This window comes from Hyperoodon ampullatus, assembly GCF_949752795.1.
Source record: "Hyperoodon ampullatus genome assembly, chromosome: 1".
Lineage (NCBI taxonomy): Eukaryota > Metazoa > Chordata > Mammalia > Artiodactyla > Ziphiidae > Hyperoodon > Hyperoodon ampullatus.
Genome location: NC_136914.1, coordinates 53,506,914 through 53,579,002, shown reverse-complemented (window position 1 = coordinate 53,579,002; position 72,089 = coordinate 53,506,914). Strand labels below are relative to the sequence as shown.

General features: G+C 37.3%; 2 protein-coding genes across 2 annotated transcripts in view; both read left to right on the top strand.

Annotated features, from left to right (window-relative positions):
- Nucleotides 1-16,620: 16,620 nt before the first annotated feature.
- On the top strand, nt 16,621-30,587 carry AMBN (ameloblastin; the record flags this gene model as incomplete). The annotated part of the gene is made up of 11 exons (XM_079710672.1): nt 16,621-16,680; nt 19,540-19,608; nt 22,321-22,371; nt 23,653-23,700; nt 24,186-24,296; nt 26,116-26,337; nt 27,246-27,284; nt 27,549-27,608; nt 27,701-27,745; nt 28,165-28,209; nt 30,042-30,587. 11 exons carry the CDS (start codon nt 16,621-16,623, stop codon nt 30,585-30,587), a joined length of 1,296 nt encoding a protein of 431 aa, XP_079566798.1.
- A 30,914-nt stretch (nt 30,588-61,501) lies between these two features.
- Nucleotides 61,502-72,089, top strand: part of ENAM (enamelin) — a gene marked incomplete at both ends in the record, with an annotated part of 13,559 nt that continues 2,971 nt past the window's right edge. Inside the window, 8 exon segments of the mRNA XM_079718714.1 lie at nt 61,502-61,555; nt 63,382-63,450; nt 63,572-63,616; nt 64,066-64,107; nt 65,822-66,097; nt 67,111-67,177; nt 68,634-68,635; nt 68,637-68,684. Coding sequence (XP_079574840.1) covers nt 61,502-61,555; nt 63,382-63,450; nt 63,572-63,616; nt 64,066-64,107; nt 65,822-66,097; nt 67,111-67,177; nt 68,634-68,635; nt 68,637-68,684 — 603 coding nt within the window.

Genomic DNA, 72,089 nt, shown 5'->3' with positions numbered 1-72,089 from the left:
ATTCCCCATTGACTATCAAAGTATATGGTCCCTGTGGTCCCTTTGTATATTCAAGACAGAATGTATACCTCAACATGTGGTTTTAAAATAGAATTTGTTTACTGAACTATTCTGTCTCATCTCTGTCCCATGAAACACAAGGAATTATTTTGACACACACTTGTAAATAAGGTACAGCTCATTTGCAAGATCATACTTCCTCATTTTCTCACTTCAACAGTCTGTAAGTTGTCTTGACATGTTATCCCTACTGCAGTTAAGGTTATTTCCCACTTTCTCTTATCATATATAGACAGGTCTAGTCTGTCATTACTTATCCTAACACTAGTTTTTATTCTAGTGTCTACTGTACCTCTGCTCTTTCATTTTCCTCTACTTCTTATTCAGCATGGCTTTTACATATACTTCTAAATTCTTAGTCATTACAAGTAGGTACAAACATCTGACTACCTCATTTTGGCTTCTTGTGTAGTCATGCTCACGTGTTATACATTGAAATGCACACTGCTTATTACACTTTTCCTTCTCCTTTAAATTGCAGTAAGGAAATTATATGTATATTTAATGTAATTTAGTTTTTAAATTATGTTTGCATGTAGGTTACAGAGTGAATTTAATTTCAGGAAAGGAAATATTTATGTAAAAAGAGGACTTCAGGTCTGAGGAGGAGAAAAATTGTACACTGTTTGCCACTTCTACCCTCAGACATGTTGTCCCTGCTCTCTGCCCTGTGGATCTATCTGCTCTTCAAGGCTCATTCAGAGAGCTTTGCAATTAGATTTTCGAAACTGCTCCTGCCTTTGGAAGGTCTCTTCTTTGAAATCCTATGACTCTATTTACTATAAGTCGTTGAAATTTAGTCTCCTACTGACTTGAACTACCACTGCTGATCTTAAGTGTGTGTGCATTATTGCCTCCCCAACAGAAATGCAAGCTTCTGGAAAGCAAAATTATTTGCCAGGCTATATCCTCTTTCACTATACTTTGCACAAAGATAGAACTCAGTAAATTCTGGCTGAGTAAATAAACCAACTTCTAAATTTTATATGATAGCATAGTTCTTGGCACATCCTTCTTGTCAGACCAAACTTTAATTAGTTCTATGTACATCTGATTCTCTCACAAACTGTTAGAGAGGAAAGGGACCATGATTATTCAGCCTTGTAATCTCAGCATCAGAGCCCACTGCCTAGTTCATAGAAATCACCCAGTGGTGTTTACAAATGACCAGATGGATGCATTTAATTAAATCCATGAGGAGGATGCTGATTAACTATAGATCAGGTGGAAGCAATTTAATAGGAATGAATGTAATTAAAAGTCACTGCAGCAGAGAAAATCCTGAAATGGAGGTTCCCAGAGTTTTACCTTCACATTCACATTACCATTTTATTGTGACTTTCTGTCTCATTTTCAATCCTGTCCCCTGCAAAAACTTTCTCACAAGGTAATTCTTTGAAAGAGATCTGAAAGAAAATAGAGGTTTAAAAAAAGATGAGGTCCAGTGGAGCCCTTGTATGGCAGGCGGCACAGGTTTGATCACTGGTCAGAGAACTAAGATCCCACAAGCTGCGTGGCACGGCCCAAAAAGAAAAAAAATGAAACCTGTCTCGAGGTTAGAAAGCACTTATCCTCCTTGAAAACTGGGAGGAATTCTACTTTGTAGACTTCTTGTAAGACTAAATTTTGTAGACTTAGAAATAATTCTAAATGTCTAACCAAGTTTATTCTAGTTCACTTTACCACCTGTGCATCACCACAGAATCAGCATGCCCTATATTTTAAATGTATCAAATGTATCATTTTATCTTAATAATAAAAGAATTCACATTTATTGTAAAACTTTTGAAAAGACAGATATTTAAATCATCCATTTTGCTAACAAAAATGATCACTGTTTCTGTGTATTTCTTTCCAGTCTTTTCCCTATGCATCTATGTGTCTACAATTTTACAGAATTAGGATCATATAATGGAAACACATGTTTTTTCCAATTTTTAAATTACAGTAATGGTAAAAAAAAAAAAAAAGAAGCCTATAACAGGGGTCTTTTCAATGTCAGGACTCCTCTTAAAAATTATTGAAGACCCCAAACGGCTTTGTGGGTTAAAATTAGAATTTTTTGACATTTATTTATTAACTATTTTGAAATAACAAACCAATTACATGCTAACATAAATAAAAAATGTTATATGAAAAATCACTACATTTCTCAAAACTAAAATTTTAGAAAGAAATAATGACATTGTTTTTACATATTTGTAAATCTCTTTAATGTCTGACTTCATAGAAGATAGGGAGATTCTCCTATCTATTTCTGCATTCCCTCTGTTATATCATCCATCATGGAGTCTCTGGAAGACTCCACCGTGCACTTGTGAGAGAAGAGAATGAGAGTGAAAAGGGAAGATAACATCTTAGAACTATTATCTTAAAAAGTTTTGAATTCAGGATGCCCAAAAGGATCTTGGGACCCCTGGGTATCCCCAGACCATACTCTGAGAATGTGTAGTCCTGTGGACTGGATGTGGATGAGGAAATGTTAATGGGCCTCTCCCTTCAGCACAGATTCTGCTCCATGTACTCCAGAAACTCCACATTGGCCATACTATTCCTGGAAGACCCTAGAATGCCAGCCTTGGCTCAGTCACATCACAGTCTTGGGGCATGATAATTTGCACATGGACCACCGCACCTCTGGCCTCTCCATCACGATGGCACAGTGAATGACCAGAGTAGAGTCTCACCTAGGCAAGGGCTTGTGACTGGAAGTACCAAAGAAAGTCATATATTATTTTTTACAATAAAAATTAAAATAAAATATTCTCCTTCTGAAAAATATTAACAATTATTCAGCTAGAAATTTTAAAAAATTAAATAAATTAGAAAAAGGCAAGTCACAGGGACTCCCCTGGTGGCACAGTGGTTAAGAATCCACCTGCCAATGCAGGGGACACGGGCTCAAGCCTTGGTCCGGGAAGATCCCACAATCCATGGAGCAACTAAGCCCGTGTGCTACAACTACTGAGCCCACATGCCACAACTATTGAAGCCCACATGCCTAGAGCCCATGTTCCATAACAAGAGAAGCCACTGTAATGAGAAGCACACACACCACAACGAAGAGTAACCCCTGCTCACTGCAACTAGAGAAAGCCTGTGCACAGCGACGAAGACCCAACAGAGCCAAAAATAAATAAATAAATTTATTTTTAAAAAAAGAAAGAAAGAGGGCTTCCCTGGTGGCGCAGTGGTTGAGAGTCCGCCTGCCGGTGCAGGGGACACGGGTTCGTGCCCCGGTCTGGGAGGATCCCACATGCCGCGGAGCAGCTGGGCCCATGCACCATGGCCGCAGAGCCTGCGCGTCCAGAGCCTGTGCTCCGCAACGGGAGAGGCCACGACAGTGAGAGACCCGCGTACCACAAAAAAAAAAAAAAAGAAAGAAAGAAAGAAAAAGGCAAGCCACAAACACCGGTAGTGTCTAGCCAACGTCACCTACTGAAGGAGCTCTTCCCAGTGAATCTTCAAAATTATAAACAATTTGTAAGACTATCACTAATGGGAAAGATGCAGGAGGTTGTAGCTAAGCAACTCCATGTATTCCAGGTCTAGTGACAAATCCACCCTTTCGTTAGCTATATGTGCCAGACTAACTTAGTCTTTTGCCAGCTAACCTTATGTTCACAAAGAATTATGTGATTATGATTTAGCTTTTGATATAGGTCTTTCTATGGGGCAATAGTAAAGTGATCATGAATAGTCTGACCAGAGAGAGCTCTGCTGCTTGTTATAAATTAATAAAATAGTCTGTTTTTAACTTTTTTTAATATTACCATTGTGTCAAGAAGCTTATACTGAACAGGCCAAGAAAGGTATCTGACAGTCATAAGCTCTTCTGGAAGCTTCAAAATGCCTGCCAGACCCACTTCCCCTTCTAAACTTTCCTTAGTCATGCTTCATAACTTTCACCATACCTCCATGGACACAACTTATTGGACTAGGGATGGGTACTTTTTCTGGCCAACTGTCTATGAGTTGCCCTGACTCAAAAGTCCTGCCCAGTTCAGAGCTCCTATATGGAATGGTGACTAGTTAAATCAGTCATGTCCTATCTCTTAGGAAATTTAAACTAGAGACGTAGGAAGAGGCAGTTAGTAAAACTAGTTAGCTGGATCATGAAAAGCAGCACAGAGAATAGCTATGTTTCTGTAAGATGTCACAGCTACCAGAAGAGAAAGCTGCAGTGCCTGCTGAGTTGTGAAGCTGCTGGATACCAGAGCAATTACAAGGTATTGGATGACATTCCATATCCATGAGGCCTGAAAATACATCTGTTACTATTTTGCTTTCATTAAGTAAGAAGCACATTTTGTTCTTACAACTTATAACAGTGTAAGTCCCATTACATCATAAGCTGAATGAGAAAGTGGAAAGTCAATTTAGCCAAAGTCATCCTGCATGCTTCAGTGAAAAGCACTTAAGGTTTAGAGCAGGCTTCAAAAGCCAAAATGCCTACCCAGGCAAGGCAGGTAACATACATGAGTGAAGACAGACAGATGTCAGGGAAGTAAGGAGGGATGCTTGCCCTGTTAAAGGGAACAATTGCACCTTAACATTGGTCATAGTTACCATTCAGAATGACAGTATGATAGAACTTAAGCTTTAAATGGCATAATGCATGTTCAATGCTTACTATATGTCCAGCACATTGCAAGACCTCATTAATATCCATTATTATTTTCTTATATCATTTACAATCATCATTAACAGTTACATATCTATAAGAATCACCTGGAGAAATGAAACTGCTTGGCAAATTTACATTTTCTAATTCCTTAATATATATTTATCTCACAAAAATTTTTTGATCATACTCTTTAAAATGCTTCTCCAGTTTTACTGGTCTCTTAAATGGAAACCCTAAAATTTAAGGTATGCTGACTCTACTGGTTTACTTTCTGTTGATTCATTTCTTTGGTTTTTGGAGGAAAGATAGTCCACTGTTTCTTGGTTTTTCTAGCCTATATTTTCCCTGGTAATTACCTCCATAGACACTTTTCAGACATTGCCTATCAGGCAGAAATGTGAATTGAAAATAATGTGATTTTTTTCCAAGTTGGTTTAGGCCTTTAATCAGAGACTGCCAGTTCTGCCCAGCTCTTCCAAAAAAAATCAGTGAGTTTTCTTGCCTTTGAAGGATTGGTACAAATGAGGAAATTTAGCTAAGAAATGAGTAAGGAGATACTATCTAAAAAAGCAGCATGGGGCTTCCCTGGTGGCGCAGTGGTTGAGAGTCCGCCTGCCGATGCAGGGGACACAGGTTCATGCCCCGGTCCAGGAAGATCCCACATGCCGTGGAGTGGCTGGGCCCGTGAGCCATGGCCGCTGAGCCTGTGCATCTGGAGCCTGTGCTCCGCAATGGGAGAGGCCACAGTGGTGAGAGGCCCGTGTACCGCAAAAAAAATAAAAATAAAAATAAATTAAAAAAATAAAAATAAAAAAGCAGCATGGTGACACAACATACACACTTGCAGAGCACTTACACCATAACTTACAATTCCAGGGTTTAGGTAGAAGATTGTCTGTTTGTTTTGTTTTGTTTTAATGTACGAGATCCCATAACCAAAATGAGAGTAATTGAGTAAAATATGTCTAGGCTTCCTTCTGTTTTAACAACTACTATGAATTAATATTGTGAAATAATATTATGAATTAATATATAACATATTCAAAGCACTTCAAAGTCTCAAAGTAAATAATGCTGATTAATACAATCCATTCAGATTCAGTTTCCTACTTAAGGACAGTGTGATATAGGGTAAACAGCATGTATGTAAACAGCTCATATAACTCAGTATCAAAAAAAACAAACAACTCAATTAAAAAATAGGCAGAAGACCTGAATAGATATTTTCCCAAAGAAGACATACAAATGGCTAACAGGCACATGAAAAGATGCTCAACATCTCTAATTATCAGAGAAATGCAAATCAAAACTACAATGAGATATCACCTCATACCTGTCAGAATGGTTATCATCAAAAAGCCTACAAATAACAAATGTTGGAGAGGATCTGGGAAAACAGTAACCCTTGTACACTTTTGGTGGGAATATAAATTAGTACAACCACTATGTAAAACAGTATGGCAGTTCCTCAAAAAACTAAAATAGAGCTATCATATGATTCAGCAATTCCACTACTGTGTATATATCTGGAAAAAATGAAAACACTAATTCGAAAAGATATATGTACCCCAATATTCATAGAGGTACTGTTTACAATAGCCAAGATATGGAAGCAACCAAAGTACCCAACAACAAATGAATGGATAAAGAAGATATAATATATATATATACAGTGGAATATTACTGAGCCATAAAAAAGAATAAAATTCTGCCATTTGCAGCAATGTGGCTGGACCTAGAGAATACTATGCTTAGCGAAATAAGTCAGAGAGAGAAAGACAAATACTGTAGGATATCACTTATATGTGGAATCTCAAAAATAATACAAATGAATGTATATGCAAAACAGAAACAGATTCTCAGACAGAGAAGACAAGCTAGTGGTTACCAAAGGGGAAAGGGAAGGGCAGGAGCAAATTAGGAGTATGGTATTAAGAGATACAAACTACTATGTATAAAATAGATAAGCAGCAAGGATATATTGTACAGAACAAAGAATTATAACCATTATCTTGTAATAACTTTTAATGGGGTATAATCTATAAAAATACTGAATAACAATACTGAACACTTGAAACTAATATAATATTGTAAATCAAATATACAAACAAACAAAAACAAAAACAAAACCCAGCAATGTACAGATCTTGGAGTGATACTGACCTGAATTCAAATTCTGATATGCTTACCAGATATATATTTTTGACAAGTTCCTTAACCTCTCAAAGCCTGTATTATCATCTCTAAAGATGGGGACAATAAGGCTTCTTTATAAAGCTTATAAGATAATTTCATGAAATAACATAGAAAAAGTATCCATTGTCTATTATTTAGCAGACATTTAATAAATGTTACTTTCTTATTTCTATCCCATCTTCCCCCAGCACAACATGAAGATCAATCCAATTTCACGTATATCTCAGAAAATATGAGAGATGAGTTGAATGTCCTTAGACACGATACAGAAGGTTAAGGATTGTGCCTCTTACACCTTGAGTAAGGACAGATCTGTGCTGCCCCTTCATTTCAGCTAGATCTGTCTGGAGTGGCCAGAGTGAAAGATATTAGTTTATTTATTCGCTAAGTCATTTATTCAACAAATATTGAACACTGTAAAGTTGAGCTACACATCTACAGTGGAAGAGCTGTGGACTTTGGACCAAGACTAAATTGGAAATTTGATTCTACTATTTGCCTGCATGGCCTTGAGCAAATAGTGAAAGCTCCTTGATGCTCATTTCCATATTTAAACATTAGGACTCATAAAAATACCTGCCTCCAGGGGTTCTTATGAGGAATAAATGTAATAATATAGGGAAAATACCAGGAATAGAGTAAAAGTAGACCCTAACAGATAGCATTCACTTCCCCCCTATTCTATGCTAAATGTTATTATATCCTGGAAAGCATAGAGCTACCAGTCAAGAGATAAACACATCTTGCTCGTTTAAAGAGCAAATACATGTGCTTCATCATGTGTACTTCCTCTATTATTTTTGCTTACAGTTTTGTACCTCTCTGCACTTCTGTGTTTCAGCCAGAAATGCTGAGACAACAGTAGGAAAGTGACAGGATCTTCCTCTTGCCTGAATGAGAAATCCTGGCTGCTTTCTGGGAGAAGTTGTTCTTACATTTGCATTCCAGTTGGTTTAGAGTCCTATATTTTTACATCAACCCAACATTACCTTCCTCTATCTAAAATTCAGTAAAATCCTCCAAACTCTTCATCCCTGGGACTCTCATGGTCAGGATTTTTTTTTAATAATGTGTCATTAAATGTGGCGCTATGAAATGCAGTGTCTCAGAGTCACAATAAGATTCCTCAGTCATTACTGTAATCCATGTCTCTCTAGAAATAGTTGAAATTTACTTCTCGATGATAAAATTAAATTTGAAAGAAATAATCATGTGAAACATGTCTTCATATACACTGTATAACCGATAATGCTCCATTTGTGAGGGTTATCAGAGAATGAGCTATTCCACGTATGTGAATTTCAGATAAATGAAGTTTGCAGTTGACCCACTCCTATTTCATTCGCCCCAGCTTACTTAAAATGAGTTCTAGAAAGTTCTAGAAAGCAGAGAAGTAAATAAGAACCCCAAGAGAAATATGGAGAAGAGAAATATGGAGAAGCAGCGAAAGTCCATATTATGAATTCAGAGCAGTGTAGATAGCCTGACTAAAGAAGAATAGGAAGAAGAAGCCACATCCCAGCCCAAGGCAGAAAATGCTGCCAGAGCCCCTCTCCTCCTCCCTACCCTGCTTAGGGCAGACAGTGCAACACTATGGCCTATGGTTATTGGCAGGAGAGGGAGAACTACAGATGGCAAGCTGCAGAGGCCTGGAAAGACAAGCTTTGAAATTAGAAGTATCTTGAGTTGAAATTTTGTGTGGCTTTTTACTCTAGTTATTGACCTAAAACTGAAAGATTTGAAAGAATTTGGTTTCAGGGGTCTTTGGGGCTTATTGAGTGCTTTGGGAGCACCTATAGGCCTTTGGAATGTGTCAAGAAGGGTCTCAGAAAAAAAAAGGGAATTCATTAATGGGGCTTGCTCTAGGTTCCAGTTTTAAAAGAAAGGGAAGAAAAAAGGGTCTTTACACTGTCTTCTGGTTTGTTAAGCCTGCTGTCCAGGGAAGGAAAGGAGATCATAATTCGAGACTAGCAGAGCTGTGTATATCTATCAGAATTCACTGTGCTCACCCTAGAAACTGATAAGGATAAGGAATTCCAACACATTTCATCATTTTAGAGGCAAACTCTATAATTTTACCTCTCTGCTTCCTAGACTAAAAGATAAAAACATAATGTAACCTGATTTTAATGACATGATGATCATTTAAAGCTCCCTTTTCTATTTTAAGAGGGGCCTCTAAGGCCGTGAGAAACATGAGATTCTGTATCAAGCATCCTCAGCCTGTCTGATTTTTGTTTTTGTTTTGTTTGTTTTTACCTTTGTTCTTAGTCTCAGCTATTATTTCTGATGACTATGTGTTTCTAAATTTAGAAGTATTTCTCTTTCCTTGCTTATTTTCTTATGATCTGAAAATAATAAAATGATGATATTTATTTGAACTATAACTCAAATAAGAACAAAAAAGGTACTAAGAAAAATCTCTTATAACCACATAGGCTTTAGGGCTATGTGCTCTCTGTTTTGGTGGCTTTGAAGATAATTTTTTGTTTACTTCTGAGTTCTTGAACATGTTCCAGATAGCTACATTTAAAGATAAATAACCCTTGAATTAAATGCACTAGATAAATATTATGCCACCCTTGCTGATTCCTTTCATTCTCTCACCCCTACATATACTCTAGCAGTAAATCCTACCAGATTTACCTTGAAAAATATCCAGAGTCCAGCCACTTCAACTGTTACTATTGTAGCCCAGCTGCCATCATCTCTCACCTGGATTATTGCAATCTCTCCTAACCTATACTATGCTTCTGCCTTTGGCTCCCTTCAGGCTACGGAACCCAGCCAGAATAGTCCTATAAAGAAGTTATCAGAACATGTTCTTCCTCTGTTCTAATCTCAATGATTTCCTTCTTCACTCAGAGTAAAAGCCAAAGTCTTTACCATGAACTATGAGATCCTCCATGGTTTCAACTTCTATGATTTTTTCTCATTCAATCCTTTACAACCAAACCTAGCCTCCATTACTGGTTTTTACACACCAATGGAACCATCTCTCTGTGCATTGGCTATTTCTTCTGCCTGGAATATGCTTTTCCCAAATATTCATATGGCCTTCTCCCTCACGTCTTTCCCAGATGACATCTTTACACTGAAACCTTCCATGGCCACCGAACCTAAAATTTCAACACATACCCTCAACAATTCCTATGCTTCTTTCCTACTTAATGTTTTGCCTTTGACACTTATCATACTACATATTTAACCTACTTACCGTGTTTATTGACAGTTTCCCCCACTAATAGGTGAGCTCTCTGAGGGTTCTTTGTCTGTTTTGTTCTCTTTCAAATCTCAATGCCTAGAAAAATGCCTGGTACACATTAGATGCTCAGCTGTTAAATGGGTAAGGGAGCAATTTTAACCTCTCATTTAAGTTGCAATAAAATTCAATCATCCAATTAATAATTATTCCTTTTTAATATTCAGCTCCTTTCCATTGAGGAATTTTTAATCTTTTGGTGCAATTTGACTCCAGTGTCAGAAAGATCTGGGTTGAATTCAGAGTGCTACTTACTAGTTGTGTGACTTGGGGCAAATTACTTAAACTGACTCAACTCATTTTCTAATCTATAAAACATTAACAGTAATAATAGTACCTGCCTGATGGAGCTGTTGTACAGAGGAAATGAAATAAATGGCCAGGATCCAGAACATAGAAAAGACTTAGCAAATATAATCTATTATTTTCATAAACTTTGAATTTTTCTTAATGCATGTATCCAAATATCAGATTTTTACATTATGGGGACCAAAAAAATTCAAAAGCTGAGATAAAATTTTCTTTTTCATGATACCATACTTTGGTTATAAGTAACTTACAAAAGAAGAGAAACTAATTTCTTCACTGTCCTAGGCATTTATTACCATATTCATCTTCCAAAAAGAAAAACTAAGGTTCAGTATGTTTGGCATCATGATCACATCACATACTACTAATTGGATACATTTTTCACTAGATTCCCTAGTATCATTTGACTTCAACCTTTTCTTTCACCATCATGCAACCAGTTGCTTTCTTTTCATAAGTCATTCCTTCAATATGGAAGCGTCTTTCACCTTATCTTCTATATTCTTTATCTGCAAGCCTGGTTTTAAAACTCACTTTCTGCAAAAATGTTTCTATGATTAAGCCTCTCCCATTCTAATAACCTCTTTATTTGCCATCCCTTTAGCATTTGTGCTAAATCTATAATAATTTGCATTAACTTCATGTTTTCAGTGTACCAGACACTGTTCTAAGTACCTTAGACACTATTTTATTTACTCTATGTAGATTTCTTTATTTATACTCTTTTACAGATGAAGTAACTGAGGCATAGAATGCTGAAGTAACTTGCCCAAGACACACAGCTAGAAAGTCATGAATCTCTATCCCAACCCAACCACACTAACCCAAAGCCCACATTCTTATCAGCTAAGCACTTTGTGTCCTATCTTCTTCAACATGATAAGATTTTTCATAATACCGCTCATGTCAGCTCATGTATCAATGTCATGTAGGGCTTCTTCAACTAGACTGTAACACTTTTGAAGAAAAGGAGCTTGAGTGTCTTTCTTTACCATCATTAAATTTAATATGTAGTCTGTTCATAGCGAGCCTTTAATAAATGCTCTTTAACAAACTCAGCAGTTAAATAAGTAGCACAAGACATGCTTCCTGCCTTGCTTTCCAATTTTCTATGCAAGAAGCTTCTCCTGGGCAGGGTAAAAACAAAACACCATTTCTACTGTAAAACTAACTTTATGTCATCATGTAGGGTCAATGTGTGTAGACATGAAGTCATTCTGTATTGGCTTGTGGTCAACTCTCTCATTCTTCCAAAAGTTCTTCTGAAGTGGGCTTATAATGGGTATCAACTGGCAGATAATAATCCAGAAGAGATACAAATGAATCACCATTTTTAACATACAAAGCAAGTGGGTGTGTTACTTGGCAATCTACCAAGAACTACTGTACCCATTACACATATTTCTGTCACAAATTCCTTTGCTTGTAACGGACTAATGACAAATTTGTTCATCATCAGAGTTTCCAAGTATGTGACTTTGGAATCCACCATGCAAAGAAAGGAAAGTGGGGCAGAAAATGAGCTCAACCTGACTCCAATAAGTATATATGAAGCATACTATGTGAGAAATTACTATGAAATATAAAGTCTTTACATGGAAGGCATTTTAACATATATTTCTTAAATGTTTATCAAAAAGTTTACATCAAGCATGGCAAGAGATTAATTTGTATGTTATATAAAAGTTTCATAATATATGCTCAGCGATATATATATTAAACACACACAAATTGATAAGAATATCAATTTACTTGTGGCTAATAAGCAAATACATGAACAATTTACAGAAAGTAGAAGTATAGTTAGAAAATAAATACAGGAGGAAAATATTTCACCTTGATAGTGATCAAAGAAATATAAATCAAAGCCCCAAGTTATCATCACAAGAAAAAAAATACATTGTAACCATGTATGGTGACAGATGTTAACTAGACTTATTGCAGGGATTATTTCACAATACAAACAAATATTGAATCACTATATTGTACACCTGAAACTAGTATAAAGTTATGTGCCAATTATACCTCAAAAAATGATGAAATAATGCTTTATGCCTATTAAGTTATGGGAAAAAATTAATTAGATTAACAAATTCTGGCAAGTGAACTGGTATACATAAATTATTGATAATATATAAACTTGGATAATTCAGCAATACTTAACAGGAGTCATAAAAGAATGCATACTTTTAACTAGGAAGCCTATTCTGGTAAATTATACTAAGAAAATAATTAAAATATAAATTTTTAAAATATTTACTAATTAAAATATTTATGGTGAAAAATTAGAAACAATCAAAAGTCAAAAAGTAGGGACTTCCCTGGTGGCGGAGTGGTTAAGAATCCGCCTGCCAATTCAGGGGACATGGGTTCGAGCCCTGGTCCGGGAAGATCCCACATGCCACAGAGCAACTAAGCCCGATGCCACAACTACTGAAGTCCATGCACCTAGAGCCCATGCTCTGCAACAAGAGAAGCCACCACAATGAGAAGCCCGCGGACCGCAAAGAAGAGTAGCCCCCACTCACTGCAACTAGAGAAAGCCCACGTGTAGCAACGAAGACCCAATGCAGCCAAAAATAAATAAATAAATAAATACATTTTTAAAAAAAAGGAGTCTTAAGCACCAATTTGAGAAGCTATTACCCAAGCAACTTAAAATACAGTATTTATCCCTATACCTACATATTAATATAGAGCATAAAGCCCAATACAAAATTATACTTACACTACAATCATAACTATGATAAATATGAATTTAACATGAATAAGTACTGTAAGAGAAAAAAATAAAAACAATTGGTAAGGTAGTAAAATCCTGTCTAATTTGTTTCTCTTTTTTATTTATACAATCATTATCATAATCACCTTATTTTTATGGTTATTGTTCTTAATTATGAAACAAACAGAATCTAACAAAAATACTATTTTCTAATATTTTCTGCAGTTTTCTAAACAACTTTGACTATTAACAAGCAAAAATAATTCAAATTTGACTCCTATGCTGTAGAACTCTATGGTCATAATGTATCAATAGATTTCACAAAAATTTATTATCCAAATTTTGTAAGGATTAAAAATCAGTTATAAACATTAGCCTAAACCAGCATGACAATGAGCCTTATAAAACACTAAGCACTAGCAATCAATATAGGTGGCCTAGCAGTCAAGAGCATGGTCTTTGGAGATTGACTCCAGTTATGCTACTTATTAACTCTGAAGGACATAGTACCTTTTCTAAAGCCCAGTTTTCACAGTACTTATCTCATGAGGTGATTCATGAAGATGATTTAAGGTAAGGAATATAAAGCACATCGCCTAGAGCATAGTAAGTGGTGGTCAATAAAAATAAGCTATTAATATAATAATTTTTTATTTTTTTAACTATTTATTTTACATTGGAGCATAGTTGATTAACAATGTTGTGTTAGTTTGGGGTGTACAGCAAAGTGATTCAGTTATACATATACATGTACCTATTCTTTTTCAAATTCTTTTCCCATTTATGTTGTTACATAATATTGAGCAGAACTCCCTGTGCTATACAGTAGGTCCTGGTCAGCCATCCATTTCACATATAGCAGTGTGTACATGTAAAATAAGCTATTAATATTTTATACTGTAGACTTTAGTGTAAGATCCATGAACCCTTTATTATTGCTTTTATTATTCAACATACAAAATCAGCTTTAAAAATTGGCCTTCCCTGATGTGATAATACCCTCTGCCCTTGTTTCCTTCCACTAAAGCCTAATGCCTGACACTCCATCAGATTCTTTCCTTGGAACACTTAATACTTGTCAGTTCACTCAGTCACCAGCTATTGACTGAGCATCTTGTCAAAGCTTATCCTTCTTTCAAGGCTCAGCATGAATCTATTCTCCTCATACCTGACCACAAAGTCCCAAAATATTTCTCCAACCTCAAAAATTTTATAGCAATTTTCTACAGCAGAGTTTCCCAACCTCACCACTGTTGACATTTGGGGCTTGATAATTTTTTTTGGTCAGGCGGAGGGGCCTATGCTGTGCATTGTAGGATATTTAGCAGCATCTCTGGCTTCTACTCACTATATGCCAATAGCGAATCCCTCCTTCCCTATTCCCTGCTACAAATTGTGACAACCAAAAATATCCCCTGACCCCCTAGACATTTCCCTGAGGGGTAAAATCATCCCTGATTGAGAATCACTGTTCTGTAGCATTCTTATTTTAGCAGTTAATCCATGTGGGTCTATGCTTTTTGATATTTTGTGTGCTTTTTAACTAAATTATTGTTGGTTTGTTATATGTTTTATTAACTATTTTTGTGTATCTCTCTTCTTTGATTAAATAGCTGATAAATTCCTTACAGACAGGTGTATTGTGTTGTACTTCTCTGTATTTGAAATGATTGGTCCATGTCACCTGCCATGGATGATTGATTCATTATGGCATAGTGCATAAGAAACAAGTGTCCAAATTCTGGTTCCACCACTTATTTGATTGTCACTTCAGGCAATTCATCTCTCTATAGATAGGTTTCATCATGTATAGAAAGGGGAGAATAGTATCTTCTTCATAAAGTTCTTATGAGAATTAAATAAATTAATACATGTAAAACTCTAAAATAATGCCTTCTCATGGTAAATACTATCCAAATATTACCTATTATAATGTACATAGAACCAAAAGATGCAACATAGTAGAATGGATGATTTCTGTTCTCACAGGAATATTTTATATGGTTGAAAAGACATGAAAACCATACCCAAAATTTAGAGGACCACATGCAAAGTAAAATGTGAAGTGTCTACAACAAACAAACTGTCACCATGTAGTCTACGAACAACTGACAAATGACTGACAATTATTTGGAATTCAGAGAAGAGAAAATCACAGAGGAATGGAATGGTGGGGGAAGGAGGCACAGAAGAGGTAAAATTTGAGTAGAACTTTAAAAAAAAGTTGTGAGGAGACGAGAAAAGAGTCTTGGCAGAGAGGAAGTTTCATCCAAAACCCAGGAAGAGAAAAACCAGGGTATAACTGGAGAGAATGACTAAATAATTCTGGCTAGAGTAGAAGGTTGAAAGGACAATGTGTAAAAACAAAGCAAAAATCAAAGTTCATATTTTGTCACATGGAATCAACATACAAAATCATTTCTAGTTAATTTTAGTTTAGTTCTAGTTCTAGTTAATTTACATTTTAGTTAATTGTTACAGTTCCCACCGGTGGCTGGAACAGCCACACCAAGGCCCACAGTTCAGTATGAAGCATATTTTCAGCATATATGTTTCTTTACTTAAAGAAGAAGAATAACTCATGGTCGTTGAACATTTTCTTCGTATCAGAGAGCATGCTGAGCACTATATTCTATTTTAGTATTCTGTTCAGTATTCTATTTAAATTAAATGAAATTAATGCTGTCCTATGGTAGATCACACTTCACAGATGAAATTACTATATGAAAATATTATATATATTCGAGTTGAGTAGCTCACCCAATGTCACATGATCAGTGTGACAGAGGGGATTTAAACAGCTGTGTTCTCAGCTACTATAATTACTAACATTGTCCACAGGGTCTTCTTTCTCTAGATTTTTCTTTATAACTTTTTCTGTGGCATGTGTCCCCTCAGGTGTTCAGATTTTCTGTTATTCTGAGGGTTTTTTTTTTTTTTTTGCTGGACACAGAGTTTTTAAAATTTGGACTCTGGTTGTTCTTTATATAGGTACAGTCTTGACCAACATTACATACTTTCCATCAGCTTCAGTACTTCCTTAACACCTATAATCACTATCAGAAATGCATTCATATACTCATAATAATTTCCAGATTTTTTGTAATTAAAACATTTTGCATAGCATATATTAGGAATATTTACTAACTTCCTCAGTAACATAAGCCAAAAATAAAAAACTGTACTGGATACAAAATGAGACTAACTTCAACTGATTACAACAATCATTATTATTATACCCATGTGTCTCACATCAAGTGAGAGATATGACTGGAAGGTGAATTAAAATGTTAATTGGCTGTCTAGTTACAGAGGGTGGATTTTACATTATAGACTTAGGGATCCTTAAAAAGGTTTTGAGTGGGGCAGTGAAATGCTGAAACCAATATTTTAGGAAGATAAATCTGGTGTTGGTATGCAGGAAACTGAAGAAAAAAGAAACTAATGGGCAAACATCTAGAAGACAACAACCCCAGGACTGAGTATGAAGGACGTTTAAAAAAGGTAAAAGCAACATTACTTATGATGTATTGGATATTTGGCTTAAGAGTAAGGCAGAACATGTGAGTGCTACCAAAATTATGATCACGCTCATAAACCATAAAAGACACACACACATACACACATTTCCCTGTTTAGCTGTCAACTAAGAAGCTTAATCCCATAGATTCAGCATCAACTTCCATGCAGAGGAAATGCCTTCCATCAGGTCCCTCCTTTACATCCTTGGAGCTCATGGACCTAACCACCAAAAGTTCTCCTATAACACACGAACACACACAATGTCTTCATGGTCACATGTTTCATGTAGTTTCTCCTAAACAAAGGACAATCAACCTATTTATTAAGCACCCACTGTATGGCAGCTGTTGTATCTTGATCATTTCACCAAATCTTCAAAACAAGCCTATGGTAGGTAGTAAATGATTATTCTTATATTACAGAGGAAGAAAGTGGAGCTCAGAGAGATTAAGGGACTTGATCAAGCACCACAGCTGGAGTAAAGAGATCAAGAGAGAGAAGAGAGACCAAAAATAATACTTTTCATTTCAATAACATTTTTTATTTACAAAACATATTCACAATCTTTATTTCTTTGCCCCCTAAAATAATTCTCTTATCAATAGGAAATGGAGTTTTCAGGGACAGCTTCTTAGATAACATTATTTGAAGCTGTTAGGCCTAACTTAGGTATGAAGAAATCTTTCTCCTAAAATACCAGCTTCCTCAATGTTCCCTGTAATTTGCAAGATCTCTACTTCCCTAAGGAGTATACTTACTCATCCCTTCTCAAGAAACTAATCTTAAATTCTTATCCCTACCACATCTGAAATCATACCTTTGGAAAGACAAAGAGGGGCAGAGAAATAACAAAAGCAGCTAAAGTTCAATCCATATCTAAGACATTCTTATTTGTTCACAGAGAAAACTCCATTCATGTTGATGTTGGCCTTTTAAGTGACATGAATATGACTTACTAACCTGGCTTGATACTAAATGCCTGAAAATGGTTCTATCTAAAGAGTGAACTGAGAGTAGTGCCCGTGGACTTGATTGGTTCATGGAGAATGTCCTGATTTATGTCCCCCTCCCCCCAAAGAATATGCACTAAAAGTTTACTTGAGGTGATTATTTCAGAGGGTCCAACTGAAATTTCTTGCAAAAGTTTGGCTATCTCTAGTCTATAATCTTCAGATACGAAAATATCTAGGAAATTCTGAGGAAAAAATCATAACATATTCATTATCCATCTAATATTTTCATCCTCTCGTCTAAGCCCAGAAAGTTATTTTAGTGTTTCCTTCTAGATTGTGTGTATGTTGGGAGAAGGGAGGAGAGTTACTTTTACCACAACAAACATGAAAGTGAAAATCCTGAGAATACTAGCACTGGGTCACTAACTTTACCTGAAGATAAAAACCTGCACAAAACAGATAAGGGTTTATTTTGCCCCTATTTTACATATATTTCCCCCAGCTCACCAAAACCATTGTCTTCAGAGTTTATGTTCATTATTCCTTCAGTGTCTTCTCTGCAATCGAGTTCTCTGAATAAATACAGGGGTTGAGTTACAATTAAAAATAATGAGACTCTACTGGGCCAATGTCCTTGCATGAAATAAAAGGGTGTGGGCTAATTGCAGGAGCAGAGTTGTGGTTTTTTTCCCCCATTTAGCTTCACTTTGATTGGTGGATTGGCACTTTAAATAAAGGTTTCAGGTCTTCCCTGAATGAGGGATACAGAGTGAGTCCCAGGCACAGTCCAGAAAAAATTTTTAATCTTCTTCTCTTTGAACTATCTTGATTGGCATCACCAGGCCCTGAGAGCACAGTGCATGCCAGCACTGAAGGTAAAATGTGATTTTATGATTTCCATGTGATTCCTGTAAGTTCTTTTTTTCCTATCTACAGGCAACTTTTATAAAGAGGATTTATCTTCATTTGACACCAGAAGCTGTATAATAGCTTATTGTGAACCATTATTAGCATATTCCAGAGGAGACCTGCCTAATACCCTTTCAGCTAAGGAAAAAAAGAGTTACCTATAGACTTTTTTTTTACTATTTGTGATTGTTAGTGACAGTACCTAATTTGGAAAAGTATTAGAAGTTGAGCAAATCTCTTGACTAGTCAAATTTCTGTTCATGTGAGAGTTTATAAAGTGCATTCTGGACTTATAGAATAAACTAAAGAGATAATTCATTTTAGAAAGAAGAAAACTCAATTTTGAGACATATTTTCCACCAATATCAAAGGAAATTGAAATATTTAGTTAATTTTTATTTTTAAAAGATAATTATTGGCATGGTTTCCTGGCTAACCTAAACATAGAATGGTATACCCTTTATATCTGCACATAAAGGTTTGTTATGAAATGACTGTTGGTTGTATTACATTTAAAATGCATTTCAAAATTTATTCTGGAGGGAAACAAAGTAAAAAATCCTGTGAATCATACTTCATAGACCAACATTTCACATAGTGGAAGGGATTTTTTAATTCATTTTAAAAATTTAATTTAATGAATTTAATTTAATGAATTTAATTCATTTAATTCATTTTAATTCATTTTCATTTATGAAATGAAATTAAATATTCATGGAATTGTTCCCACATGTTCATTTAGGTGGTAGCTCTGTAAAAAAAAAAAAAAAAAGTACTCAGAAATTTTTTAATTGCTCGTCAATTCATTCCAAAAGCTAATAAATAAAAATCAGTTGTTTGGCAACATTTATTTGTTTTGGTTTTGTTTTGTTTTGTTTTGAATCTAGTCGTTTTGGAAGAGCTCATGGAAATATTGTCTTTTAGCCATTCTGAAATAAAAATTCATCCGATTTGATTCTCCAATCTAACTCTGTTTCAGATCCCACTTTTCAAAATGAAGGACATGATACTGATCTTGTGCCTCCTGAAAATGAGTTCTGCAGTGCCGGTAAGTCAGTTTTCTAGAGGGTACCCTAGTAGAGACATTGCCAGACACCAAACAACACTGAAGGAAGTGGCTGAGTGTCCATAATTGGACTCATTGGGATTAATCCAGTGGTATCTTCCTACTGAATCAAAAGTCAGGTGCCCAGATGTCAGCCCTTATAATCCAAAAGCAGTAAGCCAAATATAAAATTTTCTTACACAAAAAGATATTTTAAATTTTCCAAAGACAACTTCTACATCTTATTCCATTCACTCAAAGTTAAAAGATGTATGTGGTCTCCAACAATATCACAGCACAAATTTATTATCAATTACCTGCTACCATTATGAAATCGAAATGGAAAGAGGAAATTTCTCCATAAAAGTAAAGTACGTTTTCTTCTTCATTTTTAAAAGAACAGCATTAGCCAAATTACTATGGTTACAAAACTGAGCTAAGTAATTCCATTTGAAGCTAGTAATTAACCAACAAATTTGCCTTATAGGGAGATACTGTGTGACTAAGTGCTGAAGTTTCTTAAATTAAAACACGCCATGCAATGGGCTACTTGTATGTTACAGTCCTGCACCTGGTACATTCTATCATATATTGAGATGATTTCATATGAATACAATCCTTTGAGCACTGAACTACTCCAGCCAATATCATGGGATTCTGTTTAAACGAAGACATTATTCAGTTGCTTCATGATTTTGACAAATATTGGCTGAGCATCTGCAGTGTATCCAGCAATGTGCTGGCATTGGAGATGTGAAATTAAATGTGACATGGTCTCTTGTCTTGAGGAGCTCATAGGTGGTCTTAAATGAATTTTAAATATTTAAGTTCCTTGAGACAAAGGAGTAGCCATTTGAGCTTCTTAAAGTTAAAACATTTTGAAAAAGGGGGATGAAAACTGACTACTAGGATGAAAACCTCCATCCTACAGATAAAAAGAGTTTCTTTTACATTACTCAACATGAATTTTAAATGAAAGAAAAATTAAAGCTGCCACCTTAGCTTACCTTTTTATGATACTAACATTGGGGTCACCTAAGCCATCTACCATCAGTCTAACACCTTAACACCCTTGGAACTTACAATGGTCCACACCTGTGTCAGTCAGGTCCACTCTGAGCAAGAGGACAATGGCTTAAGATTGCCAACTGCCAAATCAGATGTTCTTCTCCTTTTACTTCCTCGTGGGAAAGATATCCTCTGTCTATCTGCATTCATGTAAATATTGCTCATTAATTCATGACTTTGATCAAATAGAAGCAAAGTATACTTTGTCCTGTAGTTGAATCTATCCCAGTTACCTTATTTTTGTACTGGCTAATAGGAGGAAAGAAGGCTCTACTCTCCTATCCCCTCAAATTCCAAACAATTTTCTCACCACACACATACACATATCACTCTTTTTGTCTACAAAGGTAACCTCTTTCTTTACTTGGAGTATTTGCTACACATTTACAAGTCCTTCCCTTCTATCCACTTGCAAAACTGAATTATTTGAAGAAATTTGCACCATGACCCAGAAGGTGGGATTTTACCTGTATAAAAATGTAGGACGTGGAGACAAATAACATATGCTCAGAAAAATATTCCTGAACTTCCTCACAAAGGAAAAATAATCCCAATACATTTCGTGGAGACTCCAAAAATACCTGTGGTTTAAATGAAGGAAGTAAGGCATTAAAACCCCTTGGCCCTAGATGTAAGAATATCCAAAGAACCAAAACCCCTCAAAAGCCAATTTACTCTAATTGTTACTCTTCTCTTCCATTCTCTGGTTTTTTTCCCCACTTGTATTCATGAATATTAATAAGGATTGGCTTAGAAAGGAAAATATCTTACAGTTTAAAAACCTAGGTAGAAATAGAGCTATATATTTTTTTAACAACTTTTAAATGAACACAGTAAGTATAATAGTACTTGGTACTAGAATACCTTTTATTTCAGAAAAAAAATGGCTTTTATATGATCCCAAAAATATAAACACAGATCAACAGGTTTATACATAAAATACTCTTTCACAATAAAAATAAAAACAAAAAAAGAAGAAAAAAAATTTTAAATAATAATCTTTCACTAAAGATGATGGAGGATTTGTTGAAGCCCTTTGAATGGGAGGCAAGTTAGGTTTTACACATGGTTTTGCCAAATACCGTGATCCCACATCATGTTCCACAAACCAGGTATGTAGATTTGTCAAACATACAAGAAAACTGAGTTCGAGTTTGTTCCCTTTGCTTTTCTATGTGATAATATTTAAGTTGAGTTATTAGTTTTCTATTTTGTTTCTTTTACTTCTCATCTGTTTTCAACGTAACTTTCAAAGTAAATCAAATTTTGCTTTTAAAGCAATATAGCATTAAGATGTAGACAAAGGGTAGATGATTCATGTGGGAGCAAAATTATTAAATATTAGGAATTCCCTGGCGGTCCAGTGGTTGGGATTCCATGCTTTCACTGCCAAGGACCTGGCTTCAGTCCCTGGTCAGGGAACTAGGATCCCACAAGCCGTGTGGTGCGGCCAAAAAAAATTTTTTTTAATATTATGTTAATACTCCAAACAATTTAAGTCCTTCTTCATTCTACCCAAAAGCTCAAGTCATTTGGGTAAAAAACCAATATTAGCTGGCCCTTATGTATAGGTGTGGCTTTCTATTTTCAGTGTGTAAGGAAGTTTCTCATCAAAGAAAATTCAAAATTATTTTTATTTCCATTTAGGTGTTTCCTCAGACACCTAGGACACCAGGTATGGCTAGTTTGAGCCTTGAGGTATGTATTGTCAGAGTACTTACATATCATCTTTACATTGGTATGTTCTTCATAAGAGAAATACATAGGCTGTTTCTCAGTTTTCCTGGCCAGAAGTGAGTGGCTGTCCTCCTGTGCAGTTCTAAAGAAGTTTATGACATTTATTAGAGCCTCATCTTATAATTTTATTGCAATTTAAAATTTTCAGTTGTTTTGGTCTTTAGAACATCATCTGTGTGTGATCAAAGCAGTACTAATATTTAATACCTAATACATATATATACATTAATTGAAACACATTATTCTGAAGTCACAAATGGCTTATACTTAGTTCCTTCTCCATATAGCATATGATAAAGTTCCCATGAGGAAAGTTTATCTTACAAAATGTAATTGTTTATGAGGACTGTAAATAGCATTAACACTGTACTATAGTGCCTCCTGCATAGCCTCTGTCTGTCTTATTGCAGTTTTTATACCTAACACATACTCTGTCTAGAAAACCCCAGCAAAATAGAAATGTTTCAGATATCAGTAAAAAATATAAACAGTTATGAATAGAAAAATATTTATGAGATTACAAATTTTTCACAAGGGCTTGCAAAACTTATTTATATCATGACAGTCTGAGGACAATCAATACTTTGTGCTAGAAGCTTATTTCACAATGAAGCTAATTTCACTAAGTTTTTTTTTCTTACTTTCTAGCTTAAACTCAACTCAAAGCACTCTAAACCTCTTCCCAGGAAAAAATGAAATTGACTTTCTGTTGAATTGGCAGCATTCTTGACCATCTATCTAGATACTTACCATTTTCCCCAGTCTTTTTTATATTTATTATTTTGAGAACTTTTACTTGGGAAGGAGGTAGGGTTGTTTTGTTTTAATTTGTTTGGTTTGTTTGCCTGTTTTTTCAAATTCCTCTTTGGGCTGGATTTATAAAAGGCAAAGTAAGTTAAATGGGGGAAAAAAGAGTCAATGAGACAATGTCCTCATGATTATATTGATATTTCAATTCAATGAGCTATTTTCCCATGTTTCAATATGACCTCCACTTAAATGATATTTTCTCTCTTTTAATTAATGATGAAAAGCAAGCTCACTATTTTAATAGCAATGATAACAACAATGGCAGAACCACATTTAACATTTCTACTTTTTAGTGATGATTTGTCTCTTATTTTATTCAAATTGACCCACCCCAAACTTTGTGCTAATACTACCATATGTTGAAAATCAACTGTGTCATACACAAAAGGAACATATGCGACAAACACTAACCCACTTTTTTTTTCTTTATAGACAATGAGACAGTTGGGAAGTTTGCAGGGATTAAACATGCTTTCTCAGGTAACCTTATTTTCAAATAATTGTTATTGCAAATATTCATGGTGTTGGTGGTAGTGATATTAGCAGCAGCACTGTAATTCATAAAATTTGTTTGTGAATAAACAATATCCTAAATACTGAAAAAGCAAATGAGTAATTGAGATAACCTAAAACAAAATAAGGACCTAGGACGGGATGGCAGGAGAGAATAAAAATAATGTTGAATTTGTAAGAAAAAAATTCTTTTTTGTATTATTAATTTTATTATACAGCCCAAAATATGAATGCTTAAAAAAGCAAAATCTCAAAGAAATTTATGGGAATATGTCAGATTGGCTCAGAATAAAAAGCAAGTCTATTGGAAGACATAACCTAGTCACATTAAATTAACCAATAACACTCTTATTTTTGCTATTTCTACACTTTTTGTGGATTTTTTAGAAAATGGAAACCAAGTTTAAGAAAACACTGAAATATAAGCATACTTTTTTTCTCCATGTCTTTAGTATTCAAGATTTGGCTTTGGGAAATCATTTAATTCTTTATGGATGCATGGTCTCCTCCCACCACATTCCTCTTTCCCATGGATGAGACCAAGGGAACATGAAACTCAACAGGTAAGTTAATTGCATCAATGTGTCTGAAACTGCAAGCTTTAAAATATTCCCCTACTTGCCTTCTCTAAGTTTTCATACAGTAACCACAGACAGGTAACAGTAATGAATAAAAATTTTCCAGATAACAATAAATCAAAACCTATAACTGTTTTTAGTACTTAGGAAAATTTAAAATAAAATGGTTCAAATTTTCAACCCATTTGTATATTTACTTCAAATAGGAAGATATGGCTTCCAAAATATAGAGACCTATGTTAAAGATATGAACAATAACAATAAATAAACTAGCCTGAAAAAGAAAGCAGGCTATATCCTGGAAAATTCTGATTTTAGTCAAGATTCCTTAAATAATTACTAAAAGACACATTTAAAATGATGCCAAATATTCCTAGTTAAAACATCATAAACCCTAAGCAATTAATAAATACATCAATCAGTTAATCATTATTTATTAGATACCTAACAAATACATAAACCAAACGGTAGATTGGAAATGAAAGTGAAGGCATTTAAGAATGACTTCAAAGCTTACAAAATTTCACATCTGATTAGGGGATAAGACAAGACAACATATTATAAGGTGCTAAGTTGTGAGGTATAAGTAATGAATGAGGTACAAGTAATGAAAGCCCAGGAGTTTAGAGATGGGCAATGGTTGAAGACATGAAGCACAGCCAGGTTGTTGTGAGACTCTTTTTTGTTTGTTTGTTTGTTTTGTGGTACGCGGGCCTCTCACTGTTGTGGCCTCTCCCGTTGCGGAGCACAGGCTCCAGATGCGCAGGCTCAGTGGCCATGGCTCACGGGCCCAGCCGCTCTGTGGCATGTAGGATCTTCCCGGACCGGGGCATGAACCAGTGTCCCCTGCATTGGCAGGCGGACTCTCAACCACTGCGCCACCAGGGAAGCCCTGTTTTTTGTTTTGTTTTGTTTTGTTTTAACATCTTTATTGGAGTGTAACTGCTTTACAATGTGTGTTAGTTTCCACTGTATAACAAAGTGAATCAACTATACATATACATATATCCCCATACCTCCTTCCTCCCATCCTCCCTATCCCAACCCTCTAGATGGAGACTTCTAAGCCACTTTGAGGATCTTGCAAACAATTTAAAAATAATAGGGAGCTGTTCACACAGGTAATTTCAAAGAGGAGCAACAAAACATGGTTGTTTTAACAGGAACTTTTGATTCCAGATGGTTTTCCATAACAAGCAGCATTACTCACCAAGCCACATTTAGTGGGACAGTAAATTATGTTAATGGTGATTCTTTCTCCACTTGATTGTTTCCAAAATGAATTCATGATGTAAGAATTTGATTGGTATTTTATTTAACTACCCTTTCTCCTTTCATTAACTCAAAAAATATATTATCTAACCTGTGCCAGTCACTTATTAGGACCTATGTTAAGTCCTGGGGCTATAAAGATATATAAGACATTATTCTCTGTCAGTTGACCAAGGGACAAAGTTTATCACGAGTAATTGTAATCCAGTGAGAAAGTGTTAAAATAGAGATACATAGGGGCAGCTGTGGGAACCCAGAGGACGAAACGGCTCAGTCTACCCAGAAGTTCATATAGCTTTCCATCTTCATGCACAGTGGTAGTCCCAAAGGAAGTAGGGGAGGTAAACACCTACCAGACTGCTCCCAAAAACACTGACTTTAAGTGAATCAGTGCTTCCTATGGAACACATCTTCAAGACAAGTCTCCTAGACTCTCTTCCAAGTAGAAAGTTCCCCAAGCCCTTTTGCTTTGTCAGACACCACAGTTCAGTGAGCCATCACTTCCTGACGCTCCTTTCAAATTTCTCTGCAGTATGAATATTCTTTGCCTGTGCATCCCCCACCTCTCCCATCGCAGCCTCCACAGCCAGGACAGAAACCTTTCCTCCAGCCCACCGTTGTAACCTCCGTCCAGAACACAGTCCAGAAGGGAATACTTCAGCCTCCAATTTACCCGGGACAGCCGCCCTTGCAGCAATCAGAGGGGCCAATGATTCAACAGGTGGCACCATCAGAAAAGCCACCAAAGACCGAGGTAATTCCTTTCTCTGAAGTCAGATCTGGATCGTCCATTAACTTAGTGAAAGAAAACCGATTTGCAGAGCACATTTAAATAATCAGAGCTTTGGGCATAATGCACGAAAATACAAATATGTTTTCGAGAAATTGACATATCTGGGAGTAGAATATAAATATCCATTCCTGCCCTTTGCCATCTGAGATGGGGCATGTATTCTAAAAGATCCTGTTCCTGTAAAATTGGTTTCTTACTTACAAAAGATGAAAGCTTTCAGAGGAAATAGGACAGCCCAGAGAAGTCCAGGCTTCTTATCATCAAGCTCTTTTTTCAATGTTGGAAGGACTGAGAAGAGTGATTGATCCCTCAGCATTGCAAATAGTATTTTTGCATTATTATTTCTCTATCTGGTAACAGAGAAGACAATCAAGCAAAAGTATCATGTAATAATATTGAGACAAGCACAATGGACAGAAAAGGAAGGTATCATGTAACTAGTATGCTGCAGGCATTTAACATCCCCACATATCATCCTGACTCCAATCCAATAGATATTATCATCCTTTTTTAAAAAGACAGATTTTAAGAGGTTATAAAATTTTCCCAGTATTACACAAAAATTAAGTGGCACAGCCAACATTCAAACCAATCTGGCATGCTCTGATTCCAAAACTCATTACTTTCTATTCTGCAAAACAAAGCAAACTCATGACAGACATGCCCCATCTCCCCCCTGTGCACTTGAGTCATGTCAGTAAAGGGCAACTGTAATCTCTTTGGCTGTACCCTCGGAGACGAAATGAAAGTAAAAACAAGGAAATTCATTTTAGATTGTTTTTTCATAATCGTAAATAAGATAAGAACATTTTAAGTTCACTTCATCTATTTTAATTGTTCAGTAATTTTAATATTTATCTGTAATGCAGTTGCCAGGAATGAATTTTGCTGATCCACAAGATCCATCGGTAAGTACAAATCTCAGTAAGACACCTTCTTGGGAAATACATCTCTATACTTCAAGAAAGGAGAGTAAAAAATTTTAATTGCCCCATTTATCTATAAATATGAAATATAACAGGTTCCTTTGTTTGCTTAAGTATTAAATACTTGTTTATCATAGTAATCCATCTGAAAATATGTTTCATATAACTCCTAGAAATGGCTGTAATGGGAGGTTTGTCTGTGTTATAGCAAATATGAATTGCTTATTCTCTTTCTACCACTTAAAGATGTTTCCAATCGCCCATTTGATATCTCGGGGACCAGTGCCACAAAATAAACCACCTCCAGTAAGTTTTTTTAATACCACTTCTCTGTGATTTACTTAAAAGTTCTTCTCTTGGGAAATGCATTTTGTGATGATTATTGTATTTATATTTAGCTTTATCCAGGAATACTTTACATGTCCTATGGAGCAAATCAATTGGTAAGTCTTTATCCTATAAAAAGTATCATTTTAATTAAATGTTATCTTAAGAGATAATATTATAAAATCTAGGCCTCAAACAATAGATTCCATATTCTCTGAATGCCTAAGTTAGCAACTGAAATGGCAAGGAGGCACACTTCCTATTTGGATAATTCTGGCCAGGCATACAAACACACACACACACACACACACACACAGTGGCATTAAAGAAAAGGTAAACTTTCTATCTTAATTATCCAAATTGGCTACATTTATTTAATAATGACTCATCTATCCACTTTACCCTGCCTCTGGACACAGCATTAATATTAAGGTTTAAAGAAAGACTAAATGACTTTTAACTTTGTCTTGAGTAGTTACAAAGATAGTAAGAGTCAGCTGGCTCATAATATGATGCTGTGTTTCTTTTTGAACAGAACGCTCCTGCCAGACTTGGCATCATGAGCTCAGAAGAAATGGCTGTGAGTAATGTCTTCAAAGTCTTCTTAAAATAGTGGCCAAGGGAGAACAGTCACAGATGACTGGATGCAAGAGGTGTTGGCCCTGAATGTAGCTGAATATACAGCATGGGACTCAAGTTGTTCCACTCCAAAACCAAAAGTTTGATTCTGAAGCAGCATGCAAAGATTTCATCACATTTCCCATATAGTCATTTCTGAGTGATGACCATTCTTGCACATAGGATTTTGCCCATTTCTTGAATATGAGAACAGGAGAAACCTCTCTTGAAAAGCCACCATTATTGAACAGCAAACGTTTCAAACCAAAAAAGATACACATGATTCATGAAGTTCTCATTACTTCTCAGACCACTTAACCCCTCAAAACAACAAATTCAACAAAATTGCAAATCATTTAGACCTCAAAATTGAGAGATCAAAAAGAAAAAAAATTAACCAAGTTTAAAATTTGATTATTGTAAAATTCAAAGTACATTAACAATGTAAGTCAAGTGTACTCTTATTCTCTTATCATTATCTATGCATATTACAACTTTAAAATTTGAGATCAATAGACTCACACAATTGGACTTTTTTCCCTCAGAAATTTCTACATTACATCTGTTAGAGCACAAAGCAAAACAAAACAAAACCGTACTGAATTAACAAATCATTATCAACTACGGATCCTATTGAGTTAATAAATACATGTAAACATGCTATCACTGAAAGAAAACTTGAATCTCAACATTATTGAGTGCCTTCTGCGAGTGAGACACATAAAAAGATCCTATGGAGGCAAGATAAATAAGATAAGGTTCCTGATCTCAGGGGGTTCACAGTCTAGTCAGTGGAAAAAATAGATACAGGGGCAGAAAATGTGAAAATCATGTGATTTTCATCTCCCTTTCAAAGAAGTGATAAGGGTAGCAGCCCAGGGGTTCACAGTGCCATCCCTGGAGGAGATGATGGGAAAATCTGCGAGTGGAGAGCCAGGAGAAGATAAGAGGAAAAGGTACTGACTCTACATAACACCAACGAGACGGGTTGAAAATTCAAGTGTGTTAATTATTATTTTAGAATTTTAATTAATTTATATTTTGCCTCATTCTTAAAAGATTTTCCTGTAGCTTATGAAAAACACAATAAATATAACCAAAACATTGAAGATAGAATTTAAAATGAGGAAATGAGAATACAGATATGCAAGTTACAAAGCCCTGCACACTTGCTGTAAGAAGCCCAAGATTTGGTCCTGAAATTTTTTGCAACAAAGGAAAAAAGGACACATGGTCAGTTCTAGAATTTTAACTGTCCACAGGAAGAAAATATTTGTTTCTCCAGAGGGAGGAAGGGAGGGAAGAAGGAAGGAAGGAGAGAAGGAAGGAAGGAAAAAATTTTAAAGCAAAAGAAAAAAATATTACATGGGGCTTCATTCATTTTGAGGGATACTGGGAAATGATACTGACAATGTCCTCCAAAACTCTGCTCAACAAACTCAGGAATGCATCAGATTTTGTTTGTCTTATGATGGTATTGCCCTTTTCAACTGCTTATTGTTTTCTTAAAATGAAATTCAAACTACCTTTTGCCTGTAGACTTGGTTCTACCCTACTTCCCTGCTTCTTTCCCTCTTACCCTTTGGCAGGCATTCAAGGGGTCTTCATCTCCCTTTCAAAGAAGTGAGCGTCCCCACCCAGAAAAGTACAGAAGCCAATTTAGTGAGAAATGTGCTTACACAAAGCTGTCAGCCAATTCTCTGTTCCCTATCAGTTTTTTATGGTTTCTCAGTGAATCTGACTGGTATAATGGCATCGTATAGTTAATAATATGTGATAAATGGTTTTTTCCAGGGAGGAATAGGAGGCCCCATGGCCTATGGAGCCATGTTCCCAGGATTTGGAGGCATGAGGCCCGGCCTTAGAGGGATGCCCCCCAATCCAGCCATGGGCGGGGACTTTACTCTGGAATTTGACTCCCCAGTCGCTGGAACCAAAGGCCCGGAGAAGGGAGAAGGAGGTGCACAAGACCCCCCTGTGCCGGAGGCCAACCCAGCCGATCCGGAAAACCCAGCACTCCTTTCAGAGCTAACACCTGGTGCCCTCGGAGGGCTTCTTGCTAATCCTAAAGGCAATATCCCCAACCTAGCAAGAGGTCCTGCAGGGCAGAGCAGGGGACCCCTCAGGGTCACCCTAGCAGCCGCAGACCCACTGATGACCCCTGGATTAGCTGATGTTTATGAGACCTACAGTGCTGATGAGACCACAACTCTGGGTCTCCAGGAAGAAACCACCGTGGATTCCACAGTGACCCCTGACAGTCAGCACACATCAATGCCAGGAAACAAGGCCCAGCAGCCCCAGATTAAGCATGATGCATGGCATTTCCAAGAGCCCTGAGAGCCTTGAGATATCGGCTACTTTCTGTATGCACAAGCTCCCCAGCTTTGTCCCAATAGTCTATCTTTTTGCAAAAAAAACTTATTACCCTCTGCAGCAAAGGCATTAAAAGTGTTAAGCACATATTAATAAATATAAGTGGCTAGAAATAGTATAGGTCCCCTTCTTGCTTTCATTCTCTTATTGAAGTAAAATGTGTCGCCTGTTTCTGTGATTTAGAAATACTATTAAAAATATCAGAGCAAGTCTAAGGGTCTCTGCATTTGAAAATCACCATTTCTTAGCTGTCTTGACATTATAGAATTTCTCTTACTAGCATGACACTGTTATATCCAGGAAATGTGACACTGCTTTGGAAATTTTTATCTAAGCAAAGGCACATATTCTTAGAATTATAAGTTATTTCATTTAAATGTTATTAAATGGGGATTGGTGGACAATCCCTGACTGGTATTACTGGGTTTGGTATACTGGATTTAAAATTCTTATTTGTAGAGTATTTTATTTAATCTAGTAAAAGCATCTAGCCTATTTTAAATAAAAAAATTTTCTCACTGAAACTATCAGAAATTATATGCTTATTATTTACATATATTTAAACGATTAAGAAAAGCATACTCATCACCTGTATTTGCTACTCTTTAACCCATTTTATTCAACTCATTTTTCTTTCCTGGAAAGTTTATTGAGTATCTACCAATGTCCCAGGCACTGTGCTAGGGAACAGTGACACAGCTCCTTCCCTCAGAGCTTTCAATAGGGATGATTGACAAGCAGACAAGCAACCACAGTAATAACAAAAACAGCCACTCTAGGCCAAGCCCGAGTACTTTACATGTATTATCTCACAACAACACTGCAAAATAGTTACTCCCAAACCTGCAAACATGTGAAAGTGCTATAACAAGGCCAAGTACAGGGTATTCTGGAACCACAGGGGAGATTAGGGGCATCTCCAGCCTAAGGTTAGGAGCATGGGAGGGGATGGGAGGGATCACACAAGTTTTCTCAGAACACTATCAAAAGCATCTGTAGAATGAGGCCTCCAAGAGGAAGAAACACAAGAAGAGTTATGTGGGCACCATGTAAGAATTATCTCATTTCTGTGAAATATAATGTGGGAAAAGAATAACCAGAAAATGATCATTACTTGTCACCGAAGCTAGGTGTGTATCAGTCAGGGCTATTTGCCTATATTAAGAGGTTCCAAGGCCAGATCTGAAAATTAGCCTCATCCCTAAAAAGAAGTCTCCTCCCCTATTCTCTCCACTTCCTCCCAAGTTGCCCAGCCCAGGTCTTAGGCTCTGTGGAGCTCAGATTCCGCTCCATGCCCTGTGGAGATTTTGGAGATGCAGCCAAGGAAAAGAGCCCTGAGATGCCTCCTGACCTGGGATACTTCAGGAGCCTTAACAGGAACATGCAGCCACCTCCTATTTTCTCTCTCTCTCCAGGCAGAGCTCTGCTCACCCCCACACCATGGGCTAGAGCAGAAGGAGGATGCAGGAGATTCAAATTCAGTTTTTGTCCCATAGTGGCTCTGGCAAAGGTGCGAGGGTAATAGAATGACTGCCATGGTAGCCAGCAGATGCCCACTGAGACCCCCCTTAGCACTCCAGACAGTCTCCTAAAAAGCGATACGGGGATTTCCCTGGCAGTCCAGTAATTAGGACTTCGCCTTCCAATGCAGGGAGTGCGGGTTTGATCCCTGGTCGAGGAGCTAAGATCCCACATGCCTCGGGGCCAAAAATACAAAACCTAAAACAGAAGCAGTATTGTAACAAATTCAATAAAGACTTTTAAAATGGTCCACATCAAAAAAAAAAAGCAGTATGGTAAAAGACATATAGAGAGATATGGGTTCGAACCTTGACATCACATCTAATCATCTATGAGTCTTTGGAAGTAAGACTTAATCTCTCTTCTCCTGTGTTTTCATTTCCAAATTGGACCTACAACCCAACTCACTCACAAGGTTGTTGTGAGAACTAAATGAGATAAAGTACACAGATAAAATTGCTAAATCATAGTAGTTTCCTTCTTTTCCTACTGATCATTTTTATAAGGAGAACCAAGCAAAATAGCAGCAGTAACAGTAGAGAAATGGAATTTTCCCATTATCTGATGAAATTGTGCTTTTCCATTCACACTCCCACACACTACCCTTTCTGTCCTTCTTTGTAATTCAGAGCATACATTTATGAGCTCACATACGCTGGTTTCTCTGATGAATGTTGTCCTATAAAGGGCTCAAAGTTGGTCTCTGCTACTGGCAGGCTGGGCACTTAATTGTGTTAATAGTTAGATCAACTTTGACAAGGTGGGATACCAAGTTGTTGATACCCTGCCACCATAGCCACCTCAAACACCAGTCCATGAGCAAACACCAAGGTGGCCAGGGAAAGAGGCTAAATGTCACCCACAGGAGGAGCCATCTTAATTATTGAGAATTTCTTCTACTATGGCTTCCCTCTACCAGAAATTTACATGAGAAATGAATATCTTCCTACTGTATCCCATCCTGAAGCCTCTATTTAAATAGCCTGCCTTCTAGACTGCCTTATTAGTAATCTTCCAATCTTGTTCTTTCGAAGTCCTTGACCTGCTGACCAATCTGGTGTTGTCCCTGAGTCTGTATAGATCTATATCTCAGGCCATTTGTCCTTCCACATAAAATAGACAAAAATTCTGCCCACTCAGTGGGGTTGTGATGCATTAACCATGCACTTCCAGCTGATACCTGAGTATAGAAATCCATGAACCACACACACACTCTCTCCTCTCCATTAATTGATCAGAAATAAGGTAGTCATATAATTGATTCTCCAAACTAGGATACTTTGATAATGAAAAGTGGTGTCATGAATGATGAATGAACATTAGACAACAGGTGTAAACCAGTACTACCTAGGGCAAACCTGGACATCTGGTTATTCTAGTCATATGGAACTCCCTGTGAAGCCAAATGTGTGGATTGAGGGAAAGCCATCAAAGTTATAAAGAGGCACCTGAACCTGTTGTTTAGGCAAATTACTTGATGCCTCCAGACCTGCTAAAGCCTGATCATTTTCACTTACAATGGAATGCTGCTGTTTATACTATTTTATTGTTCAGTGGATCATAAATCACCTAGTTCAAGATGGGTAACTCAAATAGCATAATCACTTGGCATCCCAAAATCAGCATATTTTGTCTATTAGGGTCCAGTAGCAAGATAAGAACTTCTTTTCACAAGGAGAACCCTAAGGTTCCGTGCTCTTATTCTCCTGTCAGGACTTGTCAGAAGTCCACATATACTTCCATAAAGCCCTGAGTCATAATGCTGAAGTGACAGGGAAGCTTATGCTACAACATGTACCCCTCTCTTGACCTAAGTCCCACTCAAAACTGGCAGCCTTTCAAGTTATACACTAGGTGGTATATGTTGTCTTCAGAACACAAAGAAATCCAAAAGCATTGTGCTTCTCTCTTCTTGTAGGGTGGTGCAAGCTGCCGCAACTTGCCTTTCACTTTAGTTATCTTGACATGCCCCAGACTACTAGACCTCTAGAAATGTCAGGAGCCCCATAAATTTCTACAGTATTTATCTTCCATCCTCTGGCTTGCTACTTCATGTTAATCAAAACCTGTTGCATTGTGTCTTCAATGTAATGGATTGGTATGATTTCCTGTGGGATTTGAAGATGATCAAGGACCCTCAGGACTATCTTATGACAAATTGCAAGAGAGGTGACACAGTCCTGGGGCAAAACAGTTTAAGTTTGTATTGTCCCTGTCCTTTAAAAGCAAACTGCTTCTGATTTTTCTTACTGATTGGAATAGAAAGAAAGCATCTGTCAGATCAATAACTACATATGAAGTGCCATGGGCTATACTGATTTGTTCCCATAAAGCTACCACATCTAGAACTATAGCTACCACTGGCATCACCACCTGATTGATTTTGCAATAATCCACTGTGTCCCCATGACCCATATAGCATTTGCATCAGCCAAACAAGTGAGTTAAGTGGGGATGTGGTAGGTCATCTCCCAAGCCTTCAGTGGTGACACTAATCTTTGTAGTTCCCCATATAGGTTTTACCATCTTGTTGAGGGATTAAAGAAAGGAATACAGTTCTAGGAGCTTCCTTCCACTTGGCCCTTCCTACCATTATAGCTTTCATTCCACTGTGGTAGGAATCAATGTGGAATGCTGCCAACTGTTAGGCATATCTATTCTGACTATATATTCTGGAACTGGGGAAATAACCACGAGATAGAGTCATTGGGCCACGGTTAGATGGATGTGGACCGAGATTCCATCTCTCATCTGACTTCTATAAGCTTTAATTGGTAAACTATGAAGATTTTCAGGTTCATAACCACTATCTAAAAACCTCCAGAAAGTTTGGGTATTTCTCTTCCCTCACTCCACCCTACACAGTCACCACAGTAAACTGCTTCAAGTCTTTCCGGAGAAAACCTAAGGAAACTTCCATAATGTACATATGTGGTCTTTCTCACAGGGACCTCATCTCCCCTCAGCTAAGGGGCTCTAGGTCTGAGAACTAGATAAAAGACTGTGAATTCCACTGTGGTGACTTGAGTTAGGTTCGAAGAACCTAGAATCTTTTCTCTTTTTTTAACGTCTTTATTGGAGTATAATTGCTTTACAATGGTGTGTTAGTTTCTGCTGTATAACAAAGTGAATTAGCTATACGTATGCATATATCCCTATATCCCCTCCCTCTTGCATCTACCTCCTACCCTCCCTTTCCCACCCTTCTAGGTGGTCACAAAGCACCAAGCTGATCTCCCTGTGCCATGTGGCTGCTTCCCAATAGCTATCTATTTTACATTTGGTAGTGTATATATGCCCATGCCACCCTCTCACTTCATCCCAGCTTACCCTTCCCTCTCCCTGTGTCTTCAAGTCCATTCTCTACGTCTGCATCTTTATTTCTGTCCTGCCCCTAGTGAACCTAGAATCTTTTTATCTTTTTATGTCAAGCAGCACCTTAACAGGATATCCATCTACTGTTTTCTAGAGACCATGATCTACTAGTCATCACCACAGATCCCTGTAGGTCAAAGCACTCTGACTACCATTCCATCTGGTGGCTTATTGTATCCTCCTTGTCTCTGACAGATACGCATCACCATCTGGCCTCTATTGTTTCAGAATTCTATATTTCCCATTGATATTCCAAAGCAGCAGCCCCCATCATCTTATCTGACCTACAGAGGATAAAACCACAGAGCTCTTCATAATGCCTTAGTCAAGGAAGTGTCTTCTAGGCCGTTCTGGGTGGAGAAGGGTTGGGAGTGAATCTGGAATGGTAAACATAATAGATCCATTATGCCAATGTGTCTCAATTGTCATGCCTGCCATCAGTGTAAAGGCAATAATTTTGTAGTACATAAATAACCATACTTTACTTACATCAAGTGATGATGGTTTTCCATTTACAGATGCAAAAATGAGGTTCCTTTTAAACTAAATTTTATTTTTTAAGTGTTAAAATTTTTCAAATTAAGTACAGTACAGATTAGGGTAGGATATGGCAACAATCACGAAGGCAGTAGTACTTAAATGACTATGTATATGAATAAAGTTTGGGAAAACACTAACTTAATTCAATCTTCTCATTTATGGGTGAGGAGTCTAATGTCCAGAAAAATAATGTCTTTTTTCAAATTCTACTTGCTGTTAATAGCTGAAAAATGCAGGCCTTCAGATTTCCCATTCAGCACTCTCACACAGACCCTACAAGAATCCACTTGAGACTCAAATGAAAGCTATGAATCATCTTTCCTAGTATTCATAAAATTCTGCCTACAATTTCAGTGATTACTCAGACAGCCTAAAGTCTAATCATTCAAATACCTACCAGTATATGTTATTGTGCGACTTGAGGCAAATATCCAAACTGACCCTGACTCACAGTCTGAATTTTTCAGAACTTGAAAATACTCTCTTCGGGAAAACAAGTCTCCAACTCATGACAGCTTTGAATTCCTAGGTGTGTTCCGCTTCCATCCAAATCTGCAGCTCGTACTGAAAGGTCGGCTCGTATGGGCTGCATGTGACTATCAGTCAAAGGACATCAACACATAGGCTGGGCTGCATTTTGCAAAGAGGGGCACCAAACCCAAAGTTTAGACAGTTCCTTTCTTCCATAAACACTAGAGACTAGGGGGAAAGTAGGAGTACCGGCAACCACACTCTGCAGAAGCCAGACGCTAGAAACAAAACTCCTAGCTTTGAGAAATGATCATTATGAAGCTGTTTGTCAGCATACCTTTTGGTAATGCCTTCAGCTCTCTGCCTGCACTTTCATCTTTCACAGGGCTCAGCACCTTTCTGCCCAGAAACCCTCACATAACCACCAGTTTGATAATGACTTAAAGATAAGCTATGTGAGCACAGTGAAGGAAATGACTGTGGGTTTTCCCGAGTGAATGGGGATTACATTCTAATTTATTCACAACCTAGAAATGTGGAGGTGTTATTTAAAGATGTGTTTAGAAAAACTGACATAAAATGGTCAACCCTGGAGTCATATGTCTAGCACAGGTTGGACATCATTTCAATATGACTGTCTAGGGTTATGCTACTCCATGAAGCAAGGAAGGCTAAGTCCCAGAAGATGGAAGCTACAGCATTACTACAGGGCACAACCTTGGGGAAAAAATGGAAGATAGAAAGTCAGAAATCCTGAGACTGTCCCTCTGTCTTGGATCTCTGAGACTTCCTTTTATACCCATCCCATGCCCAAATATGCCAAGTCAGCTACATTCAAGCCAAGTTTATGAAAGGTGTGGGTGTTGAAAACATAGATTTTGTCTCCTTTTTTTGCAGTTTTAGAAATCTTAGTGGAAGCACATACTTTTGTGAAAGAGCCCATGCTGGTGCTGAGGGTGGTTACCTATCCCAGTCTCCTGGAAAGCACATTTGTCCAACAAAGACCCAAGTGAACACCATGCACTAAGCACTATTTCAGGCATTGAAAAAATCAGCAGTAAACAGAAAACCAAATCTGTGATACAATGTTAAATAATGATAAGCCCCGTGTAGAAACTAAAACAGAGTGAGGGAAGAAAGAGGAAGAAGATACTACGGGGTGGTTAGGGAGAGGTCACTGAAGAGGTGACATTTGAATGTGATGATTTCCAAACTGAAAGGTCCTTAGAGAACCTTTAAGGTACATTAAATTTTTTTAAAATAAAACACTGAATGCCAAAAAAGTTAAATAACTTGCTCAGAATTACACAGAGAAGAACATGGCACCCACAACTGGAAGCCAGTCTGACCAAGGTATTCCCAGTCTGTTATTCTGTGTTACCTTCTACCACTTCTAAGGCACTTTCTGAGTCTTTGTGTTACACAGGCGGAAGGAAACCTGTGAATTAACCCTGAATCCATGCCTGGATTTCATTAGACAGCAGTACAGCACAGTAGTTTAAATACCAATTCTTCCCTTCCTGGTTTGTGACCCCATTCCTTCATCATTCTGTGCCATGGCTTCCTTATGCGAAAGCAAAATACGCAAGGTTAAGAAAGGTATTAAAACTCAACATGTTTGTTAATAACTTACAATAGTGACTTGCATATTAAGAGCTCCATAAATGCTAGCAATTACTGTGCTTTTTAGAACTATTGATGTATATAATATCGCCTATCATTACAATTGCAATGAATTATTTGTGTAATGTTTGTTTAAAATCTGCCTCCCCTGCTATAGCCCATAAGCTCTGTGACAGCAGAGGTATTTGTCTTGTTTACCTCAGTGTCTCCAGATGCTAGAATGGTATCTGACTCAGAATATGTGCCTGATAAATATTTACTGAATGACTTAATGAATTAAAAATGCATAATTGCCATAGATTTTGGAAAAGAAAGCAAAGCTGGTGAGAATTTTGCCAGTAAAAACTGCCATTGCACATTTAGACTTAATGAGTCTCTAATTTAGACTCACTATTTGTTGCCACAAGAGAGGGCTTTAAGTAGGCAATAGCCTAACTCATTTTGTATAAGCAGCTACATGTACATGGTCCCCTATTTTATACTGCCCATAATTACTTATCATAAGAGCCAAGTTCAGTTAAGCTTCTGCGATTGTACTTAATTCATTCAGCCAACACATTTTGAGTACCTACTAGACCCTGGTACTGTGCTGGCCACTAAAGACACAATGATACCAAGATGAGTAGGTAACAGATGCTGCGGTAAATGCTGCTGCTTAGATAAGGACTCAAAGAACAGAAAAGTTGACTCTGTTGGGAGAGAAGGGTGGAGTTTCGCAGAAGAGGGTATTTTGGGGTTGGCTCTGAAAAGATACAGAGTTTTTTAAGTGGAAGAAGTAAAGAGGGAATTCTAGGCTCAGAAAACCACAAGTGCAGATGGACAAATATTTAGAAAGCTCTGGAGAGTCTGGGGAGGGGAAATAATATGGCAAGAGTGTCATAATGTCAGGAAATATTCTTTAGTGTTAGGTTACAAAAAACAAGAAGAGGCAGATAGTGACTTGTATGCCCAGCTAAGGAGTGTACATTTTGTTCTGTAGCTCTCAGAGAAGAGTGATACAGGACCAGAACTGGTCTGGGTGAAATTAACCTTGATAGTAGTGAAATGGGTTGGAGGGTGTCTTTGAATGGGGGATGGTTGGAGGCATGAATCCAGTTAGGACTGTCTCTGTCCTCTGAGTCTTTTTTCCTGTCTGTCCTTTCTGTCTCCCCAACCTTTGTGTGTGTGTGTGTGTGTGTGTGTGTGTGTGTGTGTGTGTGTGTGTCTCCCTCTCTCGCACCCTCTGCTCTCTGTTCTCTCTCACTCTCTCTCTCTCTCTCTGGCTGACTGCCTCTCCCATTATCATAATTTGATGTACTGAGTCTCAAACCTGGAGTGTGGTATCAACTGCTAAGAGCTGCTCAAAATAAAACATCGTGTGGTGAAATGGACATTAAATTGAAAGTCAGTGTCACCAACATTGACCCTAACCAGGAGTGGAACCCTAAAAAAAAACAATTAATCTCTCTAGACCATCATCCTCCCCCCACCTTATATGCACAATGAAGTGGTCAAATTACCAGATTTTATTTAATTCCACAGATATTTACTGAGTGCTTACTATTGTTCAAGGTGTTAGGGATTCAGTAATGGACAAAACAGATAAAATCCCCTGCCTTTATTGCAGAAGAGGAAGACAGACAAAAACTTTGTTAGGAAAATATAGGTTAATTGATGATGAGTGAAATCGAGAAAAATAAAGCAGAGAGGGGATTAGTGAGGATGATAGGGCTACAGTTTTACCTCACTGAGAAGGTAAAATTTAAATGAAGACCTAAAGGAGGCAGGGGAGTAAGCTGCATAGACTCTGGGTAAAAGCATTCTAAGCAAAAGGCATAGCAAAGATCCTGAGGTACAAGCATACCTGGTATGATCAAGACAAAGTAACAGGAGACTTCCGGGTAAGATGGCGGAAGAGTAAGACGCGGAGATCACCTTCCTCCTCACGGATACACCAGAAATACAGCTACACGTGGAACAACTCCTACAGAACACCTACTGAACGCTGGCAGAAGACCCCAGACCTCCCAAAAGGCAAGAAACTCCCCACATACCTGGGTAGGGCAAAGCGGAGAGATTCCCGCACAGAGGATCGGTGCCGAGCGGCACTCACCAGCCCGAGAGGCTTGTCTGCTCGCCCGCCGGGGCGGGCGGCGCTGGAAGCTGAGGCTCGGGCTTCGGTCAGAGCGCAGGGAGAGGACTGGGGCTGGCGGCGAGAACTCAGCCTGAAGGGGGCTAATGTGCCACAGCTAGCCGGGAGGGAGTCCGGGAAAACTCTGGAGCTGCCGAAGAGGCAAGAGACTTGTTCTTCCCTCTTGGTTTCCTGCTGCGCGAGGAGAGGGGATTAAGAGCGCTGCTTAAAGGGGCTCCACAGACGGGCGCGAGTCGCGACTGAAAGCGCGGAGCCCAGTGACGGGCGTGGGACGCTGGGGCTGCTGCTGCCGCCGCCAAGAAGCCCGTGTGCGAGCGCAGGTCACTGTCCACACCGCCCTTCCGGGAGCCTGAGCAGCCCGCCACTGCCGGGGTCCCGGGATCCAGGGGCGGCTTCCCTGGGAGAACGCACGGCGCGCCTCGGGCTGGTGCAACGTCACGCCGACCTCTGCCGCTGCAGGCTCGCCCCGCACTCCGTGCCCCTCCCTCCCGCCCGGCCTGAGTGAGCCAGAGTTCCCGAAGAGGCTGCTCCTTTAACCCTTTCCTGTCTGAGTGAAGAACAGACGCCCTCCGGCGACCTACACGCAGAGGCGGGGCCAAATCCAAAGCTGAGACCCGGGAGCTGTGAGAACAAAGAAGAGAAAGGGAAACCTCTCCCAGCAGCCTCAGAAGCAGCGGATTAAAGCTCCACAATCAACTTGATGTACCCTGCATCTGTGGAATACATGAATAGACAACAAATCATCCCAAATTGAGGAGCCAGGAGTCAGTACTGTGCCTCTGAGGTGGGAGAGCCAACTTCAGGACACTGGTCCACAAGAGACCTCCCAGCTCCACATAATATCAAACGGCGAAAATCTTCCAGAGATCTCCATCTCAACACCAGCACCCAGCTTCACTCAACGACCAGCAAGCTACAGTGCTGGACACCCTATGCCAAACAACTAGCAAGACAGGAACACAACGCCACCCATTAGCAGAGAGGTGGCCTAAAATCATAAAAAGTCTGCAGACACCCCAAAACACACCACCAGACGTGGACCTGCCCACCAGAAAGACAAGATCCAGCCTCATCCACCAGAACACAGGCACTAGTCCCCTCGACCAGGAAACCTACACAACCCACTAAACCAACCTTAGCCACTGGGGACAGACACCAAAAACAACAGGAACTACGAACCTGCAGCCGGCAAAAAGGAGACCCCAAACACAGTAACATAAGCAAAATGAGAAGACAGAAAAACACACAGCAGGAGAAGGAGCAAGATAAAAACCCACCAGACCTAACAAATGAAGAGGTAATAGGCAGTCTATCTGAAAAAGAATTCAGAATAATGATAGTAAAGATGATCCAAAATCTTGGAAATAGAATAGACAAAATGCAAGAAACAGTTAACAAGGACCTAGTAGAACTAAAGATGAATCAAGCATCGATTAAAAACACAATAAATGAAATGAAAAATACTCTAGATGGGATCAATAGCAGAATAACTGAGGCAGAAGAACGGATAAGTGAGGTGGAAGATAAAATAGTGGAAATAACTAATGCAGAGCAAAATAAAGAGAAAAGAATGAAAAGAACAGAGGACAATATCAGAGACCTCTGGGACAACATTAAACGCACCAACATTCGAATTATAGGGGTTCCAGAAGAAGAAGAGAAAAAGAAAGGGACTGAGAAAATATTTGAAGAGATTATAGTTGAAAACTTCCCTAATATGGGAAAGGAAATAGTTAATCAAGTCCAGGAGGCACAGAGAGTCCCATACAGAATAAATCCAAGAAGAAATACGCCAAGACACATATTAATCAAACTGTCAAAAATTAAACACAAAGAAATCATATTAAAAGCAGCAAGGCAAAAACAACAAATAACACACAAGGGAATCCCCATCAGGATAACAGCTGATCTCTCAGCAGAAACTCTACAAGCCAGAAGGGAGTGGCAGGACATAATTAAAGTGATGAAGGAGAGAAACCTACAACCAAGATTACTCTACCCAGCAAGGATCTCATTCAGATTTGATGGAGAAATTAAAACGTTTACAGACAAGCAAAAGCTGAGAGAGTTCAGCACCACCAAACCAGCTTTACAACAAATGCTAAAGGAACTTCTCTAGGCAAGAAACACAACAGAAGGAAAAGACCTACAATAACGAACCCAAAACAATTAAGAAAATGGGAATAGGAACATACATATCGATAATTACCTTAAATGTAAATGGACTAAACGCTCCCACCAAAAGACACAGATTGGCTGAATGGATACAAAAACAAGACCCATATATATGCTGTCTACAAGAGACCCACTTCAGACCTAGAGACACATACAGACTGAAAGTAAGGGGATGGAAAAAGATATTCCATGCAAATGGAAACCAAAAGAAAGCTGGAGTAGCAATTCTCATATCAGACAAAATAGACTTTAAAATAAAGACTACTAGAAGAGACAAAGAAGGACACTACATAATGATCAAGGGATCGATCCAAGAAGAAGATATAACAATTGTAAATATTTATGCACCCAACATAGGAGCACCTCAATACATAAGGCAAACACTAACAGCCATAAAAGGAGAAATCGACAGTAACACAATCATAGTAGGGGACTTTAACACCCCACTTTCACCAATGGACAGATCATCCAAAATGAAAATAAATAAGGAAACACAAGCTTTAAATGATACATTAAACAAGATGGACTTAATTGATATTTATAGGACATTCCATCCAAAAACAACAGAATACACATTTTTCTCAAGTGCTCATGGAACATTCTCCAGGATAGATCATATCTTGGGTCACAAATCAAGCCTTGGTAAATTTAAGAAAATTGAAATTGTATCAAGTATCTTTTCCGACCACAATGCTATGAGACTAGATATCAATTACAGGAAAAGAGCTATAAAAAATACAAACACATGGAGGCTAAACAATACATTACTTAATAACGAAGTGATCACTGAAGAAATCAAAGAGGAAATAAAAAAATACCTAGAAACAAATGACAATGGAGACACGACGACCCAAAACCTATGGGATGCAGCAAAAGCAGTTCTAAGAGGGAAGTTTATAGCAATACAATCCCACCTTAAGAAACAGGAAATATCTCGACTAAACAACCTAACCTTGCACCTAAAGCAATTAGAGAAAGAAGAACAAAAACATCCCAAAGTTAGCAGAAGGAAAGAAATCATAAAAATCAGATCAGAAATAAATGAAAAAGAAATGAAGGAAACAATAGCAAAGATCAATAAAACTAAAAGCTGGTTCTTTGAGAAGATAAACAAAATTGATAAACCATTAGCCAGACTCATCAAGAAAAAAAGGGAGAAGACTCAAATTAATAGAATTAGAAATGAAAAAGGAGAAGTAACAACTGACACTGCAGAAATACAAAAGATCGTGAGAGATTACTATAAGCAACTCTATGCCAATAAAATGGACAACCTGGAAGAAATGGACAAATTCTTAGAAATGCACAACCTGCCAAGACTGAATCAGGAAGAAATAGAACATATGAACAGACCAATCACAAGCACTGAAATTGAAACTGTGATAAAAAATCTTCCAACAAACAAAAGCCCAGGACCAGATGGCTTCACAGGCGAATTCTATCAAGCATTTAGAGAAGAGCTAACGCCTATCCTTCTCAAACTCTTCCAAAATATAGCAGAGGGAGGAACACTCCCAAACTCATTCTACGAGGCCACCATCACCTTGATACCAAAACCAGACAAGGATGTCACAAAGAAAGAAAACTACAGGCCAATATCACTGATGAACATAGATGCAAAAATCCTCAACAAAATACTAGCAAACAGAATCCAACAGCACATTAAAAGGATCATACACCATGATCAAGTGGGGTTTATCCCAGGAATGCAAGGATTCTTCAATATACGCAAATCAATCAACGTGATACACCATATTAACAAATTGAAGGAGAAAAACCATATGATCATCTCAATAGATGCAGAGAAAGCTTTCGACAAAATTCAACACCCATTCATGATAAAAACCCTGCAGAAAGTAGGCATAGAGGGAACTTTCCTCAACATAATAAAGGCCATATATGACAAACCCACAGCCAGCATCGTCCTCAATGGTGAAAAACTGAAACCATTTCCACTAAGATCAGGAACAAGACAAGGTTGCCCACTCTCACCACTCTTATTCAACATAGTTTTGGAAGTTTTAGCCACAGCAATCAGAGAAGAAAAGCAAATAAAAGGAATCCAAATTGGAAAAGAAGAAGTAAAGCTGTCACTGTTTGCAGATGACATGATACTATACATAGAGAATCCTAAAGATGCTACCAGAAAACTACTAGAGCTAATCAATGAATTTGGTAAAGTTGCAGGATACAAAATTAATGCACAGAAATCTCTGGCATTCCTATATACTAATGATGAAAAATCTGAAAGTGAAATCAAGGAAACACTCCCATTTACCATTGCAACAAAAAGAATAAAATATCTAGGAATAAACCTACCTAAGGAGACAAAAGACCTGTATGCAGAAAATTATAAGACACTGATGAAAGAAATTAAAGATGATACAAATAGATGGAGAGATGTACCATGTTCTTGGATTGGAAGAATCAACATTGTGAAAATGACTCTACTACCCAAAGCAATCTACAGATTCAATGCAATCCCTATCAAAATACCACTGGCATTTTTCACAGAACTAGAACAAAAAATTTCACAATTTGTATGGAAACACAAAAGACCCCGAATAGCCAAAGCAATCTTGAGAACGAAAAATGGAGCTGGAGGAATCAGGCTCCCTGACTTCAGACTATACTACAAAGCTGCAGTAATCAAGACAGTATGGTACTGGCACAGAAACAGAAAGATAGATCAATGGAACAGGATAGAAAGCCCAGAGATAAACCCACGGACATATGGTCACCTTATCTTTGATAAAGGAGGCAGGAATGTACAGTGGAGAAAGGACAGTCTCTTCAATAAGTGGTGTTGGGAAAACTGGACAGGGACATGTAAAAGTATGAGATTCGATCACTCCCTAACACCATACACAAAAATAAGCTCAAAATGGATTAAAGACCTAAATGTAAGGCCAGACACTATCAAACTCTTAGAGGACAACATAGGCAGAACACTTTATGACATAAATCACAGCAAGATCCTTTTTGACCCACCTCCTAGAGAAATGGAAATAAAGACAAAAATAAACACATGGGACCTAATGAAACTTAAAAGCTTTTGCACAGCAAAGGAAACCATAAACAAGACCAAAAGACAACCCTCAGAATGGGAGAAAATATTTGCAAATGAAGCAACTGACAAAGGATTAATCTCCAAAATTTATAAGCAGCTCATGCAGCTCAATAACAAAAAAACAAACAACCCAATCCAAAAATGGGCAGAAGACCTAAATAGACATTTCTCCACAGAAGATATACAGACTGCCAACAAACACATGAAAGGATGCTCAACATCTTTACTAATTAGAGAAATGCAAATCAAAACTACAATGAGATATCATCTCACACCAGTCAGAATGGCCATCATCAAAAAATCTAGAAACAATAAATGCTGGAGAGGGTGTGGAAAAAAGGGAACACTCTTGCACTGCTGGTGGGAATGTGAATTGGTACAGCCACTATGGAGAACGGTATGGAGGTTCCTTAAAAAACTACAAATAGAACTACCATATGACCCTGCAATCCCACTACTGGGCATATACCCTGAGAAAACCATAATTCAAAAAGAGACATGTACCAAAATGTTCATAGCAGCCCTATTTACAATAGCCCGGAGATGGAAACAACCTAAGTGTCCATCATTGGATGAACGGGTAAAGAAGATGTGGCACATACATACAATGGAATATTACTCAGCCATAAAAAGAAATGAAATTGAACTATTTGTAATGAGGTGGATGGACCTAGAGTCTGTCATACAGAGTGAAGTAAGTCAGAAAGAGAAAGACAAATACTGTATGCTGACACATATATATGGAATTTAAGAAAAAAAAAGGTCATGAAGAACATAGGGGTAAGACAGGAATAAAGACACAGACCTACTAGAGAATGGACTTGAGGATATGGGGAGGGGGAAGGGTAAGCTGTGACAAAGTGAAAGAGCGGCATGGACATATATACACTACCAAACGTAAGGTAGATAGCTAGTGGGAAGCAGCCGCATAGCACAGGGAGATCAGCTCGGTGCTTTGTGACCGCCTGGAGGGGTGGGATAGGGAGGGTGGGAGGGAGACGCAAAAGGGAGGGGATATGGGAATATATGTATACATATAACTGATTAAATTTGTGAAAAAAAAAAAAAAAAAAAAAAAAAAAAAAAAAAAAAAAAAAGACAAAGTAACAAGGCCAGTGTGACCTGAGCAGAGGAAGGACACAAAGTAGGAGGAGAAGGACATCAGAGACTTGGGATCAGACACATAGGGCCTTGTGGCTATTTAAAGCTTGTCTTTAACACAGGCTGAGATGAGGACCCATTGGAGGAAGGTCATGATCTGACTTATATATTTAATGTATCACTCTGGCTGCTAATTTGAGAATAAACTGAAAAGAAGCAAGAAGCAGAGGGACCACTAAGGTGGTAAGACTGGACCACGGTGGGTGGAAGAGGTGCAAAATGGTCTGACTCTGGATCTATTCTGTAGGTAGGGCTGATGGGATTTTCCGAGGAATGGGAGAAGAGTCAAAGATTATCCCAAGGTTTTAGGTCTGTGAAACTAGAACAAGGACACCATCCCTTTAGATAATCCTAAAGTCTCTTCTACCTCTGAGATTTGAGGATTCGGAGGAACTTTTTCTCTTCCTTCATAGTGGAATCTTCCACTATTTCAGAAACCAGTTCTTAAAAAACTGAACACATATGATATCTCTTTTATATTATTTTCTCTCCTCAGGAAGCTTTTCCAATGCAGGAAAATCTATTTCATTGTTTTAAAAAAAAAATGAAAGAAAAATATCCTTTTGTTTAAAAACCCAGTCTTTTCCAGTTGCTTATCTTTTTTTTTAACATCTTTATTAGAGTATAATTGCTTTACAATGTTGTTTTAGTTTCTGCTGTATAACAAAGTGAATCAGCTATATGTGTACATATATCCCCATATCCCCTCCTTCATGCGTCTCCCTCCCACCCTCCCTATCCCACCCCTCTAGGTGGTCACAAAGCACCGAGCTGATCTCTCTACTTTATGCAGCTGCTTCCCACTAGCTATCTATTTTACGTTTGGTAGTGTATATATGTCCATGCCACTCTCTCACTTCATCCCAGCTTACCCTTCTCCCTCTCCGTGTCCTCAAGTCCATTCTCTATGTCTGCGTCTTTATTCCTGTCCTGTCCCTAGGTTCTTCAGAACCTCTATTTTTTTTTTAGATTCCATACATATGTGTTAGCATACGGTATTTGTTTTTCTCTGACTTACTTCACTCTGCATGACAGTCTCTAGGTCCATCCACCTCACTACAAATAACTCAATTTCATTTCTTTTTATGGCTGAGTAATATTCCAATGTACATATGTGCCACATCTTCTTTACCCATTAATCTGTCGACGGACAATTAGGTTGCTTCCATGTCCTGGCTATTGTAAATAGAGCTGCAATGAACATTGTGGTACATGACTCTTTTTGAATTATGGTTTGCTCAGGGTATATGCCCAGGAGTGGGATTGCTGGGTCATATGGTAGCTCTATTTTTAGTTTTTTAAGGAACCTCCATACTGTTCTCCAGAGTGGCTGTATCAATTTATATTCCCACCAACAGTGTAAGAGGGTTCAATTTTCTCCACACCCTCTCCAGCATTTATTCTTTGTAGATTTTTTTTAGGGTGGCCATTCTGACTGGTGTGAGGTGATACCTCCTTGTAGTTTTGATTTGCATTTCTCTAATGATTAGTGATGTTGACAATTCTTTCATGTGTTTGTTGGCAATCTGTATATCTTCTTTGCAGAAATGTCTATTTAGCTCTTCTGCCCATTTCTGGATTGGCTTGTTTCTTTTTTTGATATTGAGCTCTATGAGCTGATTGTAAATTTTGGATATTAATCCTTTGTCAGTTGCTTCATTTGCAAATATTTTCACCCATTCTGAGCGTCGTCTTTTCATCTTATTTATGGTTTGCTTTGCTGTGCAGAAGCTTTTAAGTTTCATTAGGTCCCATTTGTTTATTTTTGTTTTTATTTCCATTTCTCTAGGAGGTGGGTCAAAAAGGATCTTGCTGTGATTTATGTCACAGAGTGTTCTGCCTATGTTTTCCTCTAAGAGTTTTATAGTGTCTGGCCTTATATTTAGGTCTTAAATCCATTTTGAGTTTATTTTTGTGTATGGTGTTAGAGAGTGCTCTAATTTCATTCTTTTACATGTAGCTGTCCAGTTTTCCCAGCACCACTTATTGAACTGGCTGTATTTTCTCCATTGTATATTCTTGCCTCCTTTATCAAAAATAAGGTGACCATATGTGCGTGGTTTATCTCTGCGCTTTCTATCCTGTTCCATTGACCTATATTTCTGTTTTTGCACCAGTAACATATTGTCTTGATTACTGTAGCTTTGTAGTATAGTCTGAAGTCCAGGAGCCTGATTCCTCCAGCTCCGTTTTTCTTTCTCAACATTGTTTTGGCTATTCAGGGTATGTTATGTTTCCATACAAATTGTGAAATTTTTTGTTCTAGTTCTGTGAAAAATGCCATTGGTGGTTTGATAAGGATTGCATTGAATCTGTAGATTGCTTTGAGTAGTATAGTCATTTTCACAATGTTGATTCTTCTAATCCAAGAACATGGTATATCTCTCCAACTGTTGTGTTATCTTTAATTTCTTTCATCAGTGTCTTACAGGTTTCTGCATACAGGTCTTTTGATTCCTTAGGTAGGCTTATTCCTAGGTATTCTATTCGTTTTGTTGCAATGGTATATGGGAGTGTGTCCTTAATTTCTCTTTCAGATTTTTCATCATTAGTGTATAGGAATGCAAGAGATTTCTGTGCATTAATTTTGTATCCTGCTACTTTAGCAAATTCATTGATTAGCTCTAGCAGTTTTCTGGTAGCATCTTTCGGATTCTCTATGTATAGATTCATGTCATCTGCAAACAGTGACAGCTTTACTTCTTCTTTTCTGATTTAGATTCCTTTTCTTTTTGTTCTCTGATTGCTGTGGCTAAAACTTCCAAAACTTTGTTGAATGACAGTGGTGAGTGGGCAACCTTGTCTTGTTCCTGATCTTAGAGGAAATGGTTTCAGTTTTTCACCATTGAGAATGATGTTGGCTGTGGGTTTGTCACATACGGCCTTTATTATGTTGAGGTAAGTTCCCTCTATGCCTTCTTTCTGGAGGGTTTTTATAATAAATGGGTGCTGAATTTTGTCAAAAACTTTTTCTGCATCTGTTGAGATTATCATATGGTATTCCTCTTTCAGTTTGTTAATATGGTTTGTCACATTTATTGATTTGCATATTTTGAAGAATGCTTGCATTCCTGGGATAAACCCCACTTGATCATGGTGTATGATCCTTTTAATTGCTCTTGGATTCTGTTTGCTAGTATTCTGTTGAGGATTTCTGCATCTATGTTCATCAGTGATATTAGCCTGTAGTTTTCTATCTTTGTGACATCTTTGTCTGGTTTTGGTATCAGGGTGATGGTGGCCTTGTAGAATGAGTTTGGGAGTGTTCCTCCCTCTGCTATATTTTGGAAGAGTTTGAGAAGGATAGGCGTTAGCTCTTCTCTAAATATTGATAGAATTTGCCTGTGAAGCCATCTGGTCCTGGGCTTTTGTTTCTTGGAAGATTTTTAATCACAGTCTCAATTTCAGGGCTTGTGATTGGTCTGTTTATATTTTCTATTTCTTCCTGGTTAAGTCTCAGAAGGTTGTGCATTTCTAAGAATTTGCCCATTTCTTCCAGGTTGTCCATTTTATTGGCATAGAGTTGCTTGTAGTAATCTCTCATGATCCTTTGTATTTCTGCCGTGTCAGTTGTTACTTCTTTTTCATTTGTAATTCTATTGATTTGAGTCTTCTTCCTTTTTATCTTGAAGAGTCTGGCTAATGGTTTATCAATTTTGCTTATCTTCTCAAAGAACCAGGTTTTAGTTTTATTGATCTTTCCTATCGTTTCCTTCATTTCTTTTTCATTTATTCCTGCACTGATCTTTATGATTGCTTTCCTTCTGTTAACTTTGGGGGTTTTTTTGTTCTTCTTTCTCTAATTGTTTTAAGTGTAATGTTAGGTTGTTTATTTGAGATGTTTTTTGTTTCTTGAGGTAGGACTGTATTGCTATAAACTTCCCTCTTAGAACAGCTTTTGCTGCATCCCATAGGTTTTGGGTCATCGTGTTTTCATTGTCATTTGTTTCTAGGTATTTTTTGATTTACTCTTTGTTTTCTTCAGTGATCTCTTGGTCATTTTGTAGTGTATTTCTTAGCCTCCATGGGTTTGTATTTTTTACAGATATTTTCCTGTAATTGACATCTAGTCTCATAACGTTGTAGTGGGAAAATATACTTGATATGATTTCAATTTTCTCGAATTTACCAAGGCTTGATTTGTGACCCAAGATATGATCTATCCTGGAGAATGTTCCATGAGCACTTGAGAAGAAAGTGTATTCTGTTGTTTTGGGATGGAATGTCCTATAAATATTAATGAAGTCCATCTTGTGCAATGTATCATTTAAAGCTTGTGTTTCCTTATTTATTTTCATTTTGGATGCTCTGCCCATTGGTGAAAGTGGGGTGTTACAGTCCCCTACTATGATTGTGTTTCTGTCGATTTCTCCTTTTATGGCTCTTAGAATTTGCCTTATGTATTGAGGTGCTCCTATGTTGGGTGCATAAATATTTCCCATTGTTATATCTTCTTCTTCGGTGGATCACTTGATCATTATGTAGTATCCTTCTTTGCCTCTTGCAATAGTCTTATTTTAAAGTCTATTTTGTCTGATATGAGAATTGCTACTCCAGCTTTCTTTTGATTTCCATTTGCATGGAATATCTTTTTCCATCCCCTCACTTTCAGTCTGTACGTGTCCCTAGGTCTGAAGTGGGTCTCTTGTAGACACCACATATACGGGTCTTGTTTTTGTATCCATTCAGCCAGTCTATCTTTTGGTTGGAGCATTTAATCCATTTACATTTAAGGTAGTTATTGATGTGTATGTTCCTATTACCATTTTCTTAATTGTTTTCAGTTTGTTATTGTAGGCCTTTTCCTTCTCTTGTGTTTCCTGCCTAGAGAAGTTCCTTTAGCATTTGTTGTAAAGCTGTTTTGGTGGTGCTGAATTCTCTTAGCTTTTGCTTGTCTGTAAAGGTTTTAATTTCTCCGTTGAATCTGAATGAGATCCTTGCTGGGTAATCTTGGTTGTAGGTTTTTCCCTTTTATCACTTTAATTATGTCCTGCCACTCCCTTTTGACTTGTAAAGTTTCTGTTGAAAGATCACCTGTTAACCTTATGGGGATTCCCTTGTATGTTATTTGTTGTTTTTCCCTTGCTGCTTTTAATATTTTTTATTTGTATTTAATTTTTGATGGTTTGATTAATATGTGTCTTGGCATGTTTCTCCTTGGATTTCTCCTGTATGGGACTCTCTGCACTTCCTGGACTTGATTATTTCCTTTCCCATATTAGGGAAGTTTTCAACTATAATCTCTTTAAATATTTTCTTAATCCCTTTCTTTTTCTCTTCTTCTTAATGGACCCCTATAATTCAAATGTTGGTGCATTTAATGCTGTCCCAGAAGTCTCTGAGACTGTCTTCAATTCTTTTCATTCTGTTTTCTTTATCTTCTCTGTGGTAGTTATTTCCACTGTTTTATGTTCCAGGTCACTTATCTATTCTTCTGCCTCAGGTATTCTGCTATTGATTCCTTCTAGAGAATTTTTAATTTCATTTATTGTGTTGTTCATCATTGTTTGTTTGCCCTTTAGTTCTTCTAGGTCCTTGTTAAACTTTTCTCGTATTTTCTCCATTCTATTTCCAAGATTTTGGATCATCTTTACTATCATTACTCTGAATTCTTTTTCAGGTAGACTGCCTATTTCCTCTTCATTTGTTAGGTCTGGTGGGTTTTTACCTTGCTCCTTCATCTGCTGTGTGTTTCTCTGTCTTCTCATTTTGCTTCACTTACTGTGTCTGGGGTCTCCTTTTCACGGGCTGCAGGTTCATATTTCCCATTTTTTTTGGTGTCTGCCTTCAGTGGGCAAGGTTTGTTCAGTGGGTTGTGTAGGCTTCCTGGTGGAGGGGACTGGTGCCTGTGTTCTGGTGGATGAGGCTGGATCTTGTATTTCTGGTGGGCAGGACCGTTTCTGGTGGTGTGTTTTCATCTGTTTGTGAACTTATTATGATTTTAGGCAGCCTCTCTGCTAGTGGGTGGGGTTGTGTTCCTGTCTTGCTGGTTGTTTGGCATGGGGTGTCCAGCACTAGAACTTGCTGGTTGTTGAGTGGAGCTGGGTCTTAGTGTTGAGATGAAGATCTCTGGGAGAGCTTTTGCTGCTTGATATTACGTGGAGCCAGGAGGTCTCTGGTGGACCAATGTCCTAACTCAGCTCTTCCACCTCTTCCACAGGCCTAACACCTGGTCGGCGCACCAAGACCCTGTCAGCCACATGGCTATTCCTTCCTCGTGTTTTCTGATGACCAGTATCTTCAAAGGCTCTCCAGAACTCTGCAAATGTAGAAACTTCAGGAAAGGTCAGAAGGAAACATAGTCAATTTGTTTATTACCTCTGGAAGCAGGGTTACTGGTATTGTGATTGTGAAAAGCACACAGTGCTAATGACAGATTCTCTTTCTCCTCTGAAACTCCAGAATAATAGAGATGCAGTCCTGAGGTCAAAAGACTGCTGGTCAGACAGCAATATTTCCCACTGCATGCGCAAACCAAGCCAGAGGACAGCAACAGCAGCAACACACTGGGCTTATTCTAGGGCTTTCAGCTCAGCTTCCGGCTAGAGGAAAAGCCACTACTGTTGCTGCCGCAGCCGCGCTGGGTCTGCCACTCCAGTTGCTTATCTTTTGAACACTAAATTATGCTGGGTTCCTACATTTCTTATATAGAAGGCAAATACTAAATTGCTGGTGAGCCTGAATGATCTTGTCATCAAAGGAAAGCAGAAGAACCAAGATGGACCCCCGGCCAGAAACAGAGGGAAACTGCCTGGGGGCAACGTTGACTTACTAATGCTGATGGCTCCAGTCAGCTGGTCCCCCTTGTGCTGGCATTTGCCTAGCCCTGTGATGATGGTATTGTGGCAACTGGAAAGTGGAGGCAACAGACATTGGTGCAAACTAATGCTCTGTGTAGCCTCAGCTTATGTTTGTTACTTAATCACCCCAAGTTTCTGTTTCTACCAGTATTAAATATCTACCATTCAGAGTTACGAGGAAAAGGTCACATACCTGAAGTATACAACTCTAACCCTACATCTCAGGCTGAACAAATGGGTGGTAGCACCTCAGAATCCAAGTTCACATTGGTCTAGCATCCTGCAGGTGGGTTTATGAGACACCCTCCCAGATGGGTGAATGTCGGTGGTGGCAGGTGGGAAAAGGAACCCATACAACACAAAAGCCATAACAGAAAACTGAATCCCATGTATTTGGGCCTATTGAGGAAGAAGAGCTTGAAATGTGTGCATAATTTCAGTGTGGATGTGTCAGCGTAAATGCTAGGATTTCTGAAAATAGTGATTAGATGATGTCTGGTAAGAAATGACATGATAGACTCAACAAGCTTCAATTTACACAATTATCTAGTCTGCTCTGTTTATTTAAAAATTGATTCATCTTGCCCAGTATGCACTACACTCCAAATACTGAGACAGAGTCTCTTGTTTTCAAGAGAAGCAAGACTTTTTTTTTTTTTACTTTTCATGCAATTGGACTTTAAAAAAAACATAATTCGTGTTACTATTTGGAATTGAAATTTCACAAACCCATTTCATATAAGTTCACATCCCACTTCATTTTTACAAAGAAGTCCTTTGTAGAAACTTGGTTCTAGTATCCTGACACCTCTGATAAAAACATACATACCATGTATATCTACCCTATTTAGACGGAAATAGTTAACTGCAGGCAGACGTGGGTTCAAATCTCCATTCTACCACTTAGGCTTCAGCAAGTTCTTTAACTTCATTAAGACTCCATTTTTTCAACAGTAAAATAAATCATCTAAAGCACTTAGCCCAGTGCCCAGCATGCAGTAAATGAAGTTATTTATTGTTATATATTTCAAGGTGTTATTTCCGTAAAAGAATGATAATTAGGCAGGGTTTATTATTGTCACTATTTTATTAATTAAATATTTTATATCTGTCTCTTCTCAAAAACTATTTTAGACAGTTCACAGCAAGAAACAGTAAAATGGGGGGGAGATAAATTAGGAGTTTGGGATTAATATATACATACTACTATATATAAAATAGGTAAACAACAAGGACCTACTATATATATAGCACAGGGAACTGAGCATACTCAATGTCTTGTAATAACCTATAATGGAAAAGAATCTGAAAAAGAATATATATGTGTGTGTGTGTATGTATGTGTGTGTGTATATATATATATATATATATATATATATATATATATATATATAACTGAATCACTTTGCTGTACACTTGAAACTAGCATGACATTGTAAATTATACTTCAATTAAAAAGTGCAAGAAAAAGAAAAAAACTCAAAAAAAAAGAAATAGTAATAAGGTTAGTAATATTAGAAGGTAGACACAAGCAAAAAGGAAGTTCACAGGCTCAACATAGGGTCAGAGGTTGAGTCTGTTGCCTACAATTGGTTAAGCCTGCTGTCTCTTTACACTCCCATGGTCCCTCCATCACGCTTCTCCTAAATTCAGATGGTATTGGAATAACCATGGGCATTTTCAGAAGCTGAGACGTGGAGACATTTAGTTTGGGTTTAGTGTGATATATTTATGTGATCTACAGTAAACTTCTATGTATAGTTAAAATATAGCTAGCCATCCTCATGTGGGAATGGCTTCCAAGAATATTCCTACTTCCCATGCCTAATTCTCAATACCTACTCATTCTACACCTGACCTAAAGGTGCAGGACCAGAGATCATACTGTGAAACGAATATGTCTTGAAAGCTGGCACTGGAAACATGTGAGTAGAGGAGGAGAAATAGGGCTTCAAACATACAGATGCTATAATAGAGGTCAGGTAGTTAGTAAAAATATTAAGTTGTTTTTCGAGATTTTATATTGTTTGTACTATTTGTCACCTCTTAAAAATCTGAAATTTGTTGCAATTTCTTTTCTTATCTAAACAAATATTTTTCTTACCTAAATTTTGTGTTGTTTTTCTTAAAGGAAAAGCCCCCAAAATTACACTAGCTAAGGCCTCATATAATCTGGATCCACTGTTAATTAAGCATCATATTTAGCTTAGCTAGTAACCAGAGTGGTAGGAAAACACAGAATGTTACATACTTCTTATTATGTCAAAGCAGGAAATAAATCACATGATAGTTATAAGAAAAGTGATTAGAATTCCTAAAATAAGATGTAGAAGGGAAAGGCACTGGTCTGGATACCCCACTAGCAATGTGAGTCCAGAAAAATAAGTTATTAGATGTCAAGGACAGCAAGGTTTTTCCTGAAATAAAATTCTAGAAGAAATTTCCTCTGTAGAGCTTTATATAATGCATATTAAGTGACATAGTACAGCTTTCAACAATATTTTATGGAAAAGTCCTTCTCTAGGCTTGAGATTCTCTTTGACTAGCCCTGCTCACCTCTTCTAGCCTCATCTCTCACCACTCTCAGCCATGGAGTTCTTTTGCAGCCATTCTAGACTTTTCTAAGTTGTTAGAATTCACCTTGTTCATTATTCTTCCAGACTTCACAAATGTTATTCTCTGCCTTGAACACTTTTCTATGTTCTTCTGGCTACCTTCAACTCAGACATCAGGTTATAGCTTATATCTCACTGCCTCTGAGACACCTTCCATAAAATCCCTCCTACGTATCCCTCCAATGTCAGTATTACACCTGACATTGCAAGGTCTAGATCTACTATTGGATAAATAGTTCCATGATGGCACAGACTGTCTGTGGTGCTTACCATCGTAACACCACTCACTTGCACTGTTTCCAGCACCTGCTGGGTGCTTAATAAGAGATTTCCTACATCTATCTCTCATTTGTGAGCTTTAGTAAATACGCCTTAGTGGAACTGATTCTTTAAAGGAGCTAAGCTAATCTAAAGGTATGGGCTACAGATGGTATGACTCAAGTCACACCAGAGAAAGAAAGTGGTTGAATAGCTCTATTCCCAAAACCACTTCTCTCAACCAGGCATTTCAGCAGAACTGAACTGCAAATATTTTAAGGTTCTCTTAGATTGAAAGTCCAGACTACTAGTATTCTACTCTGCTGATAAAGGACAATATCATAGGCTTTGGAAAACGAATAGGGAGATTCTTGTTAAGGAAACTGAAAGGCAGTGAAGTCTAAGGGAATTCCCAATGTCCCAGGGTTGGTGAGTGATCAATTAATCTAGAAACTAGGTATTCTGACTCCCTGTGATTTTTCCCCACATTTTACACCAAGATACCCAAATAGGGACAATGGCAGTCATTGTTAAGAAAAAAAAGCTAAATAAGCTGTGTCTTAATGTCACTGCTTCAATTCAGGCCAAGACAACATGGAGTAGAGGACAGAACAGGGACCTTGGGGTCAGACTGTCTAGCTTTAGCCACTTACTGGCTATGTAATTAAACAAGCTACTTAATCTTTCTATGTGTTTCCTTATAGTAAAATGTATATAATAATAGAACCTATCTCATAGGCTTGTGGTGAGGAATGGTGAGAGTTAAACCATGAAAATTGCTTAGAGCAGCACCCAGTGCATATAATAAATGGTCAAGATATAAAAGATATTATTTCCATGATGAGGTGACATCACAACCAGCTTCCATGAAGTATAAGAAGTAGAAAAATGCTTAAGTCACATGAAACACCTACTATGGGTCAGGCACTATTCTAAGTATACATTACTCAGTATTTTGAAACTCAAGGCCTGTGTTCTTAACTATTGGGTTACATTTTCTTCTCAGACTGAAGAGAGAAGATGGAGAACAAAGTAATCTTCTTAGAGTCTGAGTCATTTTTAAGCTGATCTTCAGTACATATAAACACTACCTCTGAGGGTGGCCCAAATAAATAACCACCTGCCAGCAGTAACTCACTGGCATCACAGAGTAACTTTTGTATTTGTAGATCAAAAGCCAGACTTAAACTGAATAAATCTGATAAACTTTATGATCCAGTTTTGTTTCAATATTCTATTTATGAAGATGTTTGTTTGCTCTTTGGAGGTTTTTTTGTTTGCTTTCTGTCTTTCTGTTCTTTTTTTCATCAATAAGCACAAAGAGGTGAAACAGCCTTAAAAATCTTTAAGAAATGTGTCAGTGGTCAGTAACACAGCAGCTATTGAGCAAGCTCTAATCATAATCACAGGTAACATTTATATATCTATTTATGGCATTTATTTAAGCTATGTACTAAGAACTTTAAATAAATTATTAAATTCTCAACAAATGAAGAAAATACTATTATTATCCCCCACTTTACAAACAAGGAAACTGAGGCTTAAAGACTTTAAGTCACTTGACTAAAGGTTTTAAAACAATTAAGTCATAGATACCAGAATTCAAACCCACTACTGAGTTCTGCCTCAGAAATTTTCCTATCCCAACAGCTTGTGCAGGATGGGTGGGCACCTCAGCTGGGGATTTGCATGAAGAGGCTGCTCGGGAAATGTCTGTGGAATAAACATTGTTAACCACTTAACCTGTGAAAGATTAAACTACACGTTCTCTTCCTTATGAAAGAAGGTTTCTCACATTTAGGGCCTGAAGATACGCTATAGGAATAGTTCCAGAGAGAAATCAAGATTGTGGATGCTTGGATACTATTTGGCCACCAATAGTGGATTCCTAAGATGCTACTTTATTTCAAGTATCCCAAGTTCAGCAATCCTGCAGTGTGGAAGGGTTCTACTAATAATAATCCACAGAACTTCAGCGTGACAGTCATGCTTAGAAGGTCTATTTGCTCTGAGAATCATTACTGCCTTTATTGCTCATAGGTCCTTAATTATGAAGTATAATGTGGAACCATAGAAGTACCTTAATGTATTGATCAGTCATACACTGATCATCATTCAGTGCCTGCTAGGTGCCAGACTCTTTACACACATTATTTAAATTACTTCCTAGAAGAAACTTATTACCCCCATTTTACTGAACAGGAAATTAAACAGTTGGTTAATTTGTGGAAGGTTTAAACTCAGGTCTGGCAACTCCAAAGCTCAGCCTCTTTCCACCATAGAAATCAAAAGATTTTTCTGCTCCCAGTGGCTTAAAATCTAGGGCAACGAGAGGATCTTAGGAGAGTGGGGAGGTCACAGACCCTTCAAGGATAGAGGTTCTCCTTCAGGGGAAAAAAATTGCATCCACACACAAATTCTTACATACAATGGCATGGGTTTACAGAGACCGAATAAGAAGTCTTGTTTTATGGACAAAAAGGGAAAAGGGAAACAGAGAAAAAGAGAGAGAGAGAGAAATTCTAAAACTTTTTAAAGCCAAATAATAAACATATTCAAAAACAGTTGTAATCGTTTGGAGGGGAAAAGTATTTATAAAATAAGTAAAGATAATTGGAGGAAAGGAGGAAATGTCACAAAAGACTAATTTCAAAATATTCTATGGAGTTAAGCACTTCTTTAGTGTTTTTAAAGAAAAAAAGATGCTTGGTTGTTTTCTCAATCTGATCCACCACTACTAAGAGTTCACCCATTCAATAGCTTAGCTGTTTTTTTTTTTAATATTTATTTATTCATTTTGGCTGTGCAGGGTGTTAGTTGCAGCACACGGGATCTTCATTGCGGCATGAGGGATCTTTAGTTGCGGCATGCAAACTCTTAGGTGAGGCATGCATGCAGGATCTAGTTCCCCGACCAGGGATCGAACCCAGTCGCCCTGCATTGAGAGTGTGGAGTCTTACCCACTGGACCACCAGGGAAGTCCCTTAGCTGGGTTTTTAAAACATGGATTATTTCATGACCACTAACCAGCCTTATGGCAGAGGGAACAAGGGTAAACAGAGAAGCGATCAAGTGAGGTTTAGTAGCAACTCCCAATAACCTATATGGCTAAGGCTGATAAAACTCTAGCCTCTATGTGAAGGGTACAGGCAGAAACCAGGGTCATCCAGCATCACGATTCCCATTTCATCTTCGTGAATACACTGTTCCCTCAGTGTCCTACCACTTACAAACAAATCTCAGCATACACACAGTATTGTAATTCCTATTCAGTTTCTATAAAATCAGATAAAGACAGTCAGACACTTGGAGCAGATATAACTTTGCACACTTTCTTGGACACATACAGACTTAAAAGATATTTAGAGATTAATTTAAAGTCATCTATTCCAGTGCAATTTTATTCTTTGTGGTACTAAATTCAGGGAGTTTGAGGGCTAAAAAATGCAGTGTTATTTGGCCCAAGAGGAAGGACATAGCACCTCTCATGCCTTGGAAGAACAGCACCTTGTACAACCCCTGGGTGAACTGATGTGCAGAGTCACACAAAGTAGGAACCATCTTTTGGCATCAAATTCAAAAATTCGTACTATTTAAATGCCAACATTAAAATAAGCAAATATCACCACTACAAATGGAGCCATAGGGAACAGGAGAATCTAAGTTCAGCAAAGATAACAAAGCTTGCTCTTGTCAATGAAAAGTATAATTGTCCTATTTATTTATTTAGCAGTGAAGTCTTTATTACAGAAAGTCAGATTTCTAAAAACATCCATAACATAATTCCTTCAGCGAATTTCTCAACTCCGATTTTCATGAGGTTGTATTATCACGAATAGCTGAGAGTTCATTTGTCATTTTGCCTTTCTCTTCTACAACTCTGAATCCCCAGTAACTAACCTATATTGACTTCAAGAAGAGCTCTAAGTCCTGGTAACCTTATGTAATATGAATCAAATCAAATCACTGAGTTGAATGTTGACATAACATTCCAGTTAATTTTAATTATATACTAAATATATACTAACTAAACATATTAAACTAAATACATATTTTGGCCTGCCTTTTGATCATGGTCAATGCTTTATGACAATAGCATATGGTTAATATTCATTCACCTTTGTTCCCTAAATATCTTTGCATGAACAATGTTTCTATACTTTAAAAAACCCAAATTCATCAAGGAAAGCATCTTCTAAGTCTTACTGCTGTAAGCTCATTTGCCCGGACTGTTATTATACATAATAAGAGACTTGATTTGACAGCTCCTATAATGACATATTATAAATTTTGCATTGGATGTGTTTTTTTACTTTAAACTCTTGTGATGGCAAAACCATTTTCTCAAAGCTGATTGGTTGTGCAGGTCTACAACAGTGCTTAAATGTGACCCAAGCTTTCTGAAAAGGAGGAGTCTTTTTATTTTAAGCCTTTTTGGTACAGAACGTGACATCTTCATGAAGAATTTTTGTTTCATCATTAAGATATAAATGTGTCTAGCTTCTTGAGATCTCCCTGGCTTTAGCAACTTGTAGTCATTTCCACTGTAGACCATTAAGAATATATTTCAAAGACAGGCTAGCAAAGTTCAAGTAAAAGTTATTTTTTATATGTTGGAGCTTCTAAGTGGCATTGGGTGAGTATTAGAGATTTTCAACATAATTAATATAGTTCCAAATAATGAACTTAATTCATAGATGTTGGTTGACTTCCTGATTGCATTCTTTGATGTTTGTTGATAATCAATTTTTGCACAGTAATCTTCGGATAAAACTTTAAACTTCTTGGTTTAGTTGGTGTATTTATTTTTCTTATAAGCTTTCTTCCAAACTAATTAGATCTCATTTAACACTGGGCTTTTGTACACGTCCCCATTGAGCATTCAAGTTTTGTCAACATTGCACTAAAAGTATCTCAAAATACAGTGCCTGGGTCATTTTCTCTCTGATTTAGCTTTCACCTTACTCTTAAAGCAATAGAAGATTAAGCTTGAAGAGAGTTTGAAGACTCTCTAATAAAGGTAGAGCTGAAGATTTGCTCTTAGCTTCTTCATTTATTTGTTTCATTTCTATATTTGAGTTTCTTCTCATGAAAAATCTATACTTTTCTTAAAGGCTTATGAAAATTTTGGTGAAAAAATGTTGCTGCTGCAGTGCAGGCATGAAGCCTCGTCTCCTAAGCTAGATAACCTGGTGAGTATTTTCATTTATTTTTCCTAATACAAACAGATAATATATCGAACTAAATATTGTCAGAAGTACACTTGAGAGGATAAAACACTATTTAAATATGTCAGAAGAAAAAAGAGCATCTGAGACCACAGATGGAATGTTAGAACTAAGAACTTACATAGTCATTGTATTCCATAACAATCATTATAATTTTAAAAAAAACAGCTAAGCATAGACTTTTATCCAATCATGAATTTTTAGAGATGGAAGGAATCTTAAAGTCATCCAACATAATATATTAATTTTATAAAAGAGAAAAACAGTGACATTTTATATTTGCAAAACAAAAGACCACATCTTCCTATATGAGTGTGTAGCATTATCAAGAATCTCAGTGACTGCTACTATAGAAATTAGATGGATGATTAAGCAAGATAGAAATTAAACATACAAAGGTTCCCCCAAAATCTCAGGCCATAATCTTAGAAAATAGATTTAGGAAAGCATTCACCAGTATTCTCCTTATTAACTTCCTTGTGTTGTTGTAGCCTGTACTAAGCACACTTGTTTCAGTTATTTTTAATTCTCTACAATGCTATGATTCTGAAAACCTTTAATTGGTAGGAAAGACATTTACATATTACTGCTTCCTTTGTTAATTACACTCTCCCAATTTCTCTGATATATAAAAGGTAACTGTTTAAACCTACAGTTTAAGAAAATGATGACGTGTCCTCTAGTTATATTGCTTCTGTGGAAAGCAAGTAGAAGGGTGAGCATTGGCTCAAATCACTACTAGGTGCATTTCATGCCCAGAAAATGAAAGAAGAAACAAAAGGAATGAGCAAATACTGGTGTCTATATCCTGGTTACTAAGCTAGGAATTGTCTTGCATCTGATAAACCATGAAAATATATCATTCTGATTAAAACCTTTATTTTTGTCTATTGTATATGCAAGTGGAAGAGTTTTCTTAAGGAGTTACCCAAGTAAATGCTTTAGAAGAAACCTTGTTCAAAGATGTAAATACAAGTATTAATTATACAAGCCTTGCAAAATTAACTAGAGTGGGATAAATAAAATCCATGAAAACAATCTCCAAACTTCATATTTGTCTATAGTTTCTATCTTTTCCTCTATGTATAATCAAAGTGTCTAACAAAGAGATAAATTTATAGATTTTCTTATTTTATCCCATTTCTTTTACCAGACCTTGAGCAGAAGTGATTTGTAAAAAGATTAAATAATAACAATAATAATAATAGAAACAACAATAGCAGAAAGAAGAAAAGCATAGATTCTAAAATATTCCAGTGTATATAACAAGCCTTTTTATAATGGAATATAGTCTATAGAACCTTAGAAAGTAGCTCAAAGTACTGATTTTGGATTGTCTCATCACTGGGACTGAGATTATCCTGAACAGTGAATATAGTTAGACACTACTATGACTTTCTAAACCAGCCTAGCAACTAGAAATTCAAAATCACCAATATTCATATTTTTCAAGATAAACTCCTAATTTCTAATTTTCATATTCCAGTGCTATGAGCCATCTTTTCAAGCATCAATGTTTTCTCTGTCTCTCTCTTTCTCTCTCTCTCTCTCTCCCTCTCTTACTTTTATCTTTCCTTTTTAACTGACCCTTTTGGCAGCTGAGAACAGTACCAGGTAATAACTATCTAATAGTTTCTTAATGTAAAATAAACATGGCAGCAGAGGTCCCTTTCACTGTGTATATCAGTGTTCTCCTTGACAGGCAGGTGGGCTAGTGCCTGGCTAAGTACCAAGTGCCCCCAGCAGAATTATTTCACAGTTCAAAAATAAAATCCAGTTTTGTATTCCAGGTACCAAGTGGAAAAATGAAGGTTCTCCTGGTCTTTCTAGGTCTGCTTTGTTATTCCATAGCTATGCCAGTGAGTATTAAAAAAATTTAGGACTTTTCTTTATGTTCTATTGTTGCATAGCTTGGGGACAATTCCTGGGCTTATTTCAATTGATGTTCTGAATTTGTCACAAATATTCTCTCATTTCCAGATGCAAATGCCCCAAATGCCTGGATTTAGCAGTAAAAGTGAGGAGGTATGTATGTTCAGTCTCAGGAGAGACATTTTCCAGAGCCCTGTCCTGAGAGTTCATTTAAAAAGAAGAATATTAGGGAGTTCCCTGGTTGCATAGTGGTTAGGATTCTGGGCTTTCAATGCCAGGCCCAGATTCAGTCCCTAGTCAGGGAACTGAGATTCCGCAAGCTGCAGGTGCTGCCAAAAAATAAAAAATAAAAAGGAGAATACTGGAAAACTTTCTGATATATAAAATTTCTTATGAAAGAGGTAGAGAGACTCTACCTCTTAAACTCTCAAATCATAGTGCCATAGAAGGCTTTTAAATTTCATTACTTATTTTAAATTCATGCATAACTAGTAAAAGACATTATGACTGTTATATCTAAAAATCAGAAACTTATTTCTTGTGATTTCATTGAATAAAAAATTTTCACTTTGTGCCACATAAATGGATTCCTTCTGTCACAGATGATGCGCTATGGTCACTTCAACTTTATGAACTCCCCACCTGTAAGTTCCACTTTATATTATTTCTAATGATTTCTTGTTTATATACAGATAGTTATAAGGTTTGTCTTAGCTAATAAAGACACCAATCATTATTCACATGTTTTAATTAACCATTATAAGAGTTTCAAGGAAAAAAAATTATTTCACCTAACCCCTTACACCAAATTTTCTTCTTATTCATTAATATTGTACTTTCATGTAGATAAAAAGCATTTATTAATTACACTGCTTCTTTATATCTGAGAAAAATTTGTTCTGGGAAAAGACTACACAAGATATATTTACAAATAATGAGAACAAAAAATAGCATAAGTAAATACTGGGAGGAGGATAAAGTTTTATTTGGATTATCTTGAAAGATAACACTAAAATTATGAAATAAGTTTTTGTCTAATTTTTAAAATTTAGCTTATACTTCCCACTATGTGCTAACTCTTAGAACTAACTAATAATGAACGTATTATTAGTTGAATCTTCTGGCATAATTTTTCTGAAAAAATTGTATGATAGTACAGTAATACTATATGTTACTTTTGACTTTTGTAACATGATCATGAGACCCATTGGGGGGAAAAATCAAGGACTTCATCAATTTTCCCTTAATCTTTTTCATTCAAGTCATTCTCTTTTAAAGCCCCTCACCTAAAATCATCATCGTTGTCAATTTTCTCATCTTTATCTTTTGATAGGCCCAACTTTTCAAACTCTCATTCTCAGTTTTAGCAACTTTGCCAGTGATTTGAAATTTTTACCAACTTAATTGTCATGAAATCCTACATCTTAATGCAAGATTTGCCATTTCACCTTCCATCAATCCACATGGCATTTGCACGGTATTGTGTGTGTATCATCCATAGACAGTGAGAGACTGATTAATGAAGCCTGGAGATAGAGACTGGTGTTAAGTCAGAGAGGGAATGTTTGAATGGGAACTACTGTTGTAAGAGGTCAATTCATATATTAGCATTTTCAGATTATAACTACTTTTGCTTTCCTGCCAACCTTGTAATTGTGGAGATTTTCATAATGAAAATGGAATTAATGAGGATTCATCTGTAATCGAGAAGCATAGGCCCCATATAAGGATATTTACACACATAAAATTTTTACTCTTTCTCTTTTTTTTTAACACTCTCACTTCCTTTGTCTTCTTTTTGCTCTTTCTCCTCTTCATCCAGCCTGTAACAAGTCACAGGAATTTTGAACTTGATATCAACTCCTCTGTAACTTGTACACTCGTACGCTTCTTACCTGAGTCAGGGCTTCAGAGTTAGAAAATTATAAGCTGAATTCTTTAACTGAAATTTCTCACCTAATTCTGCCTTTTGCTTTGTTTCATTGGTTTTCTGAAAGACTGAAATTCATTTCTGTAAGAAAACATGTAAAGAAATGCTAGCTTGGGGGGTGAGAGGGAGGTCCAAGAGGGAGGGGATATACGTATACATATAGCTGATTCACTTCGTTGTACAGTGGAAACCAACGCAACATTGTAAAGCAACTATACTCCAATTTAAAAAAAAAAAACAAAAATAAAAAGTATAAGAGAGCATTAAAAGAAAAATGCTAGCTAAAGAGCTTGAAGCTTCCATTGTTGACTTAAGCTTCATAGGCCTTTTAAGATCCTGGACTGAGTTTTAGAGAATGACAGAAGATGGTGGGGAGAGCTGGAGTACCAGCACTCATGCGATTTTACTGTTATTTACTACCCTTGCAGATGGCACACCTGGGTCCCTTGTATGGAAATGGTATGCAGCTCCCTCAGCTCTTCCTGTCGTACCAGATGCCCATGTGGCCTCAGCCACCACCCAACAAGAAGCGCCTACAGAAACCTTCATCTCCCTCAGCACCCAAACACCAGAGCAAGACTGATCAAGCCCCAGAGACCCAGAAACCCAACCAGCCTCAACTAAAACAGCCCCTACCGGAGCATCCTTTAAGGCAGCCATCACCCACCCCAACTCAGCCCCAAGAGGAAACCCAGATACCTCAGGTGAGGCTTGCCCAGCAAAATTCCAAACCAGAGTCATAAATGACCTCAGAGAGCTTTGGAGGGCCATGCCACCCCCACAAACACACTTCCTCCAATGCTCCTCAACACGGATACTGCTATGTACAAAACAGAATCATTAGTTTGGACACTTTCTTCCAAGGTGATGCTGTCACCACACATCCAAAACTGCCTGGCGAGTCTATTCTAGCCTTCATTTAATGAAAAATTACCCAAATACTGTTGAGAAGCTCCTTTTAAAATACAGAGGCAACAGGGTATAAACATGAGCACCAATAGAAAAGTCAGGGAACAGAGATTCGAATTCTACCCTGGCCCTTATTAGTTGTATGATCTTGAGCAAGTCACTTTGCCTTTCTAGGCTCCAGGTTCATCATGAGTAAATGGAATGTTCTCTAAGTCCCTTCCAGATCTACGCTTCAATTATCTAAAATATTGCTCTGAAAGTTAACACTGCTTCCAGGACTTCAGGATAGCATAAATGTAGTCCTGACTTAAAGCAAGAAGACAGGCAGATGGTTTCTCAAGATCTCATCCATCATGGAGCTTCTAAAATGTTGTCTTGAGTCGATTAGCCTTCATTATCAGACCTATTATAGCTGTAGAGAATACAAATTTGAATGAAAAGACACTCCTGGCTTTGAATCCTGGCTTCAATCATTTACCAGCTCTGAGATTTGGGGCAAGTGACTCAATTTCTCTGAACCTCAGAATCTTAAGTGAAATGAGAATAATAATAGCACATATCTTCTACAGTTATGTGAGGATTAAATGAGCTTACTAGTATAAAATTCTCAGCACATTACCTAGAACATAAGTGCTCAATAATACTAATTGTTATTATTATTATTATCTCTGCCCTTAAAAAATTCACAGTTTAATACAAAGGAAGATGTAGACTTACAAGTTCCAAATAATTGTCTTTAATAAGTTTGTTTCATTTTTCATTTACTCTTCTCATTTCCACATCACTCTGATTCTTTTGTTCTTTCTAGGCATTCCCACCATTCGGCAATGGGCTATCTCCCTATCAACAGCCACCGTGGCATGTTCCACATTTGAGTTATTTTCCTTTAAACTAGAATTGAAAAATAATATTAGCATGCTGTATCTCAAACTAATTTGAGTTCATACATTCTAAATGGAATGCCATATGCCAATCAGTAGAGAATATGAAACAAAATCATCACATCAGTAATCATGTAGGAAAGAATTTTTTAATTGGATTTTTTACTCAAATTGTTGAAATGAACATAGCCTAAATCATCCAACACTACTACTAACTTAGATAATGAATTAATTTCAAAAGGTTGTGCTCCTTCACTACTATTCCTCACCCAAGAGATGAGAAAGAGATGAGAAAACACAAAGATTATCCTCATTTAATGTAATGGGGAAATTGGGACAAAATGGAGTTTGAAAACTATGATTAGACTAAGATCCTTCCATAATGTCTTATTATTTCTAGACAAAGATATTTCATTGTAAAGAATCTTGCAAAATAATAATTATAGGAATCCTTTAAAGGTTAAAATCATTAAAATAAAACAATGTTGAAATTGCATGACAAGCATTTAAAATATGAATCGCAAAATAAACTAATGAACTAAAGAAATATTAATGGTCAGTTGCAGTTAAACTAACAAAAACAACATCAATAAATATTTGATGACTCTTCATTTAGCTTTGGCATTGGTTTTTCTTGTCTACAACTCTATAACCAAGAAGGCTTCTTATAACCAAGGAACAATTCATTTCAAGCAGTAAAAGTTTCTTATTTCTTTTTCCTTATAAGAGTGACATCCTTTTTACTGGCAATACTGAACTAAGAAAATGAAGGCAGTACCAGGTGAAGATTTAAAAAAGAGATGAACATGATTCTCTTGCTGAAATATCTATTAATCTCATCTATGTAGAACTTCTGTGGGAGACGAATTGCTTTTTGAAACCCTCCCACTATGCTTTTCTCAACCTTCCTATGAGCAGAAACCCAACCTCCTAGTTTTATTAGGAAAATAAACCTTGGTTTTGACTATAAAAATATTTTAGTAATAATCCAGGAAGGATTGTCAGTTTGTCACCTTAAATGTAAACATTCAAAAAATAACATCATTATTTAATCTCAATTATTAGATATTCTAATATAGATGTTTGGATCCTAATAGCACTCAAATCTTTCTCTCTCTCTCTCTGTGTGTGTGTGTGTGTGTGTGCGTGTGTGTGCACGTGCACGCGTTTATTGGTGATGGGGCAGGACGACTGCCAGGAGATGCAGCCACACATGGTATTTTCTGTAAGATAAACTGGGATCCAGCTGAAGGCTTTGTATTTACCAGAATTCACTGATGGTTATGTCATAATTATTAATAGCTAGATTTTAAGAGCTAATGGCTCAGAAGCTAAAAGCCACCAACAGTGCTAACGCTGACTTGAACTATTTTTTAAAATCTTGAGTTTTACAATCAAATGGCAGTACAGAAAGTGGTTTTCTCTGTGTTCATTGTTTTTCACCTTTCAGAGGGTACCACCAGGTTATGGAAGTCCACCAGTCAGCAATGAAGAAGGTGGGGTAAGTACAAGCAAAGCTACATTCCTCATTAGGAATTACAATATGAAAATCTCTGCTTTTTTTTTATCCTTATCTAATAAGAAAGTTAAAATCCAACACATGAACCTGTAGCTCAAGCACCCGTGATTTTTAAAAAGTGAAACAAACCAAGCAAGTAATCTAAAATAAAATAAATGTGATATATCATTTCTCCTCTACATGTATAGAAATCAATCTCTCTCTCTCTCTCTCTCTCAGAAGGCTAACTTACTAACCTTTGCTCAAGGTTGATGCTGGACTCTAACCAGTGATGGAACTAGTCAACAGGAACGAAGTAAATCTGTCTCAGAATGTTATCCCCAGAAGGGAATTAAGTAATCATCTAATGACTTCATTGTACAAATAAATTGAAGCCAAGAGAAGTTAAATTACTATTCAGTTTTACCTACTGAGTTAGAGGATAAACTGGACCCAGAATCCAAGTGTTCTGATACCCTATCCAATAGCTTTTTTAGTACACCACACTAGGAGAGGGGCCAAATGCAGTGATACACTATTTAAGTATTCTAGCAATGTGTCATCAAAAAAAGCCATTGTAGTGATTGTCGCACAGTACCCCACCCCTGGAGTGTACTTCCTCTTTTTCCCTAAATATGTGATATGTCCTCAGTGAAATGTGGAAACCTGATAGTTCTAGGGGGAGAGGCTGAGGGGCGGGTAGTTAAAATAATGACATTGAAAATTCCTGTTCACTAATGGCATAAGGTGCTTTCAGATATATCATTGTGAAATAATCCCAAATGATATTCAGATAAATGCATTCAACCTGGAAATGGGCACTTCAATTTTTTTTTAATTTTTATTGTGGTATAGTTGGTTTACAATGTTGTGTTAGTTTCAGGTGTAGAGCAAAGTGAATCTGTTATATATATGCATATATATACTCTTTTTTAGGTTCTTTTCCCATGTAGGCCATTACAGAGTATTGAGTAGAGTTCCCTGTGCTATACAGTATGTCTTTATTAGTTATCTGTTTTATATATAGTCGTGTGTATATGTCAATCCCAGTCTTCCAATTTATCCCTCCCCCCCTTACCCTCTGGTAACCATAAGTTTATTTTCTACATCTGTGACTCTATTTCTGTTTTGTAGATAAGTTCATTTGTACCCTTTTTTTTAGATTCCACATATAAGCGGTATCACATGATATTTGTCGTTCTCTGCTTTGACTTACTTCACTCAGTATGACAGTCTCTAGGTCCATCCATGTTGCTGCAAATGCCATTATTTCATTCTTTTGGACATTTAGGTTGCTTCCATGTCCTGGTTATTGTAAATATGGGCACTTCAAATTTTTACAAACATTTCATGAGAGAGTGAAAGAGGATGACCCAGGCAATTTGCATAGGTATTAACAAATCTGCATTCCACCTCTCGGGGACACTGCCTGATTTCCTGCATGCTGTCCAAGACATATCCTCACCCATCCGTCTCTTCATCTCTATACACAAGTAGGGATAAAAATACTTTTTCTTTAGATTGTATTTTTTTAAAGAAAAACTAAATGACCTAAATGCCACATGTGTGTCTAACAAACATACTGACACTGCTCATGATGACTGCATCATTCATTAACAAACATTTATTAAGCACTTCCCACTGTGCTAGGTACTGGGGAAAACAAAGATGAGAAGAATGTTTTCACTCAAAGACTTCACATGGGAAAGTCAAGTGGGAGAATCCCAGAAAAATAAGCAACTGAAATTCAGTGGGATAATTGTTAAAGCAGAAGCCTATACTGCTGTGGACACCTGAGAGTAGAGCCTAATTCTGCCTAAGAAAACCAGGACAGAGAAGGGAGCATTCAAGCTGAGTCCTGAAGATGAATCAAGTTCTCCAGGAGGGATAAATGTATAGGCAAAGAGAAAGTTCAATCTGAAGAAGCTATGTGCAAAGGCACTGAAACATAGAGTACTCAGAGAACTAAAAGTAGTTGTTTTTTAATTATTATTTATTGTAGTAAGAACACTTAACATGAGATCTACCCTCCCAACAAATTCTGAAGTATACAATACAATATTGTTGCCTATAGGTACAATGTTCTACAGCAGATCTTATTCATCTTGCTTAACTGAACCGTTAAGACCGTTGATTAGCAACTCCCCATTCCCCCTCCCCCTAGCCCCTGGCAATCACCATTCTACTCTTTGATTCTATGAATGTGACTGTTTTAGATACCTCATAAAATGGAATCATGCAGCATTCATCTTTCTGTGACTGGCTTACTTCACTTACCAAAACGTCCTCAAGGTTCATCTATGTTGGTGCATATTGCAGAGTTTCCTTCTTTTTTAAGGTCATTGTGAATAGTGCTGCAAGTAGTGTGATTTACAGCCGCATAAACTACAAGGGGGAGGAAATGAGGCTGGATATAATTGCTACGGGCCAGATGATTATTTAAAATAATTATTATCTTTATTAATATTATATATTATCAGGCACTTAGTAAGTACTAGGCACTGAGCTTTATATATGTTACCTCACTTGATTCTCATGATAACCTATGAGGTAGATATTATTTTATTATCTCCATTTTACAAATGAATAAACTGAGGTTAGCCCAGAGTCATACTATTAGTACTGGTGGAATAGGGATTTTAACCCATATTTGTCTAGAGTCCCACTCTTTGGCACCATGCTTTGTATGTTATGCTCTGGGTTTAGAGTTTGTCCTGTAAGGTAAGGGCAACTTTAATTAATATTTAAGGAGGAAAGTGACAGAACTTTCCCACATACCCACCCCCAACCTCCACTACTCTGATGGCAATGGAGAGGCAGGATTATAGGAAAGTAAAATTATATCCAGAGTAACCAGTAAGAAAACTGTTGCAATAGTTCAGGGGTATTGGGGATAAAGGAGGAGGAGATAAAGATGAAAGTTTAGATTTTATAAGATTTGGTCATTAATTATCTGGGGGAAATAAAGGAGAGAGTGGAAACTTGGGAAACTGGGTATATAGTGGTGAATTCTGCTTAGATATAGAATATTAGAGAATGAGGTTCTGGGGGAAATGAGTCCAGTCTGGGTACATTCAATTGGAGATACTCATAAACTCTTTAGTGTAGCAGTCTTTCTGTCTCAACCTCAGGAGAGAATCATGTGCCAGAGTTATGGCTTTAGGAGTCACTGGCATGTATCTGTATTGAAAGAACTGGACTGCAATAGATTGATCAGAGCAGGTGTGCAAAATGAGAACAAAAGAATAAGGTGGATAGAGGATGGAATGCTAAAAAAAAAACAAGAAGAACTTAGATTTAGAATCCAGGCCTAGGAAGAGAAAACTGAAAAGTAATGGTCAGAGAGTAAGAGTACCAGAAGGAAGAAGGGTCATGGAAACCAAGGAGGAATTAAATTTCAAGAAAGAA